At 41.6% G+C, this 72,089-nt stretch overlaps 3 protein-coding genes and 1 long non-coding RNA gene across 9 annotated transcripts; 2 read left to right on the top strand and 2 right to left on the bottom strand.

Moving 5' to 3' along the window:
- Positions 1-620: 620 nt before the first annotated feature.
- Positions 621-16,697, top strand: LOC144492608 (uncharacterized). Of its 5 annotated transcripts, none has more exons than XM_078210814.1 (4): positions 621-982; positions 6,219-6,422; positions 8,009-8,153; positions 11,147-16,697. In XM_078210814.1, the coding sequence occupies exons 2-4, from the start codon at positions 6,296-6,298 to the stop codon at positions 11,379-11,381; spliced, it is 507 nt and encodes a 168-aa protein (XP_078066940.1). In that variant the 5' UTR covers positions 621-982; positions 6,219-6,295; the 3' UTR covers positions 11,382-16,697. The 5 variants fall into 5 exon arrangements, with proteins under 5 accessions (XP_078066940.1, XP_078066938.1, XP_078066939.1 ...); XM_078210812.1 differs by lacking the exon at positions 621-982 and adding an exon at positions 1,103-1,404; XM_078210813.1 differs by lacking the exon at positions 621-982 and adding an exon at positions 1,142-1,357.
- A 1,087-nt stretch (positions 16,698-17,784) lies between these two features.
- Positions 17,785-42,108, bottom strand: LOC144492607 (uncharacterized protein F13E9.13, mitochondrial). Its single transcript, XM_078210810.1, has 6 exons — positions 41,877-42,108; positions 41,702-41,784; positions 38,102-38,282; positions 36,423-36,573; positions 27,659-27,786; positions 17,785-21,589 (listed from the first exon to the last, which is right to left on the bottom strand). The coding sequence occupies exons 1-6, from the start codon at positions 41,947-41,949 to the stop codon at positions 21,399-21,401; spliced, it is 807 nt and encodes a 268-aa protein (XP_078066936.1). The 5' UTR covers positions 41,950-42,108; the 3' UTR covers positions 17,785-21,398.
- A 412-nt stretch (positions 42,109-42,520) lies between these two features.
- On the top strand, positions 42,521-52,950 carry ccne1 (cyclin E1). 2 transcript variants are annotated; one of them, XM_078210808.1, is made up of 11 exons: positions 42,521-43,008; positions 43,176-43,260; positions 43,350-43,409; positions 44,982-45,145; positions 45,274-45,409; positions 47,332-47,478; positions 47,558-47,653; positions 47,877-48,011; positions 51,150-51,261; positions 51,336-51,493; positions 52,207-52,950. In XM_078210808.1, exons 1-11 carry the CDS (start codon positions 42,995-42,997, stop codon positions 52,342-52,344), a joined length of 1,245 nt encoding a protein of 414 aa, XP_078066934.1. In that variant the 5' UTR covers positions 42,521-42,994; the 3' UTR covers positions 52,345-52,950. The 2 variants fall into 2 exon arrangements, with proteins under 2 accessions (XP_078066934.1, XP_078066935.1); XM_078210809.1 differs by lacking the exon at positions 47,877-48,011.
- A 2,543-nt stretch (positions 52,951-55,493) lies between these two features.
- On the bottom strand, positions 55,494-63,176 carry LOC144492605 (uncharacterized). Its single transcript, XR_013497610.1, has 4 exons — positions 62,534-63,176; positions 59,172-59,278; positions 57,797-57,901; positions 55,494-56,446 (listed from the first exon to the last, which is right to left on the bottom strand). It is a non-coding gene; the product is annotated as an uncharacterized LOC144492605 (long non-coding RNA).
- Positions 63,177-72,089: the final 8,913 nt, after the last annotated feature.

The following is a 72,089-nucleotide window of genomic DNA, read 5'->3' as shown; positions in this document are numbered from 1 at the left end:
ATGATAACCTGACATTCCCCTCGCGTATAACGGCGAAAGAGACTAGCCAAAATCTTCCAGCACAGAATATAAGACAAGAACATTCCACATGGTAGGAGTTCCGGGACCCAAGCAATTGTACAGCAAGAGATGAAAGGTCAAGCATTACTGCATAGGGAAAAGTAGCTGGGTGATAAAAGAAAACGTCATGGGCAAATTGTCTGCAATTTCTTTCAGGAGCTATTTTACATCCATAGAAATCTTAGAAACCCTACAGTACAGAAAGAGGCCAGTCAGCCCATCAAGTCTGCACCGACCACAATCCCACCCAGGCCCTACCCCCATATCCCTACATATTTACCCACTAATTCCTCTATCCTACACATCTCAGGACACTAAGAGCAATTTTTAGCATGGCCAATCAACCTAACACGCACATCTTTGGACTGTGGGAGGAAACCGGAGCACCCGGAGGAAACCCACACAGACACGAGGAGAATGTGCAAACTCCACACAGTGACCCAAGCCGGGAATCGAACCCAGGTCCCTGGAGCTGTGAAGCAGCAGTGCTAACCACTGTGCTACCGTGCCGTCCATGTGACTTTTTTGATAACCTTTCATATCTTCATGCATCCCACAACACTTCACCTCTCGCTGTATTTCCACCTTTCCCTCCCACCTCTTGTTTTAGTTACATTAAATAGTTTGTTTTATCCTAATTTCGCCAGTTCCACAAGGCTCAATACTTGCAAGATCAATCCGAATTTTTCCGTTGGGATACTGATGAATTCACTGTGTCCAATTATTTCCTGATGGATTCTTTGGGACTGTCTGCTAAAGGTTTGAGAGGTTGGAGCTGCTGGATTTAAAATAAAAACCTATTTTTTTCCCAATTCAGAATTAAACTGGGTATCACCCTTATTGGTCCAATTTAAATAGGGATTATTTTTAATACTTTGAATGGACAAGTCCAACCTCTCTCACAGGGAAGCTGGAAGACGCGGTTAATAATCCTTTTACATCTGATTTTTTTTTTCACGGAAAGTTTTCAAAGACTAAAAGGACTGATCCATTGGCCTTTACGCAACACTATCTGTGCTAAATCCAAAAATGCAAAGCGTGTGTTCACACATGGAGCAGCTGCGCTGGTCAAAGTGAACGCGGTGTACTGGGGAAGGGTAATGGGAGAAGCCGGCTTACTGGACTGCAGAAGGGGGACGGAGTTTGACAGGAGGAGTCAGTGAGGCTATTTGAAAAGCGTCGGTTACGCAAACAGCTGATCAAAATAAATCTGGAGACCATTCGCTTGTTCGGAAGGTCGAGTTTGGATTAGAGTCATTTTTAGGGCAGGAATCTTCCGTTTCGTCAACCGGAGAGTGTAAAAGCTTTATTTTAACATCTTTCTTAGACAGCTTGTTCTTTATGGCAAGTACTACTTTAAACTGCAGTTATGGTGGAGAGGGTTATTTTTATATGTACGCGTGGTATGTAATTACATTGTAAAGCGTCCAATTGATTCTTTAATCCTGAAATTAATGTTTTACTAATTAGTGTTGTTTATTTGTAGCCATTACTTGCTCAGAATATAGTTTTAGATTGATGTTTACTTTGGGACGCCTTGTTGATGACTGTCTGAACATGTTGAGGCATAATCTGAAAAAAGTATGGTGACAGTTTGGAAATAGTCACCGAGAACGTCTCACAGCCATTTGGGAGATTAGATAGATTTTTCAGGTTGTGCTTTGCAAAGATAAAGGTCATGGAATACGGAAAGTCTTGATCAGCTGATGGTGTCTGTTTTTGTCCTTTTATGAAATCGGATCCAGTGTGAACCTTGACAAAAGTCAGGCAAACATGCTTCGTTGTTGATCTGTGCTATTTAAATATACTTAGTGAGCTTTTGGATCCCATCAATCCAAGAACGCTACAATGATCTTAATCATTGCAAAAACTAGGTCAGTACTTTGCCCCCAAACACTGTTGTAATGTTTGTTAACTTTTATCAAATGAAGTTTCGGGTTATTTGGCTAAAGCAAAAAATGCTTCCCCTATCCGCCGGTGTGTTGTAATAAGGGATCTCTCAAACACACTCCAGAATAATGCCCAATCAGATCTCGGGCTATTGTTTCTGCAACCAATTAGGTGCTGGAATAATCTCTCTTGTCGTTTTAATTGGTTGTTTTTGTGTCGAAACCAATCGACACAAAAGAATCTGCATCCTTAGACCATCTCTGACGGTTCTATACCTACAATTTGGGATGTGTTTATAAAACTAGTAATATGAAATAAATCATTAGCTTACCCATAAGCTTTCCTCAAAAGGATTATTCCCCTCTCAACAGAAATTATGCTGTCACATTGTTCTTGTAAGATCGTAAAATAGACATTAGAATCTTAGAAACCCTACAGCACAGAAAGAGGCCATTCAGCCCATCGAGTCTGCACCGACCACAATCCCACCCAGGCCCTACCCCCATATCCCTACATATTTTACCCACTAATCCCTCTAACCTACGCAATCCCGGACACTAAGGGCAATTTTAGCATGGCCAATCAACCTAACCCGCACATCTTTGGACTGTGGGAGGAAACCAGAAGCACCCGGAGGAAACCCATGCAGACACGAGGAGAATGTGCAAACTCCACACAGACAGTGACCCAAGCCAGGAATCGAACCCAGGCCCCTGGAGCTGTGAAGCAGCACTGCTAACCACTGTGCTACCGTGCCGCCCCAACCACTGTGCTACCGTGCTGCCCCAACCACTGTGCTACCGTGCCGCCCCTAGCAGCATCTAATTCTTCTGCTCTTTATGTGCAATCCCTGTCTTCACTGGACGCATAACTGGGTTACAATTCACACCAGACTCATTACTTTGCATTCTATATAAACCCCCACAGTGTGTTTTCCCATTTATAATTATGTAGCCACCTCTTTAAGCTGGTAGTTTAAGTATCTTGTTTTATGCAGGGGTCAGTAAATCTCCCCCTTTTGAGTTGTATTCTATATCACTGCCTAAAGTACAGTCATTTTTAGGGCACAGTCAATACTTTAGGCAGTACATTGACGCAAAGTGATAAAATTTAAAACAAAAAAACTGACATGCAGTAAGAGATCTTACTTGCTTCAGTTCGAAGATGAGCAATCTAAATTAGGTTAGGAAAATGAGTTCACCCAACTTCACAAATAGTTGGCTTGATTCCTAGAATGCAGGCTTATTTACATGTTACCAGTAATTGCAAATAGTCCCCTGGCTCTGTAGGATCGCTATTTTCTTTGGACTCGCTTGGCCTTTGGCTGGCCACTTACCAAAGTTCAATCACTGGGGCAGTGGCCGAAATTGTACAATAACAATCTGTTGTTCTCATGAGAGTTATAAATATTGCAAAGACTAGAGCTATAAAGTGCCGAATACAATGTTTTTATGTTGAAGTACTTGTGCTTTTTTTCTATTTATATGTTGTGTCTTTTTAATTAAAACTTTTCTTTATATATTACGAAGTTAGCATGCTATTTGTTGATCTGCCTGGGATGTGTTCAAATCCATTGTAAACTTACTGGCGGATGTGGCTGTAGTGAAGACAAAGTCAAAAGATCTCCAAAGATGGTTCAGTCGGTAAACATACTGCCCAATCTAATCTCATATCATAATTGGTTCTGTTTGTGAAAAGGAAGATTCAACCAGGATTTCCATTTTTGAACACTATCCTGTGGTCATTATTGGAACAGTTAAACATGATCGTTGGGCTGGGCTTAACTGTGATGTTGATGCTCACTCGAAGATGAATGGGTTCCTTGCACATGTTGCTCTTGTTGTCCTTCTAGGTGATAGAAGTTGAGTTACAGAGATGCTGCTGAAGAAGCAAGGGGCTGCAATGCATTTTTATAGATGAAACATGCTGTAGCCATGGTACACCCATGATAGAAGAGGTTGGCATTTAGCCTAGTGGACAAGGAGCTGACCAAGTATGTGAGCTTGTGGTTTTGCAGTGGACCTATTCAGGCAAGTGGAGACTATTCCATCACACTCCTGACTTATGCTGTGCAATGATGGAGGGAGACACTGTACAATCAGGAGGTGAGCCACTCCCTGCAAAATACCCAACCTTTAACTTACTCTATAGCCACAGCATTTACATGGCTGTTGACATTTTTCTGGCCAATACTATCCTCCAGGATGTTCAATGGTGAGGTTTTGGCGATGGCAATGACATTCAATGTGAATGGGATCTTGTTAGGCTTTTTTTTGTTGTTGCCATTTGTGACACATGCAGAATAAGAAGGAGAAATGTTGGTGGAAGCGGGGATGTTTTTAAGAAAAACCTTACCATGAACTGACCATTTTATCTATCCATCCTTATTCTGTAAGTGCTTATTTATAGATATTCAATTCCTTGCACTTGTTTGATGACAGAAGGAAGTAAGCCAGTTGCAACAATAGTTAAAGACTGGTGTTTTGGGCACGAGTCCAAGCCACTGTCAGTTTTCCACCTGTGAGTATGCAGAGTGCATCCATTCCTTTAGCCTGCTCGAGCGGGCTCTATTACATCCATCCCTTGCAGTGAACCCTCCATTTCTACTGCATTCTCACGGTCTATCCTCATTTTAAAATGAAGTGAAGGAAAGAGAATTTGTTACTTCTGAGCAGATATACTTCCAGACTCAATTACAAGTAATTAACATATACCAATCAGAGATGTACATTTTTATTGAAGCTATCTATATCCAATCACAACTATTGATCAGGTTTACATAAGGGTATGGTTGCCCAATTACAACTTATGCATGTCAGAAAGATCGTCCACCCTGACTGTCTGCTCCTCTACCGCGGCTATATTCACGGCCAGGTGTCCCTGGAGAGGGAGCATGCGATGTCTGGGGCACAGTTGACGCCTTCCATGCCCGCTGGGCACCGCAGGGGCTGGGGTGTATTATGGAAAGTTTCCTTTCTGCTTTGTTTTTTTGGTTCAGCTGTTTCCCCTCCTTTTGGGGAGCTGCCCTTTTTAAGTTGTCCCTCAGTTAATTTGATTTTGTTTAATTGGTTGGTACCCAAAAAGAAGTACCTAATTATAATATCATCAAGCAATTTTTTTTCCTTGTTATCTACTACCCTCAGGACACGAGTATGATAGCTATATGTATGTTATATCAACCTCCCATGACCATTGTTCCTTACTATAATAGATACTGACACACTGCTGTTACAAAGCTTTCACTGAATCATGTGCGTGTGTATGTACTGTATGACTGAAGCCTCGTGTGTGATTGAGAGTTTTTATGGGCCTTGACGCTTATCTGGGTCTGCTTTAATCAAGACTTGTGATTTTTTTCATAGTTTTCCCCATGTGACTGAGTCTAGCAACTTATGTCATTGCTAGTTTTCCCGGCAGTACCATCAATACCTCTGTATACTTGACACCACGCCGTCCAAAGCTTTACTGCCCATGTCCTAAATCGCACCAAGTCCCAATACCCTGATGCCTTGATGGTGCTGGTGGACATCACATGCTCCCTCTCCAGGGATGCCCAACTGCTCCTTTGCCACTGAACAAAATCCAAGCCATCATTTCTACACCCTCTTTCTGATTTGCATGTGGGAACAGCATAGGTTAACTGTAAAGTAGCATTGCACAGCCATTTTTTAAAAAAAGGTAGTGAAATTGCAACCACAGTCTTCCTCCACCCCCCCCCCCCCCCCCCCCCCCCCCCCACCCCACACACACATCACTTTCTTCATGGGCATCCATATAACGTTACCCATGTACACCATGAAAAGTTTTAATGCCTGTTGGTGAACAATAATCTATATGCTGGCAGTGGCAATGTTCTCTGTCTATTTTTATGACGTGGGTGAATCTTGAAAGGCCACATTTATTGCCCATTCCTAGTCATCTAGACAAGGTGCTGAAAAGGTCATCTAGACAAGGTCCAAGAAAAGGTCACTTTCTTGGACAATTGTGGCCCTTGTGGCAATGGTACCTCCAGCCTGGTGTTGAATAGGGCAGTATTGCACTTTCCGATTAGGGCCACTTGCTTGATTTTTTTTTCATAGCTCTACCATTAACAACCGCACCTCACCTTCAATGCCTCGGCACTAAATCTGTGATTCCCTCCTAACCACTTCACCTTTTGACCTCTCTCTCTGTCACATTGTGATGTATTTGAATGTTCCAATGCACACAGCTAATTTATGAATTCCAATATGATTTTCCTAAAGCACAGATCTTTTTTTTAAACATAGGAATAAAGTGAACAACACTCCATATTGAAGGTCTGTTGGAAATACATAGCTCAGTACAAGCTTTGCACACATCAAACATGCTTGGAAGACTCACTCGTTTTTTCCTGGGTGTGGTGGATGAAGGAGATGACCAAGAAAGCAGTGGCATGAACAACATTGTGTATGAGAATGAGGAAGACGACTGGGTTATTGTCAATATCCAAGGTGAGACCTAAATCTTCAGATCCTACTCCACACCTAGGTTAATATGAAGGGTTTATGAATCTGACCTTGTGAATTGGTTTTGATCAACAATGATATATTTAAAAGTAGAAATCAACAGAGTAAATGAATAATTGAATCTCTCCTCATACCCCCTCCATTTACTAATGTTTATCATTGGTTTAAAATTCCTGAGTGCAGATGCTTTAACATAAATTCATAATGATGTGGAGATGTCAGTGTTGGACTGGGGTGGGCACAGTAAGAAGTCTCTCAACACCAGGTTAAAGTCCAACAGGTTTATTTGGTAGCACAAGCTTTTGGAACGCTGCTCCTTCATCAGGTGAGTGGGAGTTGGGTTCACAAACATGGCATATATAGACAGAGACACAATTGCAAGATAATGGTTGAAATGTGAGTCTTAACAGGTAATCAAGTCTTTACAGGTGCAGACAATGCAGTGCAGTAGGGTTAAGTACAGGTTAAAGAGGTGTGAATTGTCTCAAGCCAGGACAGTTAGTGAGATTTTGCAAGCCCAGGCAAGTCATGGAAGTTACAGATAGTGGGACATGAACCCAAGATCCCAGTTGAAGCTGTCCTCATGTGTGCAGAACTTGGCTATCAGTTTCTGCTTGGCGATTCTGCGTTGTTGTGTGTCTTGAAGACCGCCTTGGAGAATGCTTACCTGAAGATCAGAGGCTGAATGCCCATGACTGCTGAAGTGTTCCCCGACTGGAAGGGAACACCCCTGCCTGGTGATTGTCGAGCGATGTCCATTCACCTGTTGTGTCTGCATAGTCTCGCCAATGTACCATGCCTCGGAACATCCTTTCCTGCAGCGTATCAGGTAGACAACATTGGCTGAGTTGCAAGAGTATGTACCGTGTACCTGGTGGATGGTGTTCTCACGTGAGATGATGGCATCTGTGTCGATGATCCGACATGTCTTGCAGAGGTTGCTGTGTCCCCATCCCCACACCCCCACTACTTGCCTTCAAACAACCGCGCAACCTCAAACAGACCATTGTCCGCAGCAAACTACCCAGCCTACAGGAGAACAGTGACCACGACACCACACAACCCTGCCACAGCAGTGAATGTCCTTTTTTTGACATCTGAAGTTTTCTTTTATATGCAGGTGACTTCTGAATAATATGATATCCAGTTGACTGTTGCATGAACTTGGGATTCATTGGGATGTTGGAACCTGTGGATCTAAAAACATGATTGTAACAAGACTTTGGAGGCAGAAGTCCCTTCACCAAAATCCCTTTATTTACAATTCCAGCAGCAGTCTACCTTCGGGAGTGCCAGAGGAACTGACACTCCTGGTTAAATACAAGGAAAAGACTCCCTAATTGGCCCATTAATTGACTCCTTAATCAGGGACATCTTTTTGTGTGCAACCAAATAAACAAAATCAACTTAACTCCTTAATCAGGGAGTTCATATACCAATAGGCCAACCTCAATGGTCTGGTTGAAGTCATTACAATAATGAGCAGAAATTGGATAAATTGTAACAACACAAATCTATCTTTCTTCCAGGATTTGGATTCATTGTTAAAATAATGTCTTGTTTCATTACAGTCCGAAATCCAGTGACAAGGCTGGAACTTGATCCTCTGGAAAATTTATTGATTGAGCACCCGAGTATGTCTGTATATACTCAGAGGAATAAGAACAATGAAAGTGAAGAAGCTGCTGATTTGGCAGAGAAACTGGAAGGTCACAGGTTAGGAAGTACTTCTACTCCTAAACCCATATGTCTGGTTCGTAAAAGAAATACATCTGGTTTGCAACAGAGCCTTCAGGCTAGTTACTGAAGGTGTAAAATTATTTTTAATGCTCTCCTTATAAGGGGACGCACCTACAGCTTGCCTAACAACAAATGTTTGGAGGAATGGTGAAGAGACTCCTCCTGGTTAGCCTCCTTGAATAATCTTTATTCCCTCCAGGCTCAAAAATGAGACAAATGGGTGAGGTAGGCATTTTGGCCCAGCCTATTTAACAGTCTTGTTTCCCCACTCACCATCAGCTGTTCCAAAATTCTTGCTGCCTATACATTGCCCAGAAGTCCACTTCAACTACATTACTAATCATTCTTTTGCTTAAAAAGAACTAGTCTTCAGTTTGCTTTTACTAACTCGCTTGTTCTTATATAGCGTTAAAGTACTGAGATGACTGAGGCATTTGGCTTGAGTAGTAGTGACTGAAACCTGACCCTCCTTGTTCAGTTCCAATGTGCAACTTGCAGAATACTGTACATACTTGGCCCACTAACCTAAATTGAAGCCATGGTAGAAACAGAAAAATACCCTGTAGCTTTTTTTTAAAACAAACTCTGGTTTGCGTTTTGCAAAACTTCAAGGTCAGCTTTACCTAATCATCGAATCCCTAAAGTGCAGAAGCAGACCATTTAGCTCATTGAGTCTGCACCGACTCTCCGACAAGCATCCCACCCAAGCCCTCCCCTCCACCCTATCCCCGTATCCCCACACATTTACCATGGCTAATCCGCCGAAGGGGCAATTTAGCATGGCCAATCCACCTAACTCGCACATCTTTGAACATCAATAATGTGTAAAATAGAGCGTCCTTGAACAGAATCTTTAGCCTCATGAATTTTTCAGTAAATGTGCAGTTGCTGACATGTTTTATACGATGTATAGTAATATGAGTTTTTTTGGGCTTTGTCACTTGTTGCCATCGGTATTTATATTCTGTTGTTACAAAGATATGAATAAAAGTGACTAGCAGCATGATCTTGCTGCAGGCAATTCACCAGAACCTAAAGTTAATGAAAAAATAACTCAGTTGCTGACAATAACCTGAAATACTTTGCTTCGAGTGACAAAAGTGACATCTGTTATGGAGCATTATAATATCTATGACCTTTTCAGCTTCAAGCCTTATGAACACAAATGATTGAAACCATGTTGTTTCCTATTATTTCTGTATAATTGGAAGATAATTTCCCCTCCCCCACCCCACCTATCACATGTGAATGCTTTACTAAAACACCAATATAAAATGTTTTTCTCTAATATGGGGATTAATTGAGAGTGCCTGGAATTTGTTTGTGGAATTTGACTCTCAATGATTCTACTCTACACCATGGGTAGCTTAAGAGGTAAGATGAGCAAAAGAATATGCCTTGATGTGCCTACCTCTTGTGAATAACATATTACTTCAAGTTTAAATTGTTTGACTTTTTAACCAAACTACAAACTGAAGCCCTCACCCTTTAACTTTGCATGCCTGGTTTTGGTTTCAGGAGTAAGCAATGAGCCATATAGTTGGTGGCATAGTGATTAGCACTGCTGCCTCACAGCACCAGAGACCTGGGTTTGATTCTGGCCCTGGGTGATTTGTAGATTCTGCATTGGTTTCCCCCATAGTCTAAAGCTGTGCAGGTTAGGTGGATTGGCCATGGTAAATGTGCAAGGTTATGGGGATAGGCGGAGAACTAGGGATGGGCAATAAATGCTGGCCAACCAGTGACGCCCATGTCCGATGAATGAATAAGAGTGATGGGCAAATGAATGGCAGTATAATTTGGATAAATGTGAGGTTATCCACTTTGGCAGCAAAAACTGGAAGACCGAATACTATCTGGCCATAAATCAGGAGAGGGGAATGTGCAACAAGACCTGGGTGTCCTCGTACACCAGTCATTGAAGGTAAGCAAGCAGGTGCAGCAGACAATAAAAATAGCAAATGGTATGTTGACCTTAGTCACAAGAGGATATGAGCACAGGAGTAAGGATGTCTTAATGCAATTGTACAGAGCCTTGGTGAGGCCACACCTAAAATATTGTGTGCAGTTTGGTCTCCTTATCTGATAGGATGTTCTTGCTCTAGCAGGGCTGAATGACTCAGCTTATAGATTCCCTACAGTGCAGAAGGAGGCCATTCAGCCCATCTAATCTGCACCAACTCTCTCTGATAGAGTGCCTTAGCCAGGCCCTTTCCTCCTCCCTATCCCCATTGACCCCACACATTTACTATGGCTAATCCCCTAATCTACACATCTTTGGGACACTAAGGGGCAATTTAGCATGGCCATTCCACTTAACCTGCACATCTTTGGGATGTGGTAGGAAACCGGAGCACCTGCAGGTAACCCAAGCAGACTTGCTTCTGTTCCTAACACCAAGAAAAAAAATGGAACACATTCAACAAAAATTGATGCAGGGGATGCACCAACATTCTGAGAACCTGTTTTTTAAAAAAAAGTGTTGATGAAGATGGAAGCATTGAATATGAATTCCTCAAAATTAGTGTGAAATGCATTCAATTTCCTGATGAGAAATCTGTAAGCTTTCCCTCCCCACTCCCTCCCCCCTGTGGCTCTGGGGACGGTGAAGACAATTTCTTGAAAGAGAATATGAATGCAATATTAAATTTATTAAAATGTTCTCTTGTATTATTGAGCATCTAAAAGACACGGGTGACATGTTTCCTTTATATAAAAACACAGCTGTTTACATTTCACCACTAACTTTTGATTCGCATAAAGTTTGTGTGGAATTTATGTAATTGTACTATGTCAAACTATATTTTAGGAGTCAAATCAACTTTGGGTTGGGTATATTGGAGTGAAAAACGTATCAACACTATATGTTTTTTAGAGGTGTTTAATATAGCTTTACTATACCTTATCCTATAGTAGCCAGAATTTATATTCTGAAACTTGTTGAGTAAAATTGTCTCCATTCTGTTTAGGGCTGTTCCAGTTGTTCATTATATCCCTCTAAGAATGTCCACCTTGATTGGTGTGGTAGATACCAATCACCTGCGTTTCATGCAGCGTGCCAAATTACATGTTGAGCGAAGAAGACTAAGTCGGAATCAACTTTTGAGGCAAAATAGAGTATGGAAACGACATTCCACTAAAGAAAGAAGTTCCAGACACTTCAAACAACCCCATCAACGTATTTCTAGATATTCAAGGCAATAAGGAGACCTCTACGCCTGGATGGTAAACATCAAGGGTTAAAATTTTAAGTAACCTGGAGAATCCCAACACAAATTTGACCCCTGAGTGTTTGCATATTGTGTGTCTTGTGGGCTTATTTTCCTGTGCACCTCCCTCTCCCCTGGGAACTTTGCATTTCCTGGAGATAGACTGATGTAATATTTTGCTGGCTCTCTGCCCATTTAAAACTGACCAGGGTCTTCTGAAGTTTTCTTTGGGGCCATAGAAGTGGGCTATTTAAATAAATTAGGAGAGGCTTTCACCTCACAATTTTCTGGGTGTTTGAGCTCAGGGCACCAAGAAAGGATGGGGCTATAAGCTGCTCTAAGAATCCCCAGTGATCAGATGGACTGGGGCAGTCTAATAGATGGAAAATAGGCCTTCAGAACTGATGTGTGCCCACCATCTGACATCCTGTTCTACCGTGGCCTGCTGGCTGCTGATCTCCCATCAACATCCAGAAAGTCCCGAATACTCATTGTAGCCACATCTGACTTACATGAGCCTCTTTCAGTTAATAGACTTTGATATGGCCAGACCCGTTTTGCATTGTCTTTGAGCCACGTAAGTAGGTAATGTAAAAATCGCAGGATGGACCAGAGTAGGGCATTTAGCATGCAGTGCTCTTGTCTAGCACCAGGGCAATGTGGGTGGTGTATCAAAGAAAATAAGCCCTCAATAGTTTTATATAGGATAGTGGAAACAGTCACCGCTTATTTAGTTGCTTTTCACAAGTCCATAATAGGGCTACAGTATTTGTATTGAACTGTTACTGTTGCTAGTAAAATATCTTGTACTATTGAATGTTTACTTATAACTGGCATTATTACTGTTATGATTTGGCATTAAAGCTTTGAAAATTGAGACCTCAAAAGAAAACCTGATTGGCATCCCCATTCCCAGTCTAGTTCAGATCTTAATTGTAGCAAATGAGAGTACTTGCATCGATATAGCAGCTTTCAGGACATCAGGTTATCTCAAAATTACTTCACAGCCATATGAAGTAATTTTGAATTTGTTCTATTTAATGCAGGATATTTGGCAGTTAATTTGCACACATATCAAGGTCCCACAAACAGCAGTGAACAAGAATATTAGGCACACCACATGGGAAACTCTTGCTTTATTTAAATAATGCCATAGAAACTTTTATGCCAAACAGAGAAGGCAAATAAAGTCTCAGTTTCTTCTTCAAAAGGTGACACCAGTCCCATACCTTCTCCATTCTAAATTGTATGCTCATGTCTTTGGAGTGGGGTTGAATCCATGATCTTCTGACAGCATTATCTTTGAGGTAAAGGTGATATCCTCTGAAGATCCCTCTCCCATTAAACACTAACAAGCCAGATGCAACTCGAGTTGGATACAAAATGAAACTCCCTCTACATTGTCATGTGTATATTATAAGAGTAGCTTACCTTTTAGGAACTTGAAAGTGTAGCTAACACATTTTATGCTGTTGTGCTCACTGATTCCCTGGTTTTACACCAACCAAACTAATGACGTAGAATACATTTGTATTAGTATCTAGAAATCCTGGTGGATGCCAGATTTTTCCTGACCACAGACTTTAATGATTCTCCTTATCTTCAGTGGCAAGTTGCAGTGCAGGTTGTGCTGTGACCATGCTGCCATCCTTTATCTAAATGCAGCATCACAGTTCAGGGTCACATGAGAGGTAACAAGCTATTTTAATGACTTGTGGCATATGTCTCAACAATTTTCCTTCATAGTTCAGAACTCCTGGACATGTAGTGGATGGACTTTCACTTTGTCATGTTCAAGATCCAAAACCATGTTTTTAAGAGCTGGATTTATGTCAAAAAGGGAAGTGTCTGCAGACGTAGGTTTCTGGCCCACATTGACCTGCTAAATCTTTAGAGTCAGCCTTGAGGTGGACATACAAATTTGCCAAACCTTTCATGTAAGCTTCTAGAAATGTAATGCAATCTTGAGGGCCTTCTATCTGTAGAAGGCAGGTGTCTACTACGTTGATAATGAAATACCCTGGATAGCTGTCAGAAAGTATTACCTGGAAGTCGCATCTGGAAAGACATGATTTATGTATTCTGGGCTCTACCATGATTTGGAAAGAGAGGCAAGCACCTGTAGTTGACATATAACTGAGTGAAGCACATTGATTGAGATGTGATGTATGCCCATGCTTTGGTCAAGAAGACTGTGGCAATGCACTCACATTTTATTTCAGGTTGTGCTACTCACTTCACCATGAACGAAAAGTGCCTGTTTCCTGTATCCCACCTACCAAAAACTCAAATCTGTGCTTGAGTTATTTAATGACCAATATGTACTGGTTAAACCAGGTAATTGCTGTTGAACATTGGCCAGGGAACCTGGCTTACTAATTGCATGTGAAGGAACAGATCTGTCACTGGAGATTGGGATTTCACCCAGAAAGAAGAAATTAGATATAGTTCTTGGGGCTAAAGGAATCAAGGTATATGGGAGGAAGGCGGGGGGGGGGGGGGGGGGGGGGAACAGGATATTGAATTCGGTGATCAAGATGAATGGTGGAGCAGGCTCGAAGGTGCAAATGGCCTACTCCTGCTTCTTGTTTCTATGTAAATACCTGGAATCCAATACGAACTGAACAGGGGAGTCCTAGATGAACAAGCAGCAGCACTCTTTACTGGTAGGCTGAATTGTTTTATTTTGTTAGACTTGAGCCATGCCTCTTCATACTGAGATATTACCAAGACTTGGTAGTGAATCTGTGGAATTATTTACCGCAGAGAGGTGTGGCGGCTGGGTCATTAAATATGTTCAAGGCTGAGATAGACATTTTAATCAGTAAAGGAATCAAGGGTTATGGCAATAAGGCGGGAAAGTGGAATTTAGGATTATATCGGATCAGCCATAATAATAGCAGAGCAGACTCAGGGGGCCAAATGGCCTACTTCTGCTCCTGTTTCTTATGGTCTTGACATGGGCAAATGCATTATTTTCTATGGAGAGAAGATATGCAGGATTTCTAATAGGTTTGGAATCACTTTGTTATAGCAGGAAATTTCTGCACGTGTTAAACCTGTCTCATTTATATTCCCGGGGCTATTATTAAAATGAAAAACAAAAATGATGAGCAGATATTTGAACCTGATGTTGGTGGTAATTTCACATTTATTTCCTGATGGTGGGAAATCTCCTGGTGCCAGCTCATTGTGCAGCATGTCCATAGCGTTTTTTAATATTCTGACAGTGGATGAGCTTCCCCAATGCCAAACATGTTATTGTAAAATATCTGCCATAGAGTTCACTTTTTTTTGTTGTTTAGTTCAAAAGCAGGAATGCTCCATTCTATTTGCAAATGGCACCGACTCCAAGGAATGATTGTCAGCGGTGATTCACATTAGCAACTCTGCTAAGAGCTTGATAAGATTCCACTTGGAGCATGCTTCTCTCAGCAGATAAAAGTGTTTCATGGAATCGGCTTTGACGTTGTGCATGATCATTCTTCACATTGTTGTGCCCACTCACCCAAGATGCTGTACCACATGATTTTCTGGCTGACCAGACAGTTTCTCTATTAGATGATTCAAAATCTTTGCATGTGTAATTGATATTGTGATAGCACTTTTTAAACCCTTACCATATGAAAACTAGGACAAAACTTGAGGGAGTTGTTGATTGTACATTTAAATAGTTTTAGTTTGTACATTGGAATAGTTTTAGTTTTCATTCATTCACAGAACCCTCAACCTATATTGTCAAATTGATTTTGGACAAGGAAGCATGTTATTGATTTAGTGCAGAAGATGTCGTACTGTTTTTCAAGTTTATTTTGGTGAAAATTTTCAGTAAAAGCATTGATAAATTGTTACCTGTGACCAGGTATTTGGTATTAATACCTGGTATTTCTGATGAAGGCATCCAATGAAATGTTAACTCTCTCTCCCTCCGATGCTGTATATCTACCACGCCTTTATTTCATACTTTAAAGGCAATTAATGAGAGTAATATTGGGATAAAGTTTCTTCTGGTTTCTACGTATAAGTAACTTTGCAATAATGGGAATACACAGTCTGTGATTTTCTGCAAGATTCTAAAAGCATTATTTAAGAATGAGCATTTAATTTAATCAGTAATAATGGTCAAAATAAATCTTTCATACAGAATAACCAAAATATATATCATGTTCTTAAGCATTCTCACTTTTACATAGCATGTTTCAACAATATAACTAACTCTTAACTTTAGCCTGCTCTGACTGTGACGTTTTGCATGTATAACTAGACATGTGGGGCATGACCACTGGTCGAGGATTCCTTGTTGGTTCTCCGACCATTCTATAAGGTAGACCCTATGATATTAAGTGTCCTTAACCACTTTAGGGGCCAATGTTGGGCATTTCCTGGGATTCAGGACCCCACTGGCCAAGAGCAGCTGACCAAACGGAGGCCAGCAGCTCCTCAGTGCGAACAGGAGTATTATGGGCTGCTGCTGACAATGCACCCACCAGAGAGTGATCAGCGAGTGACTCCAGGGCCATAGTAAGTGAGTTGCAGGAGGGGTGAGCCAAGACCGGTCTCCTCTGAGTGCCAGAGGATCCTCGGGAGGCTATTTGGGTTTTTAGGACGTGCAGGAAGCTTATTTGCATCCCTGAACAACCAATACATTTCGGGGGCGTCGGAGATAATGGGTGTCAATGGGCTCACTTAAGTAGCCTAGCTGACATCCAGGCGGCCAGGAATCCGACGTCAGTCCCTTCTGCCCTTTGACCTAATCGGGGGAGGGTTGCTACCACCGGGAGACTGACATGGGGCTCCTCCTGCGAGTAAGTGGGCCAGGCTATACTGTTTCACGCTGCAATGGGTTGGATTAAATTCCACCCATTGTGAAAAGTTTAAACATGTTTATACACAAATGTTAAAGTTTAAATATGTTTCAGGGTGTTCAATGTAAAGATTAAAAACACAAAAGCTTTATTGGTGTACAACATATGATCTAAGTGGTGGATGTGATTTTTTTTTAGAACAAGTGACAGAAGTAATTGATTCTTTTTACTTTAAGAAGTACTGTATTGAGATACTAATAAAAGGGGTAAAAAACAGATTATCTTTCACATGCAAGAAATATCAGGTGATTAATCATCTAAAGTATTCCTATATGCATTGAAGGTTGCTGTACAAGTTTATTCAAAACGTACAGCAATGTTGAAACATCTGAACCGGTGCCAATTGTCACAATGATGCTTGAAGTACAAGCCACAGCATTTGTACCATCGCATGAAACTCCGTTTTATTCAGGGTTATACAATAAAATTCGTGAAATAACCTCAAATTTACGTGTTTTATTCAGTTGTCCCTGGAATAGATCGTCGGTCTTGACATTCTTTCTTGCTATGCATAAGTAACATTCGTCACTTTTCAGTTCACTGCTCCCTTTATATTCTGAAATGCTGTTTCGAATGTCTTTGGGATTACAGGGTGGCATGGTTAGCACTGCTGCCTCACAGTGCTTGGGTCACTGTCAAGTGCACATTCTCCCTGTGTCTGTGTGGGTTTCCTCTGGGTGCTCTGGTTTCCTTCCACAGTCCGAAAGACATGCTGGTTAGGTGCATTGGCTATGCTAAATTCTCCCTGTGTATCATCTCACGTGAGAACACCATCTACCAGGTACACGGTACCTACTCTTGCAACTCGGCCAACGTTGTCTACCTGATACGCTGCAAGAAAGGATGTCCCGAGGCATGGTACATTGGGAAAACCATGCAGACGCTATGACAACGGATGAATGAACACCGCTCGACAATCACCAGGCAAGACTGTTCTCTTCCTGTGGGGGAGCACTTCAGCAGTCACAGGCATTCAGCCTTGGATCTTCAGGTAAGCGTTCTCCAAGGCGGCCTTCACGACACACGACAGCGCAGAGTCGCTGAGCAGAAACTGATAGCCAAGTTCCGCACACATGAGGACGGCCTAAACCGGGATGTTGGATTTATGTCACATTATCAGTAACCCCCACAGCTTGCCTCCTGGACTTGCAGAATTTCACTAGCTGTTCTGTCTGGAGACAATACACATCTCTTTAACCTGTGTTGAATGCTCCCTCCACCCACATTGTCTGTACATTTAAGACCTGGCTGTAGATATTTGCATTCTAATCAGTATTCTGTAATGTGATTTCTGTGTCTGTTTGCACTGTTTGAGAACAGATATCCACTCCATCTGACGAAGGAGCTGTGCTCCGAAAGCTTATGGTATTTGCTACCAAATAAACCTGTTGGCCTTTAACCTGGTGTTGTGAGACTTCTTACTGTGCTTACCCCAGTCCAACGCCGGCATCTCCACAACTGAATGGGTGCCAGTGTGTGGCGACTCGGGGATTTTCACAGTAACTTCATTGCAATGTTAATGTAAGCTTACTTGTGATACTAATAAATAAACTAAAAAACTTTTAAGTTGACAGAACAGGAGCAAATCTATACATACAAATAGGGTATACATACAAACTGCAATTTCTGTGATTATTGTGCTGCACAATTCTCTGGAATATCCAGGGCAAGGCGATGATACTTCACGTGGACTTAAAGAAATATCTACATTTGGTGGGCTCAAGTATGTCTTTCTGCCCCACATTCTGCTCTGACTTTGAATCTGATGCCATCTAAAGGGGATGTGGCACTCAGCAACCGTGAAGTCAGCAAACAGTCTGAGCAACCATGCACATTGAAAAATTCTCTAAATAGAAAATCAAATCTAAAAATCATGGATTATTATTCACTTAATTATTGTACAGACAGCAAAATTGATTGTGACCATAAGATTGCAACATAGGATTAAGGTAGAGACCGAAATATCAAACTTTAACAAGAAGTTTATTTAAAATAAACATGTCAGCCCGAACTCTACCACCGCGTCCGCCCTGGAATCAGCGTGGGCGAGGTTCACTGAATGGAAATCTCCGTTGGATTCGGGCGAGATTGTAAAATCCCACCCGTCATTTTTGATCATGAAGAAAATTACATTTCACACTGGAAAACATTTTCAGGGCCAGAGGTGTTGTTTAACAGATAATTTATATTGAATCTGTGAAGAGTGCGGCAGCACACCCTCTAGAGGAACAGGATATCATTGACATCAACTTTCATATTTCTGTGCTTAAAATGTGCATGTGCAGATGACAACGTTGCTGTCAGTTTTGCACCATAATAATGTTGAGTACCAACAGTTTGGCAGTCATTCTAACATCAAATTCCGGGACAGTGCATTTCTTGCACTGGCCATCATACTGCCCAGTGTGCAACCATTTTGTCAATATTGATTGTAATTGCCCATATGAAGGGCAGATACTGAACTGGAAATTTGTTTTCCTAAGGTGATCAGAAATTTTGACACCATAATCTCTGGTGCACCCTGCCCTTCTATTTTAAATATACCCTTTTTTTGCATGTAACTTTCAATTCCGCAAAATTTTTGATCCCTATTCCGATCCAAACTTGCATTTGGAACTGTGAATAAGTTGTGCAGTGAAGTTGACCCAGCAATTTCAACTTTATTATTCCAGCAGAATTAGCACTAATTCTAAACCATACAGAACTGATTTTCATCCATTGGCAATATTCAGCGAATTTTCTGGAGCTTCAATATTGGAAGACGATTCTAGGGCATGAATTTAAATAACTGAAAACCAACTTTAGACATTAGGAACAACCTTACTTAAAAGGATAATAAATGTATGGAATAAACTTCGAAGTTACAGCAGTAGATCGACATTAGGGGAATTTGAAAGTGCAAGTTGCATGTTAGGCAATAATGGGGTACAAGATGGGTAAGAGTTTAATCACCTTACCCATGTACAAATATTTTATCTCGCATTTAGTATTTGGTGTTCAGTTTTTCAAAATTGCATTGGAACACATTTTGAATGTATTAATGTTGTTCCAACAAAAAAAATCCCAGTGTATATTTCTAAGTTTGCATTATTACGAGGATCTTCACAAATTAAATCAGTTGGTACACACACATGGGTTAAATTGTGATTTATGTACCTCCCCATTGTGTTAATGTAGTTACTTGAGGTATGTGGCTGGTTGGTGCAGCTGGCTGTCTGAACATGCACCCAAATTTAGGTGCTCAACATTCATTATCTTCAGTAACATATTGGTATCAAGTGCCTTTATAGGATCTGGTAGCATAGTTGTAGTATTTCTGGACTAATAATCCAGAGACCTGCACTCGTGACCCAGAAATGTAAGTTGAAATCCTGCCATGACACGTGAGGAATTTGAATTTGGTTAATAAAATTAAAATCTGAAAAACTATTTGGAAAGGTATACATTAAACTACTGGATTGTCATTATAAACTCATCTGGCTCACTAGGTTCTTTTTAGGGAAAGAAATTTACCATTTTTACCCAGTCCTATATGTGACTCCAGATGGATTGACTTGTAACTGTTTTCACAAGGCCTGGCACTTCACTGTATTTTGGGAAGTTGGCTCGTCTCCTTCTCAAAAGCAGTTGGGGATGAGCAGTAAATGCTGTCCTTGCCAGCGATGCCCTTTTCCTATGATGAGTTATAACAAACTTGTGCTATGGCCATCTAGTACTTGTAACAGTTCTGTAGTGGAAGAGCATCAGCAAATATTATAGCTATATACATTAGTTACCTTGTGCTTCAATAGCTATGTCATATGATGACTGTTAAGCCCTTTAAATGCTTATTTTAGTTGATTGACCATGTCTTCTGCTTTGCTCCTGAACTGGTCTTTTAATTACATAAGCATTTTTAGCTGCTGGTGCAGGAGATACTACCCCCGATCTCACTTTCACAATGTTATGTGCTATATGTTGGGAATGCCAGCAAGTGGCAATGTACTGACCTGGCGTTTGGAGTGAAATCAACTTTTTCAGTTAACATCTCACAGTTCTGATTTTGCAATGGACTACAATGCACCACACTGGCCTTACTGCATGGGCTTGCACTAAAGTCAATTACTTCAAGACTAAATTCAGCGACCACAGTATTACTCTTCTCCCCAAGAAAGGACAGGTCAGGGATAGTACTGGAGAGCGTCTATTGACCACACCAGAATAATAGTTTGATAGTACTAAACTGACTGATGTCACAACATAAATCTATTATGCCAATTAAGTGGTTTACTTTGCATGAAATTCATCTATTCCCTGTTTTATTCTCTAATTGTGTAATAGATCTTTCTCAGCATGATGTGCACAAGAACCTCTAAAGAAGAAAACATTTGAAAGCAGATAGTTGTTTACTTGTTTGAAGTAGAAGACTGGAATTGAGATTAGGTAATATGACTGCATATTAAGTAGCAACATCTAGACTTCTTTGTCCCAGCTGTGTTGCACACCAATTATCCCCTGCTGGAACAACCCACATGGGTTCACATTGGTTGGCATGCTCTTAATCATTTAGATTACCAGTTTTGAGAAGCAACTGAAGGCAACATTGAATTTTATTAGAGAAATTATGCATAATGAGATCATACATACCAGGAACTCCATAACAACAATTTCACAAAAATCAACAATAGGGATTGTTTTAGCATTTAAATGGTGAGCATTTGCAGCTCAAGTTGCCTTATTAACTGAATGTGTTACCCTCCTAAATGTTTGTTGCTTCAGATCATATTTATAGTTATGAAACCAAAGTGACTGCCTTTCAGACTTCGATTCTGGTAATTGGATTCCATCTAAAGCGCCATAAGTGCATTTTTTATTTGCAGATTTTTGAGTGACATGGTGTAATCCAACATTTTCTATTTTACTTCAGCTTTTCATTTATGTACATCACAATTATACTGGTGATTCAAACTAAGCCATATGCTACAAATATCCATCTCAGGATGAATTATTTTTAAAAATAGAATATTTGGATGTTAAAAATACTCTAATATTGATGCTGCCACAATCAGTTTTTTAATGTGTTAAAATAAACTAGTTAAAAGTACAGGTAAAATAATTTGTTTCATTGTATAACTGTAGATATACTCGGAAAGTATCTTGTTAAATTCTTATTTCCTAAATTGATTAATTTTAGTCATAAATTTCTTAATCCGTTCAAAATCAACTTCATTGGCCCAGTATCCTGCTTTCTTGAAATATGAACCAATAATCATAGCGTCTGCAGCCATGTACTCTTCCAAGTTTTCAACAGTCACACCAGAGCCAACGAGGACTGGAATTCTCACAGCCTTTTTAACCTCTGCAAGAAACACCAGGGAACCAATTAAAATACAAAATAATCTTCCATCTCTTGGTATTTACAATCCATTCATTGTAACTTGTAGTGTTAAGTTACTAGATGTTAACATCTTGGAATGTTAACTTTGTTACTCTCTCCACAGATGCTGACAGACCTGCTGACCTGAGTTTTTCCAGCATTTTCTGTTTTTATTTCAGATTTCTAGCATCCCTGCAGTATTTTGTTTTTATTATCCTGAAGTACTTTACTGGAGGAATGGGGGACACCGAGCAGGAAGTGGAGGGAAGCAAACAAAAGCTTCAGATCACCCTGTTAGACAAAAGCTGTTAGATCACCCACAAGGATAATGAAAAAGGTGATTGTAAATAATTGCAAAACTACTCGGGAAAACTATTTCAGATTGGTCAGGTCTTTTTTAACCAAGGATGGGGTATGAAGGACACAGAGTATGGCAGAAATATTAAATGAGTACTTCCTTTTGGTCCCATTGTTGAAAATGGCAAAACAAAGTGTTGGGTCAGCTCTCCAACATGTTCCGTCTCTTCATAATTTGAACAGAGGTAAAGAGCAATAGCACCCTGAGTGACAACAGGGTGGAGGGGGAACAGTCAATCAGCAGGCAAGTTTTGAAAGGCGATGGAATTTTGTTGTGGCACCCGGGACGCCTGATATCTCTGCAGTTCCTCCCTTTGTAGGTGAGAGTACAGGAGGAGAGCAGAGTGCCCTCAGATTCATATCCCTTTTCTTTTTAAACAATTATATAACATTAGCAGTCCTCTGGCACCACATCTGTATGTGGAGATGCCGGCGTTGGACTGGGGTAAACACAGTAAGAAGTTTAACAACACCAGGTTAAAGTCCAACAGGTTTATTTGGTAGCAAAATTTGCTACCAAATAAACCTGTTGGACTTTAACCTGGTGATGTTAAACTTCTTACCACATCTGTAGCCAGACAGCATTGGAAAATGTTGGTCAGAACCTCTGCTATTTCCTTCCTTGCTTCTTTTAATAGCCTGACACACATTTCATCCAGACCTAGCAACCTATTTTTCAAAGATGTGAAATCCATTCATACAGTGGCACGGCTGCCAGGGACCCCATTTCAATTCCGGCCTTGGATCACTGTCTGTGGAGTTTGCATTCTCCTTGTGTCTGCCTAGGTTTCTTCCGGGTGCTCCGGTTTTCCCCCCACAGTCCAAAGATGTGCAGGTTAGGTGGATTGGTCATGTTAAATTGCCCCCCTATGGTCCAAAGATGTGCAGCTTAGGTGGATTAGCTACGGTAAATATAAGGAGTTATGGGGATAGGGTGGGGACTGGGCCTGGGTAAGATGCTCTTTGAAGACTTGGTGCAGATTTGATGGGCTGAATGGCCTCCTTCTGCACTGTAGGAATTCTATGGCTCCTTTCTCACTTTGCTTATCTCATTCAATATTTCACATTTCTTTGGACTACAATGTATGAATCAACCTTCTCTTTAACTGTTTATCACTATTCACAACTGTAACAGGATCATAAGAGCTTTGGTTTGACCTGTTGGTTGTGGAATTATTTAGCTCTGTCTATAATAAGCTGCTTCCACTGTTTAGCATTCATCTAAGTCCTCTTTTGTAGCTTCACAAGGTTGGCATCTCATCTTTAAGTGCACCTAATGCTGCTTCTGACAAGCTCGCCTACACTTGATTGAATCACAGTTGATATGAATGGTAGTGTGAGGGATATACTGGGCCATGAGGTTACAGATTGTGGTGGAATATAATTCTACTTTTGCTGTTAACCTACAGTACATTATGGATGTGTAGTTTTGAGCTGCTTAATCTATTTTGTATCTATCCCATGTAACATGATAGTAGTGCTACACAATACGATGGAGGGTGATCTTGGTGTGAAGTTATAACTCTGTCTCCAGAAGGACTGCGTCGTGGTTACTCCTGCCATTAACATCACAAATGTATGCATTTACTACACGTAGATTGGTGAGGATGACATCAAGTAGATTTGTCCCTTTTTGATGGTTCTCTAACCACCTGCTGCCGGCCCAATCTTGCGACTACGTCCTTCGGTTCTCAGCTAGCTTGGTCACTAGTGCTGTTACTAAGTTATTCTGAAGATAGACATTGAAGAGCCAACACAGAGAATATTCTTTTGTCTTTAATCAGTGTTTATTCCAAGTGGTGTTCAACATGGAGGAGTAATGATTCACCAGCTGAGGGGAGGGCAGTAGGTGGTGATCAGCAGAAGGATTTCTTGCCCTTGTTTGGCCTTTTATCAGCAGGATTTTCATAGAATCACTACAGTACAGAAAGAGGCCATTCGGCCCATCGAGTCTGCACCGACCACAATCCCACCCAGGCCCTACCCCCATATCCCTACATATTTTACCCACTAATCCCTCTAACCTACATATCTCAGGACACAAAGGGGCAATTTTAGCAAGGCCAATCAACCTAACCCGCACATCTTTGGACTGTGGGAGGAAACCGGAGCACCCGGAGGAAACCCACGCAGACACGAGGAGAATGTGCAAACTCCACACAGATAGTGACCCAAGCCGGGAATCGAACCCAGGCCCCTGGAGCTGTGAAGCAGCAGTGCTAACCACTGTGCTACCGTGCCTCCCTTTTTGCCGGATTTTGTCCGATTTTGTCCGGAGTGGACAACTTTAGCTATGAAGGAAGATTAATTGAGGTGTATAAAATTGAGGGGCTAAGAGACTGGATAGGAAGGCCTATTCCCCTTTGCAAAGACATGGATAACCAGGCAAAATAGATTTAAAGTAAATGAGAGAAGGTTTAGAAGGAGAAACTTTGTCACCAAGAGGGTAGTGCGGGTCTGGAACTCACACAATAAGTCCTCAAGTTACATTCCTGAAAAATGCAACTTTAAGCGACACAGATTTTACCATTAAAACCAATGCAAAAGATGCAGTTGGGATCTGTATGACTTTTCTCATCAGAAAAATTATACTCTGAGTTGAAATACTTTGGTAAATTCCTATATTGGTAAATGAAATAATTCTAACTTTCAACTTACTCCCACTCACTGCCTCTTCTGTTTATCAAATCTCTCTCTCACCCCACCACCTGCTCCTTGACCTTCCTGGTCTCAACACGTGCTTCCCCAGGTGCTTCTGCTCCCTAACCTGACCTCTCATTGCTGACCTCTCTACAATATCTACAAGCTCAAAGAGAGCAGACTCCACAAGAGTGGAAAAAAGGCTAAGGTTGAAAATGCATCCAGAACTGTTTATAGAATCCCGAGAGTACAGGAGTCTACACCGATTCTCTAACAGCATCTTACCCAGGTCCTATCCCCATAACCCCATGCATTTGCCTCACTAAATCCCCCTAGCCTACACATCATGGGACATTAATGGGCAATTTAGCATGATCAATACACCTGAAGTCTTTCAGACTGCCCGGGAGGACACCGGAGCACTCGGAGGAAACCCATGTAGACAGAGAACGTGCAAACCCCACACAGATAGTCACCCTAGGCTAGAACTGAACCCGGGTTCCTGATGCTCTGAGGCAGCAGTACTAACCACTGTACTGCCCACTGTTGAGTGCATGATCCATCTCGGCCTCTGCCTGAGGTCCCCGCCATCACAAGAACTGGTCAATTTGAATACATGGCAATGATTAGCTCCATGGAGAGTGTTTAACCACCTGGCCCTGACATTCAACAGTATCATCATGGAGAGGTGGGGGTGGCATGTTACTACTGACCAGGAATGTGTCTGGACCAAGGACCAATCACTTAAATACCTAAGCTACAAGAGAGGTTAGAGACTGGGTATCCTGCAGTGACTCATCTCCTGACACTCAAAGATTTCCACTGTCTGTAAAGCACAAACTGGAAATGCCACATGCTTGACCTGAGTGCAGCTCCAACAACACTCAAGAGAGCAACGCCATTCAGGACAAAGCAGCCCAAATGACTGACATCCCATTACCGTCAAAAACATTCACTCTTTTAACCACTGGCACATCACAGTTTCAGTGTGTACCATCTACCAGCTGCATTGCAGCAATTTGGAAAGGTTTCTTTGGTGGCACCTCCCAAACCTTTGCCTTCTACTGCCTAGAAGAACAAGGATAAGAAGCACATGGGAAGACCACACAACTTTCAAGTCCTCCTACAAGTCACACTCCATCCTGATTTGGAACTATATTGCCATTATTTTATCAAGGTAGATCAATATCCTAGAACTCCTCACTTAACAGCACCTTGGGACTATCTCCAGCACATGGACTGCAATGGTTCAAAAAGGTGGCTAACCACTACTTTCTAAAGGGCAATTAGGGATGAGCAATAACTGCTGAGAGCAACGCCCAAATCCCATGAATAAGTATAAAGTAAGTATATATTGCCCACTTTAAGATATCCAAAAGCTTTTTACAAAGTACTGCACAAGAGGTTTTTCCAAAAGATTGAAGTCTCTAGTATTAATGATAATATTTTAAATTGGTTTGAGAATTGGATAGAAGGCGGTGAGCAAATAGTACTTCTAGATGGATTTGTATCTTTTTGGAGACTGGTCACTAGCAGCGTCACACAAGGCTTGGGCTCTCGATCATTTATTGGGTGTTGAGGGCATGATCTGTAATTTTGCAGATAATACTAAGATTTATATTAATGTATACACTGTGAGTAACAAAGCTCGCCTGCTTCTGGCAGATCTTGATATGTTGGAAAATTTGGCTTGTGATTGGCAAATGATGTTTAGCTTAGAAAAATGTTTATACACGTGGGCAGGGTGAAAGTTGAACGTATGTACACCTTCAAAGAAAAGCAATAAACTGGATGGCAAAATATAAAAAGTGTATAGATCACTTAAATAAATGCGCAAAACTGAAAATTTGTCAGAAGTTCATGAAGCAATGGCTAGAATTAATGGACTGTTGAGGTGCATTTATCATTGATGACAAAACAAAACATATATTTTATTGTTGTACATGGTCAGGCCTCAGTTAGAATACTGTGTTCGGTGTTAGTCTCCAAATAAGTGGATGCTATTGAGGCTTTGGAAAGGCTGCTGGGAGAGTCATTACACTAATTTCCAGTAAAATGTCTTTCAGTTATCAAGATAGGCTTGAAGAGCTGGCACTCTGCACTCAGGAAGCATAGATCACAGACAAATGATCTAATCAAGGCATATAACATGAATGGAATAGACAGTGTTTGAGTTGACCACTTTTTCCATGTAAATAGGTTGGGGAGGCCAGGGGGTCACCATTTTAAGTTGTATAAGGCCAATCTAGGTTAGGTTTCAGGAAGGGGCTCTTTTCCCAGAAAATTATAGACCTCTGGTTTGTGCCAAGAACTCAGAAACTCGCTGATTTCCTTGAAGCAAAAACGAGACCTGTTTCTGGCTGATGCATAGATCACTCCTTACAAACAGAAGGAACTGCACGATTCACTGCACCGGAACGGCACGGTGACACAGTGGCGAGCACTATTCTTTCACATCGTCAATTCCGGCCTTGGGTGACTGTCTGTGTGGAGTTTGCACATTCTCCCCGTGTCTGCGTGGGTTTCCTCCGGGGTACTCCGGTTTCTGCCTACAGTCCAAAGATATGCAGGTTAGGTGGATTGGTCACGCTAAAATTGCCCCTTAGTGGCCCAACATGTGTAGGTTAGATGGATTAGCCATGATAAATGTGTGGGGTTACAGGGATAGGGCAGAGAAGAGGGACTGGGAGGATACTGTGTCAGAGAGTCAGAAGCCTCTTCTGCACTGTCGGGGTTCTATGATTCTACAAAAGTAATCCCCTAAACTAGTTTGGATAGCCAAGCGATGGTTGGAGAGTAATTTTCCCTCAAACTGGCCTGGATTTTTAACTGGCTTTTCTCCACTCAGGAAATCACATGATTTTGGGTTGGGTGGAAATGTATAGAATATGGAGATATTGAAATTGTGTGGCATAGGTTGGGTGCACCAGAGGGTATTTTCCTATCCATGATTGCTTGCTTATTTGAGAAGGCTTTTAAAGGTAGAGGAGAAAGATAACAAATTTTTAGTTTTACAATTTTCTCAAATAGGAGCCAACAGAAGTAGTTCCATACCTGTCAGCTCCTCAGGACTTGTCTGCATCCCAGTGGCAATTCCAGTCAGTATGATTCCATCGGACAGGAAGAATTCAGCAGCCTTGGCTGTTTCTGCTACATTGACATCTGATGTCACAGCATGTGAGCTGAAAAGAAACAAAAATCTGTTCGTGCATTGCACCAAAAACTCAGTTAACGATTACAATGGATTACTGCAGATAGAACACATCAATTTTAACAATAACATCTAAAGCTCAATGGGAGGAAAATAAAATGGAGTCTGGAACGCTGGAAAGCAAAGTATTACACAAGACTATGTATTCCATCTGGGTGATACCAAAAACTGACATTTCAATCACTCACTACTTATCCAATTCTTTCTTCATCTTTTGACAATCTGCCTCCACTGTCTCCCTCAACAGTCCATTCTAACACATTCACAACTCCCTGAATAAAGTAGTAAAATATACATCTTCCCTTTACTCAGATTATGCCCATACCTCCCACTTGTAGAGTTTGTGCCATTTTCATAGATTCATAGAATCCCTACAGTGCAAAAGTAGGCCATTCAGCCCATTGAGTCTGCACCAACCACAATCCCACCCAGGCCCTATCCCCGTTACTTCACATATTTACCCTGCTTGTCCCATTGACACTAACTGACAATTAGAATGGCTAATCAACCTAACCTGCACGTCTTCGGATTGTGGGAGGAAAACGGAGCACCCGGAGGGAACCCATGCAGACACGGGGAGAATGTGCAAACTTCTCATATTATTTGGCTCCAGTTTGTTTATTCCTTTAAGAATGGTAAATATGGAAATAATATCTGTCTTAAGCTAAAGAAATCCATGGCTTTGCAACCACTCCTTACAGTTCAGCTCTTGAGACATTTTCTCTTTTTTATGTTGGTTCCAACATCTTTTACAGTATAAAGTACTTAAGACACAGTTGTACGGATGCCTTCTGTAATCTCACCATCATGTTCTGGAAGTTGAGCTCTATCCTATGTCTCCAGCACTGTGGCCTGTAGCCAAATGTAAAATTTCTATTGATATTGTGGATTTCAATTCCTGAGGATGTTCTGAAACACTTCAAAGCTAATGAAAGATATTTTGGCGTGTCGCCTCTGTTGTAATATAGGGAAACGTGGCAGTCAATTTGCTCTCAGCAAGAGCCTACAAACTGCAATGAGGTAGTCAACCAGTTGAACTGCTTTAGTACATTGATTGAAGGATAAATCCAGGACACTATGAGAACTCTCATGTTTTTCTTGTCAGAACTATGGGATCTTTCACTTCCAACTGAATGTTCCATGTGAAAGATGGCACTTCTGACAGTGCAAGTCTACTTCTCTATTCAGATGAAATCTCATTATTTGTTCAAGAGCCTTGTTAAGAACAACATATAACCTTAAGTTTAATTTATATTTGTGCATTGAGAAAGATTGAACTTAGTTTCAGTTTCATTTAGATTTTTTTGAGAGCTTGGTGCCGGGAAGTCTGGAGGGCACCCTAGTGAAAAGGTCAAGTTTTCTGGATTTGTTTGTATACATGCATTTTTATGAGGTTTTACAACCCTTGAAGAGAATAGATGGGTTACAAAAGGGTTAGTGGTTTAGTGATTTTGGGGAAAAAACAAAGTAGAACAAAAACTGCACTGTTGCCTAATAACAGAGCTCCACAGAAAATAAATTCAGTGTGTACGTCAGAGGAGGAAGACAGGAATTCTAAGCTCTTTGATACAAAATACTGTACGGTTGGTGGGACAGAGTTTCAGGAACTCATAAGTTTGCTCTGTAGTTGAAGCATTGGTGAATTTAGAATGCGGTTTTAGACATCTTAGGGGGAGATACCAACTGGGAAAAAATATATAGTAAATGCTCAGAAATCAGCTGGAAGAAAACCATTTGCAATTGAACATGACCAAGCAAGATTCCTTCGTGTTAATATAGTGGTAAATTTTCACTGGAATTTTAGTGTCTGTAAGGGTATTGCTGGTATAAAAGGAGCAGTGCAAGCCTGAATAATTTTCTGTTTTGTAATGAGATCTTTCCAAATTGTTTTGTCTCGTGTAATAAAGGGCACGATTCTCCAACTCCCCTGCAGCGTGTTTTCCAGGAGAGGTGGTTCGCCACTGGTTGACGGTCCCGCTGATGTCGACGGCATTTTGTGTGGCTCACCCTTTTCACTGCCAGGGAGGGACTGAAGATCCCGATGGCAGGAAGGGCCAGAAAATCGCGCCCATCGTTCATTTTTTCATGTTTAATGAATGTGTTATTATTTATCTCAAAAGTTTATTGGCAGACTCCTGTGAATTTGTTCAGTAACTTCCCTCACGGTTTCTAAAAGAAATAAAAGTTAGGATGTATCAAGCCAGGTTACACCCTGGGATCGAACTAGTCCGGTATTATCAGCTGGGACTGTAGCAGAAGTAAAAATTGAATCCTCAAACATTTTAGGCAGGAAGGCTACCAAAATGTCATATGACGTTCTATAATTACTTAGTTTATTTTTCATGATCTAATATTTATAAAACAGCTTGGTTCAGAAGTGGCTCAAAGTAGAAGGTTATGAACTTAAGCCACACTCAAACAGGCAAAATGAAGAGCCTTTTCTGTTCTCAGCCAAGGAATTTTGAAATATAATCATGATTAATGTGGATAGTCACAGCAGCTAATTTTCAAACTGCAAATAAATTGAATGACTGATTTTTGTTTTATTGTGTTGGTTGAGCACTGTATATTGGCCAGGGCACTAGGGAACATCCACTGGTTTTCTATGAATAGGAGCATGGAACCTTAATCATTCATGTGAACAGCAGGTGGTACAGTGGTTTAAAGTTTCACCTGATAGTTGACAACAGGCTGCTGCATTGTCAGAGGTGTTATCTTTCAGATGGGACTTTAAACCATTATGCCATCTGCCTGTTCACATGAATGATTAAGGTTCCATGCTACTATTCATAGAAAAGCAGAGCATGTTTCCTGGTGCCCTGCTCAATTTATAGAGCTCAATCGGAAAAAAAGTGGTCATTCAATCTATTTGTGGTTTGCACATTAGTTGCTGTGACTGTCCACATTAATAATGATTACAATTTCAAAGTCCTGAGCTGAGAACAAAAAATATGTTGTTTTCAGTGTCATTTGTCAATCATATTGGTCCAATTCAATCCTGAGATGTGCTTCCAATGCTATATCCTCTCTATTATAAAGGATTTCCTGTTTTGACTTGTAACTTTGCCTGCCACTGTCCCTGCCTCAGCTCATGTTTCCAGCTGCTCTGGAAGAGTCCCATGCTTAGGGTTATGAGTAATTACCAAGGATGGATTTGGTGGATTATTTGCAGCCTTCGAAATGAAGGCATGACCTCTAAGGGCAAGGTTGGCTAGTGTCAACCAGAAGATCCTCAGGGAAGAGAATGTATTCCCTTCAAACATGTGAGTAGCATGAATAGTGTTGACACCACTCATGTCAACACCTTGCTCGGTACAGATACCCATGAATAGCAGGTGGACCTGGACTGTCATCTTGCTACTAACTAGACCATCCATGTTGCTACGATCGTAAAGTTCTTTTTATTATTTCACAGGATGTGGGTGCCACTGGGTAGGCCAGCATTTACTGCCCATCCCCAATTGCCCTGGAGAAAGTTCTTGAACCATTGCAGTCCATGTAGTGCAGGTACAGCCACAGTGCTGTTAGGGAAGGGGTTTCTGGATATTGACCCAGTGAAGGAACAGTAATATAGTTCCAAGTCAGGATTGCATGTGGCTGGAAGGGCAACCTGCAGGTGGTGCTATTCCCATGTATGTACTGTCCTTGTCCTTTTAGGTAGTAGCTGTTGTGGGTTTGGAAGGTGCGGTTGAAGGAGCTTGTGTTACTGCTGTCACTGTGTCATGGTGAAGGGAGCGAATGTTTAAGGTGGTAGCTGGGGTGTCAATCAAGCAGGCTGCTTTGTCCTGGATGATGGAGGGCTTGCCACTTGCCCGAGCCCGATTTGTCCAGGTCTTGCTGCATATGAACTATGACTGCTTCAGTCTGGAAGAGCACAGTCGACTATGCCATTTAATATGGAAGTTAGATGGCAAAAATGACAAGATGATGGTAGGTAGTACTGCCAATGGTGGGATGGAGATTGATTGTGCAAAAGGTGTACTAGGGTGCTGTCGGGCTAGAGGATGTTACAGATGAAGAAGAATGAGACAATGAAATGATTCAAACATGAGCATGAGTATTTTAAATTGGAGGAAGTGATAGACAAAGTAGGTCAGCAAGGTTGAGTGTGATGAATAGATTAGGATTTAGTTAGGTCTTAGATCAGCTGAAATTTATGATGGTGGAGGATGGGAGATCACTAGGGCATTATGTTTCAGCTACAAAAGGACAAGGGATAGGATGGAGGGGAAAGACCGTTTAGTGACTGGAGTCATACAGCCACTAAGGAAGATGGTTGTCGGAAGAAAATCACCACCACAGGATTGTTGCAGAAGTCCCTCAGGACACGCTCCTAAGCCAAACAATCTTCAGCTGCTTCTTCAATAACTTTCCTTCCAAGGTGAGGTGGGGTTGTTTGCTCGTGATTCCAGTCTTCAGACAGTCTTCAGAATGAAGCAGTTCATCACCATATGCAGCAAGATCCAGACAGCACTAGGCATAACCCGATAAGTAGATGTAACCTTTGCACCACACAAGTGTCAAGCATTAGCCATTTCGAACAAGATAGAGATTAATCATTTAAAGGCATTGCTATCATTGAATCTCATGTCAGCAGTCTGGGGGTCACTCAGAAGATCAGAAAGTGGGCAAGGCTTCTTCGATAGCACCACTCAAACTTGAAACATCACTCTCCACCCCCAAGTTATACATCGTCTTGACTTGGTTATTTACTATCAATTCTTCATTGGCACTGGACCAGATTTGTGGAGCTCCTTACTTAAAAGCATTGTAAAAATACACTCATGACATGGACTTAGTGGTTCAAGTACCACCACCCTCTCAAGGTAATTAGCAATGGCAGCAACACCCACATCAAGAATTATATATAAAACAATAGTAACGGTTGTCAAGATGGAGGTGAATGATCTTGGTGACAGGTAGGTGTTGGGTCAAAGAGAAAACTAAAAGTGTGAATAACTAGTTTAATTTGTATGAATAGCCTGAAAGTGGGAGATGGAATTGGTAGCAAGAAAGTGGAGTTTGTGGTGGGCATCCAGAGTTTTCACCTTGAGCTGGAGGGAGTTGTGATTCAGTCAGGATTTGGATGTTGGATCAATAATCTGACAATTCGGAAGCAGTCAAGGAGACCAGGGAGCTGGTACAGAGGTAGCGTTGGGTATCAACAGTGTACAAATGGAAGTTGACACTACGCTCACAGATGATTTCCGTGAGAGGCATCAGAATGACAAGGTGAATGAAAGCTCCTTGGGAATTCATGATGGTGACAGTATGAGGGAGGGATGAAGAACCATGGCTGGAAGTAAACTGGCTGTATTCTTGCAGGTAAGAATGGAACCATATAAGAACACTGAAGGAGAAGGATGTTGTGGTCGATAGATTCAAATGTTGTGGAAAAGTAAATGAAAACCAAGAGGGAAAATTGACAATGACACATCAAGCATGTCCTTTGCATTTTTTGTTTGGACCATTTTGTTGCAATGAGAAAGACAGGAGTTGAAATGGAGATACTGAAGGAATTTTGGGAGAAATAGAAATTGAACCAGGAGGTAAAGAAAGTCCTTTACTGAGTTGCATGATCTAGTAGACTCAAGAATGGGCACAGTTCAGTCCATTGCAAGTGCTATATCAGCCAATTTAAGGATTGAAGTTCATTCAATGATATTTGGGTTGCGTAACATAAGGATAAGATTGGAATATGTAGAATGCCATAAACCAATATCTAACATTTGAGTGCTGATATTTAAATCAGTTTTCAATCTATGTTTGTCCTATGTAAGAGCATGACTGCAAATTCATGTGACTGTGGCTGTATCAGGTATAAAGACAACCTTAATTGTTACTCTTTATTCAATATTAATTAATCTCAAAGAAACTGCATGTTCGTTGGAAGTTAAGTAGGACATCCAGACTGGTTCCAACCAGGTAAATATCTAACTTCACAAGATAGATTTCAGATCAGCATTATTTTAAAATTACATTAATTTCAGAGTATTGAAATATATGACGTCCTAATCAGTGAAGACAGATAGATCAAGTTGCAAACTGACTACAATCTAGAAGATTCACAATTGTCAATTTTTAACAATGCAGTGTCATTTGTTCAATTTGGTTAAAACACAACTATAGTACCACATGTTTCTTCCACTGTTGAGTAATACAATTGACAGTGTATTTAATTTTTTAGTATATGTTAAGGACCTAGGACTGAGCAAAGCTTGAAACATCAAGGCACCTGCACTGGTGGTACAGTGGAATTTATAATGGTAAAGTTGATAGAAAGTGTATGAAGATACAGTCTTTTATGTATTACAGATCGGATCTCTAATACATTAATACCATTTTCGTTGCTTTTTTTCACCTTCTTCAAAATTTATTTACTTTAACACTTAACTCAAACTACAGCACTAAAGCATGAATACATAAAATTGGAATCATAGAATGATTTTAGCCATTTGGACTGTTGCATTCATGCCAGTTATCTGCAAGTGCAATTCAGCTGATCCCACACTTCTGCCTTGTAGTCTTTGCAAATATTTTTCCTATAGGTGCTAATCCAATTCCTTATTGAAGGCAATGCTTGAATCTGCCTCCACCACTGTCAGCCAGTGCAAACCAGATCCTAACCACTCACTGTGTAAAATAGATCTTCCTTATGTAGCGGTTGGTTCTCTTATCAATCAGCTTAAAATCAGTGAGCGTTGGTTCCCGATTATTCCACCAGCAAGGAGGTTCTTTTCATCTGCATCTCTACCACTCAATTTATTTAAAGTTTATCTATTAATGTCACAAGTAGACTTACATTAACACCGCAATAAGGCGACCATGAAAATCCCCTTTGAACATTTCTATCAAATCTCCTCTCATCAGGAAGTCAAACCCAGTTTCCACCCATGTAACTGAAGTTCCTCATCCCTTCACGTATTGGTGTGTGCAGAATTGGACGCTGCTCCATTTGAGACTGAACCAGAGTTTTATAAAAGTTCATTATATATAAATGATTTAGAGGAGAATGTAGGTGGTCGGGTTAGTAAGTCTGCGGATGACACAAAGACTGGGGAGCTGCGGATAGTAAGGAGGATTGCCAGTGGATACTGCAGGATATAGACAGGCTGGACACTTGGACCAAAAAAATGGCAGATGGAATTTAATCCGGACAAGTTGAATTTTGTCTGCCATATGTCTACCCATTCCATCAATCTGTCTATGTCCTCTTGACATCTATCACTATCGATTCACAATGCTTCCAAGTTTTGTGCCACCTGTGAATTTTGAATCTGTTCCCCTGGACACCAAAGTCTAAAGAAAAACATTGGTCCCTGTAATGCCCCAGGAAATCCCACTTTGCACATTCTTCCAATCTGAAAACTAACTGTTCACCACTGCTCTCTGTTTCCTGTCACAGAGCCAGCTTTGTATCCATGCTGCCATTGTCCCTTTTATTCCACAGGCTTCAACTTTGCTGACAACCCTGTTATAAAGTACTTTATGAAACACCTTTTGGAGGTCCTTGTACACCATATCAATTGCATACCCTCATCACCCTGCTTGATGACCTCATCAATAATTAAACATGATTTGCCAAATTTCTGCTGGCTTTCTCTAATTAATTCACATGTGTCTAAGTGACTGTTAATTTTGTCCCAGATTATTGTCCCTAAATGTTTTCCCCCCAACTAGCTTAAACTGATAGGCCTGCAGTTGTACGGTTTAGCCTTTCCCTATTGGAACATGGGTGAATTCTTCAGTCTTGCAGTATAGATCCACATTCAAGAAGGGACTGGAAGATTATAACCAGTACCTGCGCAATTTCCTCCTTTACTCCTCTCAGCATCCTCAGATGCATTTTGTATGGTCCTGGTGACTTATTAACTGTAAGCTCAGCAGCCTTTCTAATAATACCTTCTCTTCATGGCTAGCAAAGCTCAAATATTAACATAACAAATCAAAATTGGATTTTGAGAATGTAGTCGCAATTATTTGAGACATAAAGAAAATATTACTAATATCAGGAGATTCAATCCATTTTACATCAGATGCAAATGGATCCATCAAATAGAATATAAACATAGAAACTAGAAGCAGGAGTAGGCCAATCGGTCCTTCGAGCCCGCTCCGCCATTCATTTTGATCATGGCTGATTGTCAAATTCAATATCCTGATTTCCCCCCTTCTCCCCATATCCTTTGATCCCTTTAGCTCCAAGAGCTATATCGAATTTCTTCTTGAAATCATATATAAAGCACAGAGGTGGCTACTCAGCCCATCATGACTCTGCCAGCCGAAAAAGACCTAACTAGCCTAATCCCAATTTCAAGCTCTTCTTCAAGTGCGCAACCAAGTATTTTTTTTAAAAAAGTGATGAGAATTTCTGCTTTTTCTACCCTTCCAACCTCCATCAGTCTCTGGATGAAACAATTCTCCTCTACTCCATCAATTACAGTAATCCAGGTGTGGCCTAATTAGTATTTTATATGGTTCTAGCATAACCTCCCTGCTCTTGCCTCGGTTCAAAGAGGAAAGTATCCCACGTGCCTTATAGCGTGCTGTATGTTTGATATCAACAGGTTAACCATGGGCTTTAACAGTTAGTGTTTTCTGCAATACCTGTGCTTTTTCTTAATGTCAGTAAAGATTTGAATGTGCTCAGCTCCTATTTGCTTGCGGTATCTCAGAAGGTCACCAGCACATGCATCTAGAAAACCTTCATCTGAAATCTGTGAGAACACGAAACCTTCAGCTCGAATAAAATCAGCATCTGAGAAAAAACAATATGGCATTGAAATCACAAAGTTTACTGTGAGTATTGACATATTCTAAACCATCAATAAAATATTAGGAAAGGAAACTTGGATACAGCAATCATCTTCATTCACATGTTTACTGATATCACGTTTTTGCCCATTTAATGATGCATGGCGCTAGATGGGCTGGCTGGCGTTCTCGTTTTGACCTTATGTTCTTTTAAAGCCAGATTACTCGTATGTCAGAGAAATCTGTGGTGGCTGGAGAACAGAGGAGTAGCTTTATGGCTAGATTACAGAATGCAACTGTGTTTACAAGATATTGATACACTTTACAGCATGATGGCACCTAGGTTAGCACTGCTGCCTCACAGTGCCAAGGACCTGGGTTCAATTCCGGCCTTGGGCGACTGTCTGTGTGGAGGTTGCATGTTCTCCCCCGTCTGGATTTCCTCCGGGTGCTCCAGTTTCCTCCCATAATCTAAAGATGTACTGTTTAGATTGCCTAAATTGCCCTTTTGTGTCCCAGGATGGGTAGACTAGGGGGATTAGTGGGGTAAATACGTGGGGTCATGGGGATGGGGCCTGGGTGAAATGCTCTGTTGGAGAGTCGGTGCAGACTTGATGGTCCAAATGGCCTCCTTCTGCACTGTAAGGATTCTATGATTACACCAGTAGTAGCTTCAAAGTATAGGTCTCAATATCTGATCTTGATATGTGCAACAATATTACCTTTCACATTTTATTTTAATTACATTTTCTTCTGACATATTTAGGTTAGATCTGGCTTGTGTTGGTTGTGGAAGTGCTTGTTTATAGCTTCTTTCCTAATAGAATGGGACATAATCATTTATTTGTTGGCTAGGAACAGACTGCAAATTTCCCCCAATCATCAAGTAATTTTGCTTATATTATTTTGGGGCTGGTTCTCATCAACTTTTTCCTAAGATTTAGCTGGAATCTCAAGAGGAGGATTTCATGACGTTTATATCCAAAAAATAGTTCCAATCTAGATTGCTTTATCAGATTTGTGAAACACAGTGACTCGCTTGGATCCCAGCCAGGGATGAACACAGCTATAAAAAATGTTAAACTTGAGAAAAATAGAACTACTCATCCCTATACTGATCTCTCAACCTCTAACTTGAAGATTAGTTAAATCTCAACCACCTGGGTACAATACACCTAGAAGTTGAGTATTAATCAGTTGAAATGTTGTTTATCATAAACAGAATTTCAGGATTCACAAGTATATCAAAGTACCATAGTTAATTATTGCGAAAGTAGAAGAAAAATTGAAGATTATCACTGTTCCATAGAAGTCATATTGGATTCAGTGTTAACTCTGTTTCTCTCTCCACAGATTTGCTGAGTTTTTCCAGCACATTTTGTTTTCATTTCAGATCTACAGCATTTGCGGTATTTTGCTTTTACTGAAGATTTTTACTGCCTCTTCTGATTATGCATCAAGTTCTGAATGCAAGCATTCTGTTCTGATATTCGAATTACGAACGCATGGCAATATTTTGCTGACATACAGACCTGCAGCAAGTGCAACAGCCAATGCTTGTTGATTGGCTGCAGAAAGGATCTGCACACCCAGAGGAATGTTGGGGTAGGAATATCTCACAGCAGCACAAATAGTCGCCATAGTAGCAGTCACTTCTGGACCAACAGTCATGCTGTAAGGAATATCATGCATATTTTCCACAATCAGTCCATCCTTTGGAGAGTCAAATAAATCCAGAAGGATTAGGTGAATTAATACACTTCATCTTACTGTAATGATCTTGACTTCATATCAACTAGTGTCATAATTTGTACTCATTCAGTGAAAGTTCTTTCAAAGTCGAAGTACTTTTCAAAATGAAATTATCAATTTTTTGAAATATTAATTAATCTGAGCCAGTTTGATTTAAACCAGTGGGAATACTCCTGAAGAATTTCATTACAGTTATTGCTCAAATAATTTCTAATTCCTTTATCTGTTCACTTTTACAATATCTTTGTCCTATTGTCTAGTCTGAAAAGTTAAATTGAAATATAAAGATTTGCATTTATGAGACTGTCTATTCCGTTTCAGTCTTCAACTCAGTCATCAGATCGTTGAGTAGCAGATTTTGAAATTGCAAGCCAATTTCAATTTTCAGAAGTCAAATAAATATTCATATCGCTGTAAAGATAATGCATGTCCCAGAATGCCTTAAAATCCACTTCAATTACCTGTTTTTAGTCACCCCATCTAATATCTCCTTCTTTGGCTTGAAGTTTGCTTTGGTCTGATTATGCCTTTGTGAAGCACCTCGTAATGTTTCTCCAGGTTAAAGGTGCTAAGATAAATGAAATTGTTGCGTTTGCCCCCAATCTCATCTAGAAATACATGCACCACTCAGCACAGGAAAAGCAGAGCAAGCAGCTTTCAGGAGTGTTTACAGTGCAAGATCTGCTGTCCGGACTGGTAAAACCCTAAACACTTTGTAAAGGGGGTTTAACATCTTACCCAATTGATACATCAGTTGTGCTGTTTAAGGTGCAAACTGGGGTCACCGTGAAGTGGTTTACACCGATGTTAAGTATGCAATAGAGCTGCACCTATTCATAATATGAGCCTAAAAAATATTGTGACAGGAGTTGGCCATTCAGCCCCTCTAGCCTGTTTTATTGTTTAGCGAGATCCTGGCTAATCCGTGTCTTAACTTCATCCACTCACTTAACACTCTTGGCGAAAAACACCTTAGATTTATGAGCTAGCACCTACTGCTTTTTGTGGAAAAATTACACATTTCTTCCACGTTTTGCATTAAGGCATGCCTGGCAGCAGAAGCAGCAACTGTTCAAATATTCATTGAGATCTGTGTGACTGGAAAATCTCACTGGTAGGAGGGGCTGGAAAATTCTGGCCATGTTTCCTAACTTCTCTCCTGAATGCGCAGGCTCTCATTTTAACATTACGATCACTTGACTCAGTAGTGGAAGAAGTTTTTATCTACCCTATCAATTCCTTTCAAAATCCTAAAAAAACACATTCGAATTACTTATCTATAATCCAGGGAATACAAACCTAATTTATGTAATCTCCACTCAATTTTACCCTTGAATCCCTGCTAAAATTCTGGTGAAACTGCACTGCACTGCACTCCTTCCAATATATACTTTCAAAGCTGTTTAAAGTTTATTTATTGGTGTCACAATGGCTTACATTAAGATTGCAATGAAGTTACTGTGAAAATCCCTTAGTCGCCACACTCTGACACCTGTTCGGGTACACCGACAGAGAATTTGGCATGGCCAATGCACCTAATTAATCTTTCGGGAGGAAACCGGAGCATGTGGAGGAAACCCATGCAGACACATGGAGAATGTGCAGACTCCGCACAGAGAATGACCCAAGCCAGAAATCGAACCCGGATCCCTGGCGCAGTGAGGCAGCAGTGCTAACCACTGTGCCACCCAACATTATGACTTGGACTTTTTAGAAATCGGCCACCTTTCCAAAAGAAAATCCCCACTACACTTCCTAATGCCACTTTACTGTTACTCTTATCATAGTTTTAAGTATTTTCTTGTTCCTTAATTCCAACTATAAAGTCTATTAAAGAGTGAACAATAGTCAAAGAGGACATGGATGGGAAACAAAAATGTGAAGTATTTGCAACATGGCGAAATAGTTTTATTAGCAATCTATTGTTTAATAATTTAACATCTATTGTGGGGAAGGATTCTTTCCTCCTCCAATGTGTTTTCATGTGTTGATATAATGCAATGAAAAAAGTAAAATCGATAACAAATTCAACTGATTCCAGGGATGAGTTATCTTTTGAGGGAAGGTTTGATAAGTTGGAACTGTATCCACTGGAATTTACAAGAATGAGGGGTGATCTTGGTGAAACACTTACGATACTGAGAGGACTTAGGGTTAATCCTGAAAGGATGTTTCCCCTTGTGCAGGAATCAAGAACTAGGAGGCACGTTTTAAAAATAAGGGTCTCCCATTTAAGAAAGAGGTGAAAAGAAATTATAGAGGGTGGCACGGTAGCATAGTGGTTAGTGTTGCTGCCACATAGCACAGGGACCCAGATTCAATTCCAGCCTTGGATGACTGTGCTGAGTTTGCACATCTCCCTGTGTCTCTGTGGGTTTCCTCCCACACTACAAATTGTGCAGGCCACATTAAATTGCCCGTTAGTGTCACAAGATGTGTAGGTTAGGGGGATTGGCGATTGTAAGTGTGTGGGGTTACAGGGACATGGTGGGGAGAGGGTCTGGGTAAGATTCAGAGAGTCAGCACAGATTCAATGGGCCGAATCGCCTCTTCTGCACTGTGGGGATTTTATGATTTTTTTTGGAGGGTGGTGAGTCTATGCAACTCTCTTGCCTGGAGAACAGCAGAGGCACTGAATGTTTAAGGCCGAGAGAGATGCATAGTGTAACACGGGAGTTGGAAATGACGTGGAGGATGGGGTGTGGCAGGAAAGTGGAAGTGAGGTCATAGGTCAGCCATGACCAAATTCAACGACCATAATGTGGAGATGCCAACGTTGGACTGGGGTAGGCACAGTAAGAAGTCTCACAACACAAGGTTGAAGTCCAACAGGTTTATTTGGTAGCACAAGCTTTCGGAGCACTGCCCCTTCATCAGGTGAGTGCAGTGCTCCAAAAACTCCTGCAACCAAATAAACCTGTGTTGCGAGACTGCTTACTGTGCCCAAATTCAATGGCGGAGCGGGCTCGAGGGTGCTCCTCCTATTTGATATGTTCAAACACTGCATCAGCCCCTGGTGAAAGTGCGAAGAGAGTAAGAGTTTTAACAACACCAGGTTAAAGTCCAACAGGTTTATTTGGTAGCAAATACCATTAGCTTTCGGAGCGCTGCTCCTTCGTCAGATGGAGTGGAAATCTGCTCTCAAACAGGGCACAGAGACACAAAATCAAGTTACAGAATACTGATTAGAATGCGAATATCAACAGCCTACCAGGTCTTAAAGATACAGACAATGTGAGTGGAGGGAGCTAATGGTATTTGCTACCAAATAAACCTGTTGGACTTTAACCTGTTGTTGTTAAAACTCTTACTGTGTTCACCCCAGTCCAACGCCGGCATCTCCACATCATGGCTACCATCGAAAGTGTGGAGATACATACGACCCCGGCATTGATGTACACCTCCGCTTCCTCACAGGCCTTCTTGCTTATCTGAGACACCGACAAGCCGTGCAGAGGAGCCCCTGAATGAGAGAAGGCACAGAGTGAGAGTGGCATTGAAGAGGGCCAGCCGCCCGCCCGCTCGGCGCTTGCTCCGGATCGGGGTCGGTCTCACCTGGCAGCGACCTCAGGTGCACCATCCCCAGCACAACACAGCGAAGCCGGCCCCACACCTGCTGCAGTCTCATGGCGGCCGCGTGCGGTTCGAGCGGACAATCCGCTCAGGTAGCAGCGGGGCCGAGGCCTTGTTTACATTGGGCCGCACGCTCGGTGGCCGACTCCGCCCACAGCACGTTAGGGAGGCGGGGCCTGCAAGAGGGGCGGAGCTTGGAGTGGGGTGGGTGCGGCGTGGCAGGAGAGGGCGGGGTCTGACGGGAAGGAGCTGTGTGAGGAATGGGCGGGGCCTAATGGTAGGGGCGCGGGGCCTGCGTCTGGCGAGTGCGACCCAGGTTCAGAGTGTGGGGCGTAGCCAGTGGAGAGGGGCGGGGACTGGCGGAAGGGGCGGGGCCCTGAAGGGACGGGGCGGGGTTTGTAGTGGGGCAAAGGCTGGTGGTGATTGCATGAGGCTTAGAGCGGAGCGTGGGTTGGCGAGAGGGGGCGGGGCATAGCGAGAGGCGGGGTCTGGCTGTAGGGGGCGGTCTCCGGTGGGATGAGGGCGGGGTCAGTCGGAAGGGGGCGGGGATCACTGGATCACTTCCTGCAAGCCGAGAACGCGCGCTCGACTCCCGCCAGCGATTTAAAGGGAACAGCGCAAGCGCAGTGAGGCGCGGCTGCCCAGCTCTGTGTAGGAGTCGGCACCGGCTGAGAGCGGGAGCCGGCTCCGTGAGGAGTGGCGGCTGAGCGGGTACTAGCAGGGGCCACAGAGCCAAAGTGACAGACAGACACCATAGAAGCGGACAGGGAGAGAGATATAGATACCGGGTGCTCAGCACCAGCTGAGTGTGTGCCGTGCCTACTCTCCCGGTTGAAGAGCCGGCAGCGGGTGGACGGACGCTGAGGGCGGCAGCGCGGCTCCCGGCTTCGGCCATCTTCGGCTGTGCACCGACAGAGAGAGCGGCCGGCCTGGGACCCAGTGTTGTCCCCTCCAGCAGTGATGTGAGAGTGGCCCAGAGCAGCCTCCCCCATCCCGCGCCCAAAGCTGAGGGCAGCTCCTGTGATCAGCAGCCCTAGGAAAGCACAGTAACTGCACCCTGTCCCTTCCGAATCACAGGAACTTTTTAACCCACTCCGAAGATGCCCAGGAAAAGGTAGGTTTTTAACTTTGAGTTGTCCTCAAAGTTATCCTGGCGGCTATTTCTCTTTCGCCTCTTTTCTCCCCCGCCCCCCCCCCTTTTTTTCGAGGCCTAATCCGAAAAAAGTATTTCGCCATTATGAACCCATGTGTATTTCTTTAAGCTGTTTAGTTTTCTTCTAGTGAAATAATAAACCCGTCGACCAAGACCGAAGAAACCAAGGAGATTGTGCTGCGTCCCAGAAAGCGAAAGGCCAATGTTGCCATTGTAAGTGTGTCCCGCCCATCAAATGTGTCATTTGCATTAGCAAGTTTCCCAAATCTCTAAATGTGGTAATCAGTCTCTTCTGATCGTAGTGTTTGCAAGACTTGGATGAAGTTACAGAAATACAGACATCGAAACCATACGAAAAGGAGGTAATTACACGATTTGTGATTTAACACATGTTTTTCACAATGTATAGAACAGTTTGCTATCAAATCAACGTTTTTGAGTTGGTTATGATTTGCCATGCTGCTGCTGCCATTAACTGGATTTCAGTTCTGAACACAATTTACTTATTCCTGCGTACATCTGGGCCTTGATCCTGGAGAATGTGGTATTGGTTTTTGTGGATCACTTAGTTGCCCACCATGGGTCCAAATGTCTATTGTGGAGCCTGGCAAATGGAACTTTCACCAAGACTTTGCACTTCGGGCAACATGGCAGCAAAGTGCATACTGGCTTAATTTACCATGTGTAACTATATTGTTCACACCAAACACAGGCAATCAAGGTATAAATTAGTTTTAATTTTACTTTCCCTCATGTTCTGTGCATTTTGTATCTGGCAAATTTTAACTTGTCCTTCAACTCATACTGTCATCCAATGAACTGTCACTGGTATCATGCTAAAGTGACCAGAATAGCTAACCATTTGACTGAGTTGCTGTTGTTCTCTACTAGTACCCTTCAAGTAGCATTTTATCTAGTTGAGCAGAGTAACTTTGCAGACTTCTTGCTGTTTCTTTTTAACCATTGTTTTCACTTTAGCCTGATCTCCATCCCCAATTTTATCTTCTAACTAAAGGCATGTTCCAACATTGCCTGCCATCCTTGAGTAGTGATTCTTCATGTTATGAACCTAGGTAAAAGGCATCAACGATGGGATGGTGGCATGGAATGTTAATCTTGAAACATTGTCTGCAATACTATGAAAAGTAACTCACCCAAATGCCAGAGTTGAGAACTGTTATTTGACTGCAGGGGCATTACATCCAAATCTGATCCTGTCAACATATTCTGAATGTGAAGTCACAATCAGAAACCTGGCATCAGTTTTGGGACTTTTCTGGTCCTGAAGGCTTTAAAAGCAATTGAATGTCAGATTCAAGCTGCTATTACTGGGACTATACTAATGGCTGGCAGTGAAACTGCTATACTAGTTCTGTTACTGCAGTTAATCCAGAGTCCCCTATACGTCATGCCATTAATCCTGTATACATCTAATTAATGGCATGAGACTGGCCATGATGCTTCTAAAGTATTCTAAAATTCTGCATTGTCTTTTGAGGTGTTGTTCTGATTATAGATACAAAGGTCCTGTTGAGGAAATGTGTATATGATTTAGATGTTCAATGTATCTGCTAATACAAGGTCCTGTTTTGATTTAGGTTAGGGTTAAGCCATCAATAACCTTCCTTGCATAGTAGAGGCAAAAACTCTCATCTAGTTTAAAAGGCATTTGGATATGCATCTCCATTGGTGGAGCTGGGAGGGCTATGGATCAGATGCTGAAAAATGGGATTAGGCTGACTGGCTTGCTTTTTTGGCTGGCGGGGACACAATGGGCCAAGTGGCTTCTTTTCTATGATTGGCCAATTCAACTGAAACTTTATAATTGGGACGGATCTGATTGTGCCAACATTTAAGTGGAATTCAAACCTAGTCTGAGAATTGAAAATGTTGTGGTTCTTTTTTCTAATTTGTGCACCATTGACTAATTGCAGGCTTGCTGGAATACTGTAACCAACTGTACAAGTTCATACAGACACAATACAACATTGCACAAAAATCCAGATGATATAGGTACAACATATTCTAGTTATGTGCAGCACATGTTCAAAATTGTCTTGGTCACTCCAACTAGAGCTTCACCATTGCCAGTACTCTGGTAAGTGCATTTACCCACACTATACTTTACTGTCTTGGGTGTTTATCAAATATGTGTATGCAGCTGTTAAGTAAAATGGAAGCTTTGTATTGGTCAATCGTGGTGATTTCTTTCTTAAATACTAACAGCTGGGGAAATAGTGATGATGTATGGAATATACTTCTGAAGAAGGAACAGTTGTATTTAAAGGACAAAGATGTTTTGCAAAAACATCCACTCTTGCATCCCAAGATGAGGACTATTCTTCTAGACTGGTTAATGGAGGTAAGGACTCATTCATTAATTCAATCTTTACTCTGTGGCTTTTTTTATTAAATTAATATTTGAAATACATTTTGCCTGAAAGGTACTCCAATTCAAATGTGATTTATTGGGATATAGAACATAGAACATAGAAAGCCACAGCACAAACAGGCCCTTCGGCCCACAAGTTGCGCCGATCACATCCCCACCTCTAGGCCTATCTATAGCCCTCAATCCCATTAAATCCCATGTACTCATCCAGAAGTCTCTTAAAAGACCCCAACGAGTTTGCCTCCACCACCACCGACGTCAGCCGATTCCACTCACCCACCACCCTCTGAGTGAAAAACTTACCCCTGACATCTCCTCTGTACCTACCCCCCAGCACCTTAAACCTGTGTCCTCTCGTAGCAACCATTTCAGCCCTTGGAAATAGCCTCTGAGAGTCTACCCTATCCAGACCTCTCAACATCTTGTAAACCTCTATCAGGTCACCTCTCATCCTTCGTCTCTCCAGGGAGAAGAGACCAAGCTCCCTCAACCTATCCTCATAAGGCATGCCCCCCAATCCAGGCAACATCCTTGTAAATCTCCTCTGCACCCTTTCAATGGCTTCAACATCTTTCCTGTAATGAGGTGACCAGAACAGCGCGCAGTACTCCAAGTGGGGTCTAACCAGGGTCCTATAAAGCTGCAGCATTATCTCCCGACTCCTAAACTCAATCCCTCGATTAATGAAGGCCTGTACGCCGTACGCCTTCTTGACCGCATCCTCCACCTGCAAGGCCGATTTAAGAGTCCTATGGACCCGGACCCCAAGGTCCTTCTGATCCTCTACACTGCTAAGAATGGTACCCTTCATATTATACTGCTGCTTCATCCCATTGGATCTGCCAAAATGGATCACCACACACTTATCCGGGTTGAAGTCCATCTGCCACTTCTCCGCCCAGTCTTGCATTCTATCTATGTCTCGCTGCAACTTCTGACATCCCTCCAAACTATCCACAACACCACCTACCTTGGTGTCGTCAGCAAACTTACCAACCCATCCCTCCACTTCCTCATCCAGGTCATTTATGAAAATGACAAACAGCAAGGGTCATGAACAAGTCATTTATTGTTCTCTAGTTGCCCTGAAATTAGCTGGATCACCAGCCTGAATTGCTTGTGATGGCATCAGTTAACATTTTGATCCAGTGAAAGAATATTTTTCAGGACGGTGGTGCAAGCAAATAATCCAAGAATAGCTGCTGGACAATAGGAACATTAATAGGCTATTAACTACTTTGCTACCATTAAATAAGGGGTAGAGAAATTTTCCTGAGTAAAGTTGTGGGTTCAAGTCCACTCAGGATGTGAGTGTGTAATCTACGATGACTCTTCGGTGCAGTACGTTGGGTGGGAATGATGCCATGGAACTGTTCACAGGAATGGTTTTGTGATCCATCTTTGTATCAACCAGATATAAAACAGATTACCTGGTCACCACATTCCCTATCTTACAACATTGGCTGACTGCACCTCAAGTACTTATAGGATATCCCAAAACAGCCAGATAGTGAGTGGTGTGATCCTGTTCTTATCCCCTTTCATATTACTTTTGCCTCTTTAAAGTGTAGATATGTAACTGGTGAAAACCTTTATTATCTAGCGCTGTAATGCTTGTTATAGTGCAGTACTTTGGGTGTTTGAATCAAGAGAGCCTCTATCTTTCTTGCAGTTCTATTGAATGCTGCTTCATAATGGGAACAATAGATTTTGTGGAGGGCTCTAGTTAAGACTATACCTGTCAAGCATTGTATTATTGTGGCTTTAGAAATATCAATTCTGGTTTAGTTCTGTCAGAATGCTTCTATAAATTCAAAAGGTTAAAGGACACATTATTTTAGCCAAACTGAATGTTCTGTCACCTACTGAAATTAACTATTTTCCTATTAAAGGTTTGCGAGGTCTACAAGCTACACAGAGAAACATTTTATTTAGCCCAGGACTACTTTGATAGGTTTATGGCAACACAGCAAAATGTTGTGAAGACACGATTGCAGCTTATTGGTATTTCAGCTTTATTTATTGCTGCAAAACTAGAGGTAGGTGGACAATTATATTCTAGGTGCCTGAATTCTCTTCCATGCAGTTGCAGCACAATTAATAATGGCTTTTTTGCAGGAAATCTACCCACCAAAGCTGCACCAGTTTGCTTATGTGACTGATGGAGCTTGCACAGAAGAAGAAATCCTGAACATGGAACTCGTTGTCCTGAAGGTATTTCATAATGGGCCATGTTGTAAGTTCTGACCGCTTTTACTTTGAATTCTTTATAGATTGAATTAAAATGAAGCAGAATGAGGCTTCCATTCAAAGGTCTTAAGTACAAAGCAGATCAAGTGACCTCATCTGATTGGTATTAAAATATTTTGCAGACAATGCAGATTAATTGGGGGTCTCTTATCAAGATAGTTGATCTGTTGTGTTCAAATTGTTCTAGGCTCTGAAATGGAGTTTGTGCCCAATAACCGTTGTGTCTTGGCTTAACATCTACATGCAAGTTGCATATTTGCAGGAAAACTATGAAATATTGATACCACAGTATCCTCAAGAAATGTTTGTTCAAGTAATGGAGGTAAATTTCAGATATTTTATTATTGATTTGGCTACTTGACAATGTACATTTCTCAATTTGGTTTTGGTCCTTGGTGGTACTTACCAAGATCATAGTAGAATTTTAAACTTTATTTCCTTATGAGCTTGTGATGTAGCAGGTAATTACAAGAAATTTGGGTTTTTGCTGTGCTGTCAAACAATTGATTTATTACTGTCACATGTATTGGCATAGTGAAAATTACTGTTACACACTATGCAGACAAAGTATATCACTCAGTACGTAGGGAAGAAGGAATGAAGAGGGTGCAGAATGTAGAACAAGAGTAGAAGATGAGAGGGTATGCTGGGGACAGCGCACAAGTCACCATACCCCAGTGTCGTGGGTTTTTTAGGATAGGAATGTCATTTAGAACCCTTCAGCCTTGCCTCCTTGATTGTGGCTGTTTTGGCAAGGAGAGTCCTTGCCCCCTTTGGGTATAAACTGGTTCTATATCACATTAAATTATTTGACCACCTCCCAGTGATCGTGCCTGTTCACCTGCAACAGATATTAGTTGTGAATATTGTCTTGTCACATTGACAAGCAATGACTGGTGGGATACCACAGGGATCTCATGATTAATGATTTGGAAGAGGGAACTAAATGTATTGTCTCAATTTGCAGATGGTGCAGGGGTGGGAGGGTGAGGAGGATACAGATGTTTGTGAGATTTGGACAGGTTGAGTGAGTGGGCATATGCATGGCGGAGGCTAAATGTGAGGTTATCCACTTTGCTAGCAATAATAGGAAGATAGATTACTACTTGAATGGATGTAAACGGGTGGATACTCAGACCTTGGTATCCTCAGCCATTGGTTAAAGCAAGCGTGCAGGTACAACAGACACTAAAGACAAATGGTACGTTGGCCTTCATAGAGGGGATTTGAGTATAAGCATAGAGATGTTTTACTGCAAGTAGGGTGTTGGTGAGGCCACAGCTGGAGTATTGTTTGCAGTTTTGATGTCCTTATCTAAGGAAGGATGTCCTTGCTATAGAGGAGTACTGTGATGGCAGGCCTGTTATGAGGGGAGACTAAGTTGGTTAGGATTGACTTGAGAATCTAATAGAAGCTTAAAATTCTAACAGGATAGATTCAGAAAGAATGTTCCTGATGGTGGGGGACTCCAGAACTAGGGATCATAGTTTGATGGTAATGGATAAAACTTTTAGGACTGGGGTGAGAAGAAATTTCTTCACCCAGGGAATGATAAATCTGTGGAATTCACTACCACATATAGCTCTTGGGGCTAAAGGGATCAGTGGAGCATCCAGATATTGAATTTGATGACTAGCCATGATCAAAATGAATGGCAGAGCAGGCTTGAAGGGCCTACTCTTATTTCTAGGTCTACAACTATTCTTTAAATTGTTATACCAGCCTTCAGTGTGTGTTTACAATTTGGTTTGAAGCAATTTCGGCATTAATCACCTCATACTTCACCTCCATGTCATTTTGCATATTTCCCTGTCAACTTGTGTCCTGGCTATCTTGCTACCATGTCATGCCCTCCAAGCCAAATTTGAAACAGCAATTCAATTTGTTCTTGTACTCAGTTAGTTGGAGTACACACCATAACCTGCTCTTCTGTTCCGATCCTTTGGTTACATTTTTCTCCTAGTTTAATTTTACTATATCTTTAGATTTTCCTTCACCTCAAAGCAAAACGTATACTAAAGGGAAGAGAATATACCTCTCTTCCACCTGAGTCTCCTACCACCATTTACTAATTTAGTCTTCATAACATCCCTGTTCCTTCCACGGAATACAAACTATCTTCTCCCTAATTTTCTTATGCCTATACCAATACAAATTGGCAATCCAGAGATTATAACCCTCCAGGTTCTATTAACTACACTCCAAACAAGACCTTTTGTCTCTTCCCACTATGACATAAGCTAGTTCAAGGTATCCATTTCCCTGGCACCAAGTCGGCAATACACGGAACTCTAGATCCTGCTTGTAAAGGATACTATTGGTCCCCTAATTATTGAATCCCCTGCAACTCCAGATTATGCTTCTTCCAACCTCTTCACCAGACAAGTGTCAAGGTCTGCATTCTGGCTGTCTCCAGTTTAAGCCTTGCAGACAACAAGCACATTATCAATTTGAAGATCCATGTGCTCTCTCCCTCTGCCACACTATTTGTTAGAAACTTACATCCTTCTGAAATATGATCCAGACTAGTCCCCTTCCTGTCAGAACATCTCCAATTTGCACTTCAGCTCGGTGGCTGAGCCAGAAATTCAAAACTGATCTACTGAAGATGAACAAAAGCTGGAAAAATTCAGCAGGTCTGACATTTTGGGTTGGTGACCTTTTCATCTGCTCGAGGCAGTCTGTGTCCATTAACTCCCACTTACTGTACTGCAGGGCAGAAACAAGCTTTTCCCTGTACCTTACTCTGGATTTTTGTATATTCATTCTTCTATATACTAATTTGTAACAAAAAACCAAGATGGAATTTTTGTGAACTTGCTGCTTCAAGCTTGCATGAACACAGTGCTAAATGCAAAAATCAACATCTCCACAATTGCATGAAATTCCCAATTCTCCTGTTGCTGTACTGTTCAAACCAGAGTCAAATCAGGCATTTTTTCAAGGAGAAAGAGGAGTCTGTTAGTGTATTGTTGAAATCGGTGGTGGGAAAGGTTAGTCAAGAAATGGTATGGCGTGCACCAGTACTGGAGAAAGGAAAAATACTTAATACCTAGTCATTGATATTTAAAAAACCCTTGGCTCAGTGCTTAAAGTAACCCCCCACTCCACACTATTGCAGGCTCTGTAGGAAATGCTGGGCTCAATGCCCATAAGTCCATGCCTAATTTATTTCACAAAAACAAAACATGCTGGAAAGTCTCAGCAGGTGATGGCATCTGTGGCGAGAGAACAGAGCTAACATTGAGTCTGGATGACCCTTCGTTAAAGTGCAATTTTTCTTTCCCTAGCCTTTTGTACATTGTCCAGCCCAATCCAATGCAACTTCAGCAAGCCTGAGCACAGGATAGTTTATACTGTTCTGCAGACTATATATTTGATTCACTTTACAACAACCAACCTATTCTGCTTTAAGTTGAATTATAAGCTAATGTTAATGGTAAACTATTCCTATCTACAGCTATTGGATCTCTGTATCTTGGATCTCAAGTGTTTGGAGTTCACGTATGGAGTTACAGCAGCTTCAGCTTTGTATCACTTTTCTTCTTCTGAATTAGTTCACAAAGTCTCAGGTAGAGTAATTTTTAAATAAAATGCTCATTTAATAAAACTATTACTGAAATTAACAACCTTGTTTAATGCATAGGATTTGAATGGAGTGAATTAGAAGGATGTGTGAAATGGATGGTTCCATTTGCTATGACCTTGAAAGAAGCGGGAAGTATAAAACCCAAGCATTTGAAAGGTGTCTGTCCAGAGGACTTGCACAATATACAGATGCACTCTAACAGCTTATCATTACTGGTAAGATTCATTTTCTGTGGATACAGATGGTTAAACTAGTTGTCACCTATTTTCTTTAGTAGATATTGCTGCAATTGAATTCCTCTTTCATGCATTAAGCTGATAGTATTGCTTCTCACTGTCAATCTTTATATTCTGGTCATGGCAGATTAAGCATTTCAATTTAATTCTCAACCAAAAAGTTGTAACTGGGCCACCCAAGACTCCTAGTCTTAACTTTGATTCTGGTGGCATCCTCATGTCTGAGTCAGAAGATTCTGGTTTCTAGTTTTACTGACCCTAGTTGCAGTACTGGGTGCTGCACTGTCAGAGGTGACGAATATGGGATCAGTGGCTTAAGGTCACCCCCCCCCCCCCCCCCCCCTGTGAACAGAAGGGGATTCTTGTATCCTGGCTAGATCGATACCATTAACTGATTTGGCTGGTTGTTGTTTGAGACCATGAGCAAATTGTCTTTAGGACCAAAGTATATAGTCACCATTGTAGGGATAAGTGTTTTGTGCTGTATGATTTTCAAGCAGTTAACTTTCATGACAAATGCTGTTCATGCAGACATGAAAGTTATTCTCCTCTAACATTTCAACATGGAGAGTAGATCCACAAAGGAAGGATGTCTTCCTCATCAACAGGAAATACTCTAGGCTTGAATTCATTGTTTACTTGCTTTGGTTACATGAATGGACTAGTTTTGTTTCATTTTTAATCCATTACAGGATAAAGCTCACATGAAGCAAGCACTATTGGAACAAAATAGATGTTCACCTGTACCTTCTGGAATTTTAACCCCACCACAAAGCAGTAAGAAACACAATTCTGGTGTGGGTCCTTATGAACAGCACCTGCAAGCCTGAAACTTGGATGGGATTATGGGTGAATTTCTCTCAAAGTCTGAATGTGACTGTCTTAAATGAACAGAAGTTGGATTTGATTCACATGACCTACCCTTGAATACAGACTATTGTAATTGCATTCCAAAAGTGCCAGTGTCACTTAATTCTGGATGTCAGAACTTTCTCCTGTATAACCTTGTTTTTAATATTGACCCTTTTAAAACTGGTGGACTTTTGCCAAGAACTCCAACCAAATAAGGGGTGCTTTCCAAGTAATCCTAAATGCTGCTAAGGAGGGTGACTCTTGGAAAAGTGAACAGTAAGGTCAAAGTATTGATTTATGGAATTGTTTATTTAAACCTGTTTATTTTAAATAAAAATACTGAGGATAGATTACCCTCCTGTACAATAGAATTTATAACTGAACTGGACTTTTTTTAAGGGTTTCATCACACTCTAAACTACTAAATACTTATCCCTTGCCCTGCAATTCTGAATACAGCTCGTCAGATTCCACCTTTCCTTTGTAGCTTTTGAAAAAGTTGAAAGATGTCAAGTCTCCAGCGGTGGCTTATGTTCCATCTTTGGGTTTTCACATTTCTCCGTGTTGTCTATTTTTGATAAGTAGGTTATATTTTCACTTGTTAGTTGCTGCATCTAGTAGTTGTGATATGAAAATATTTCAGGGAATCGGGTGGAATTCAGATCAAATCTAAATGTCACCATAGTCTGAGGATCATAGACTGCTCTCCCCTTTGAGACAGCGCTGACTGGTGGTGATTTAACCTGAGGGTCACCATAACTCAGGCGAGGGGCTAGATTGAGATGGCTGGTCTTCATGAATACCAGTAATTGAACCCACGCTGTTAGAATTGCTCCGTATCATGAACCAGCCATCCAGCTAACTGACCCCCATTTGAGTTGCAATACTTGGAGGTTGAAAAACAAACACTGAACATGGTACTTATGGATACACACAAACATAATTCTGTGATCCTGTAAAGATGTGAACGCGGTGGTGGGGTCGGTCGAGAAGGCTAAGGGGAGTTAAGAGTCTACACAATTATAATTTGCTTTTATACTCTGTATTTTCACCACCCGTTATTTCCCCCTCAAATTTATCTGTTAAATGTAGACTGGAAGAAAATTGAAGCTTTTCATGAGCTGAAACATACATAATCTCAGCTGGTTTGTGCAGGAGGTACAGTATATAGCACTAGCAGGTAAACTGAACATACCTACCAGCAATCTATATTTTATTATAGATCCAAAAACACAACCTGACGACCATCCAATCCCACTGCCACAATACATTAAGTCAACCTTTGCAATATGTTTAAATGATAAACGTGAAATATGAAATATAACTCATTACCATAACCACTTAATTTGAAATGCTTACAAAAGTGCAGTATCCAATAACGGTTATTATTCCCATTTACAAGCCAAGGAAACTTGTATTATAAGTAGCGGGAAAAGTTAGATGTCCTCTGCAATTATCAGTAGAGCAAAGCAGCTCAATATATGGTCAACCATAAAACGGTACATACTTTGAATCAGTCAAAGCTATAAGCTATTTTCAACAAAAAAAATTCAATCTTTGAAAGGTCCATCTTATTCTTAATAGAAAATAATATCCTGACGTCACTGCCATCAGATTTCGCTGCATATGGCATGGGAACAGTTCAGAATGTTACAAGTGAAGCAGCTACTGATTTTGTACTTGGAAAATTCTAAATGAAACAATTGAGGATTTTTGGTAATATAAACAATGGCAATATCAGCTTCTCTATTTGTTTTTACAACATAAGGCATATGTCACTTGAATCATTCTAATTCTTGGAGAAACCTTTGCACTCAAACCCTAAAATTTAGAAATGGTATGGTTGCTGTTGTCTTTCAATGTGCTTTGTTCTATTAATTTTTACATGGATGCTGTTCACCATATCTTGACTCAGCATTCTCCAGCCTTCTGGGCTCAACAATTTTAGTAACCAACTTCTGCCTCCTTTTTTTTTCTGCTACGCTAGGTTAGTCTGGTCTTGTTTCTCTTCATATTGCATTGATTTTTATGTAGCCATTCATGCCCCATATGTATACTTTTGTTTTTTAAACAAAATCCATTATCACTTTTTGGTTGTTGCATCATGAAATCTTTTAATCTCTGGCCTTCACTTTATTACACTTTGTTCTTCCTGCCCCTCCTCCTTCCACTTAAATTCTCAAGTCTCTATCCTTCAGTTCTGATTAAATATCAACCTAAAACTTTAACTGTTCTCTCCACAGATGCTACCTGACCCACTTAGCTTTTCCAACATTTCAGAATCTGTAGTATTTTGGCCTTGCTAGTTTTGCTTCTGCCTATGGAGACAAAGTGCCAATAGCAAGAAACATGAATGGGCTCTAAATAGCAGGACTGCTCTTTAGGTGCCCAAGCCTTCCACTCAATGCCAGGTATTTCAGTCTCACATTGATTTCCCTTGATATGAAAAGGCCTGCAGGCAAAAAGAGTGTGAATTGACAAATATTCAAGGATGTCTGGTTTATACTGGGTTGCTGCTCGTGCAATGAATCTAAACCACAGTTTAAATGCAGTCAAGTTGGTAACCAATACCACTTCCCATTTTGAGGGATAGAAGATGTCAAAAGGTTGAATATGTCAAATGGCCTTTTTCAGGTTTGAATTGTGGGTTTTCCTTGTTGATTGAAAAATATGAAATTGTACATTGGATTTTAAAATAATTTTATTTAGGAATTAAAAGAATGAGCTGAAGAAAACAAAAGTAGAACATATAAATATGACATTCATAATTTACTTATTTGCACTTGTCTATTGATCTTTAAACTGTGGTATTTAATGAATTTATATGACCTAACTGCAAAAATACATTGAAAGACAAGGTGGGTGTTGCCAGGAAAAAAGATTTGAACAGTGATTTTGTAGCTAGCAAGTATCCCTCAACCAATACCCAGAACAGAATCTGATCATTTATTTCATTGCTGTTTGCAGGACTTTGCAATGCACAATTTGATTGCTGTTTTTCCTACATTACTGCAGTAATTAGGTTTCAGAAGCACTTAACTGGTTGTAAAACATTCTATCTTTACATTACTCTTTCTTCCCCTGAATGGAAGATCCATCTTTATTAAAATGTAAGAGGAACAGAGGTAATTTCAACTTTAGGTCAGATCTTTAATGCAATATTATCTGCTGGTTTTGACATCTGAAGTAATTGACATGGTACAATAATTTAAAAAATAAATACTGATTTAAGTAATCTTCAGAATAAGCAAGTTTACCAGTTAAGCTTTGTTAAATTACTACAGCATTTATTATTTTAAACTTAGAAGACATATGCACTCAATGATTAGACATGAACATTAGAAATTGTTTTAAATTAGAGGATTGGAGGTTAATGTGTCCTCTTTCTCAGTTCTCTTCAATTCATTTCAGTTTTCCCAGGAGAACAAGTTTCCTTTAGTTTGTTCCCTCCATCTCTGTGGCAACAGTTTTGTCCAGTACAACCCCAAGCACCAAAATAGAATGGGAATTCAGTCCGAGTGGGAAGACACACAAATATGCATCCCAGACAGTGCAATGGTATTCCAGCTCTCAAAATCATCAATTTGGCTAACCAAAAATGGCAATGATGAGAAATATACACTACTTTTCATTGTGATTTTTGAATTCATCAATTTAGATGAATCACACGATAAAAAGTTGAATTAATTTTGTTCAAGTTCAGTAATTCAGTTATTTAAAGAAATTAATTCTAAAATAAATTAAATATAAATTTATTCATTTAAATGAAATGTGGGGAAGTAAATATGCAGGACAGCCATACTGGAATGAACTAAAGCAGCCATTTTGAAACCATATTTTCTTCTCTCTCTCTCTACCCTGCCCCAAGACTCATTGAGATTGATTTATGCTCAAGCTGTCCCGTAGCTCATCCCATAATTACCAAGGTGGACAGTCAGTATCGGCAGGATATTTTCCTTCTCCCAGAAATAACGAAGACAAAGTGCAACAATCTTACTGTGGCTTCAGCTCATCAGCAATCACAGATGAAGCAGAGGCTTAATTTCAATAGGACCTTCCAAACCCTCAAGTTTCCATCACCTAGAAGGGCAAAGGCAACATGCATGAGAACACCATCATATTCCCTTCCAAGTAACATACCATCCTGATGTGCATACACATCAAAATCCTTCAATTCCCTACCCGATATCATGGTAGGAGTACCTTCATCACATGGATTCTAACAATTCAAGAGCAACTTGCCATTGAGGAGTTACTTTCACTTCTCGACATGTCTGTCTGGCATACATGTCTGAATCAAGATTGCAGTGAGCTGCTGAGCCAAAGGTTTTGGCAGAACTTGCAAAGAGGGCGAAAGAGCATGTTATTGCTTAGTGTGGGCTACTTGATGACATATTGCTTACTCCCTTCATCACTTGATCATTGGGAAAGTGGTAATAGGATAGAAATTAGACTTGTGCTGTTTTTGTGTGGACATTCCATAATCTTCCACAATGTTGGGTTACTGTATATGTATATTCAGCACAAAAACAGTGCCTTATATGTACTGAAATAGCTTGGCTGAGATGGAAGAATGTCAGCACTACTTCTAAGATGTTATCAAGTATCAAATCCTTTTCTGTGTTCAATGCATTCAGCCATTTTAGTGCTTTACAGTGAACCAAATTTGATGAACACTGGTATTGATAATGTTGGAGTCTCATCCTATTTTTGACTTAACACTTCAGCTTAGTCGCCATTACATTTGAGGATGTAGGTATTTAAGGAACCTTCCTCTCCTATTAGTTTCCTGATTGTCCAGTACCTCTTGTCGCAAAGCAGTAGTCTCATTTGTTGGTTGTTGGTTCAGAATCTTGGTTTGTTATTTAACATGCCAACGCCAGAACAGCTTCATTAACTTTTTATATTATTTACCTAGCATTGCACCTGGAACACCCTTCTGCATGCTGCATTGAATAAGGTCAAATCGCTGAACATTTAAAAGTTTCTCACCATTAAAAAATATTCTGCATTTCTGTTCTTGCCAACGTGATAACCTCATATTTCCCCACATTATACCCTATCCTGGCACCTCACCATCCACTCACTGATCCTGTCCATATCCCTTTTCACACCCTACTGCCCCCTCCTAGCTTCACATCAGCAGCAAATTTGAATATATTACTTTTGGTTCCTCTGTCTAAACCCAATAGCCATGGGCTCTGCACTGATCCTTGCGGCACCCCACCATTTACAACTCAGACTTGAAAATGCCCCGTTAATCCTTTTTATTTTCTGTTCATTAACCATATTTATTACGAAATATTTAACCATATTTCCTAATACATTGATTTCTATCCTATCTGCATTACCCTCAATCCCATAAAGTTCATAAAACTGTGCTCCATCATAAAAGACAAAGGACTTGCAAAATTCAGAGACTTTACTCACACAAGATCAGTAGCTATACGATGTTGCTAGTAACTCACCAGTAGTTTCATGCTTTCCAGTTGTCCACTGTATAATACAAACCATGTTGTTAATGAATGTGCAGAGCTGCAAAAAAAAATTGTGCATTAAATAGCTGTAGACTCAAAAACATGAATAGCAGCAACATAACATTGAAATAAGGTCAATAAACATATTCAAACTCATACTGAACAGTATTTCTTTTAGGAATAATGACTTTTTTTTAGTTTATTTATTAGTGTCACAAGTAGGCTTATATTAACACTGCGATGAAGTTACTGTGAAAATCCCCTAGTCGCCACACTCCAGCGCTTGTTCGGGTACACTGAGGGAGAATTTTGCATGGCCAATACAACTAACCAGCACGTCTTTCAGATTGTGGGAGGAAACCAGAGCACCTGGAGGAAACCATGCAGACCCGGGGAGAACGTACAAACTCCGTACAGACAGTGATCCAAGCTGGGGATTGAACCTGGGTCCCTGGCGCTGAGAGACAGCAGTGCTAACAACTGTGCTGCCCCTATTGACCAGCTGATAATACAACCCATCTTTGTGACGACTCATTTAAAATTATTATTTTCCAATAATTATTGAAGGTCTTACTCATGGCTAATCAGGTTCTGTAAAAAATATAAGTATGGAATACTTCCCAAGGCAAGTTAGGAACAAAATTGTGACATGGATGTGGACCGAGGGGAAATAAAAGTAGCTTTAAATAATTTATATTTGTGGGAATTATATAGAGTATAACTTTAAGTTTATTTTTTTGTTTTTGTATGAAAGGGTTAAAAACCTAATTAGCCTAATGTTAAACAAGGGTGCCTTTGAACTATGTCTGCATTCTAAAGGGCTTAAGGGAAAAAACAGGCTATTGCTTAGCAACCAGGGGCCACCCTTGCATAGAAAAAACTTTTGAATTAATTTTAAGCTGGACCGGACCAAGGAGCTGCAGAAAGCAGACATCCCAAAGGAAGAAAAGTTGTCCAAGAAACCAGGGAGTTAGGACTACAGTATTCGTCAGGAAGTCAGTTCAGAATGACGCTAACAACATGTGTTCAATTCCCGTATTGGCTGAGGTTATTCATGAAAGCCTGCCTTCTCAACTTTGCCCCTCGCCTGCGGTGTGGTGATCCTCAAGTTAAATCGCTACCAGTTAGCTCCCCACTCAATGGGGAGAGCAACCTATAGTCAACTGGGACTATGGCGACTTTACCTTACCTTTATTTACTAAGAACACGAGGATAAAATCTATTTTGTAATTTTTGTGGGGTGGAGTAGTGTATTGTAGTTAAAACCTTTAAACAAGAAAATATTTTATTAAAAGTTAATCAGCAATCCTGTGACTCCGTTCACCTACATCTTTAAAACAAGAGTTGCGATCTATCAAGCCAGAGATCCATCCTGCGACCCGAGTGTCCAGTAAGTAACATTACCTGGGATCGTAAGAACTGCTTCCTCCGAAACCTAGTCAAGTGCAAATGGAAGACTGCTATTATTACCAATCATATAGGAATGGCTAGTCAGCACTATAACAATTTATCGGTCTCGCTCCTTTGGAACACACAAAGAGGAATATTTAACAACATTTTCCGTAACACAAGCATTTGAGTTAAAACATCATTTTACGCTGAGGTAATATCATTTAAAAAAAAAATTCAATCCAATCAAGTCCAATTCAGAGTCTCAACGAGTGAGACATTCCTGATCCAAGCTGACAAGACAGGGCTCTCCCCTCCTGTCTTGGGCTTGATCTACATGATCCAAGCTGAGGCATTGCACCTCCTCCAAGGTTTATCTCATTTGCATCTTAGCCAAAAGGCCGAGATGCCGCTTTTAAAAATTGCTTCAAATGAAGCTAAGATATAACCTAATGACTTCAACCAAGTACAGCATTGTCGATACTACACTTGATTCGTAGCCAAAAAGCCGAGAAACTACAATGGGAGGCATTGGGTACCAAACAGTGACAATGTAATAAATAGCTTCATTCAGATTGGGGTTTCACCAGCCTCAATTTTGTAGTAACAATAACACTAAAGGCGTCAATATTCAGACATTACTCCTCTGAACTTCACCTGCATAGTTTGCTGTTGGAGATTCGATATTGCTTTAGAAGTGCCCCTTAGAATGCAATTAGAAATCATTTAATTGATGAAAACTTTGTCTCCCAGTTAAAAGCCTTGAAAAACGAGGTGAAACTGGGTTTTTTTTAAAATATGGTGTGGCACATTCATAATTACTGTTAAACAATTCACAACCCCTAGCATAATTTCACTTTGAATGTCAAATTTCCCCCTTCTGAAAAGGCAACTTACATCCTAAAGGTTTTTTCAAGTTTACAATATTTCAGTGGCCAGCTAAGTCCCATGGCTGCATTCTAACATTGTGACTATAAAATTTAAAGGTTAAAAGTGAAGCGATTCAGTCATTTATACTTCCTGCATATGAGAAAGAATGGAGCCAATGTTTTGAGTCTGGATGACCCTTCATCAGCTCGAATTAGATACTGTCAGACCTGCTAAGTTTCTCCAGTATTTGCTTTTGTTTCAGATTCCAACATCTGCAGCATTTTGCCTTTAACTATATTTGCTGCTTGGGAGATTACTTCAGTGGAACTGATTGCTTGGGGCATGTCAGGTTCTATCCCCAAACTGGCATCAGGAAAGGGGAAGCCCATGCCACAAAGAACTCTAGATTTTTGTAGACAGCTTTCTTTAAGGTTAGCAAGTGACTACCATCACCTTGCTGCTGATTACAACATCCTACCTGATCCTCTGTGACAACAAAATGTTGTCCCCGTTGCCTTGTGTTGAAACTCATTCTCTCCCTCTTATACACATGTCACATGGTATAATTAATGTTGTAAAAGGTCTGTGCAGACTTTGGATCTTTAAGCTTGGTTCCCGACGGCACAGTAGCGAGCAATGCTGCCTCACAGCGCTAGGGACCCAGGTTCAATTCTGGCCCTGGAGTCTGTGTGGAGTTTGCACATTCCCCCATTGTTTGCTTGTGTTTCCTCCTACAATTCAAAGATGTGCAGTTAGGTTGATTTGCCATGTGAAATTCCCTGTCAGTGTTAGGAGGATTATCAGGGTAAATACATGGGATTACAGGGATAAGGCCCTAGTGGGATAGTGGTTGGTGCAGACTTGATGAGCTGAATGGCCTCCTCCTACACCGTAGGGATTCTATGATTCTATTTTATGATTCCAAGAGGATTGTTCGAATTCTGACTCTAAACTGACTGACTGGGAATGCCGTACAAAGTTTAAAAAAATGTTTATTTATTAATGTCACAATTAGGCTTACATTAACAAGTTAATGAAGTTACTGTGAAAATCCCCTCGTCGCCACACTCCAGCCGGTGCCTGTTCACAGTTTACAGCATGAAAACAAGCCCTTCAGCCCAACTTGTCCATGTCGCCACTTTTTTAAAAAAAACACTAAGCTAGTCCCAATTGCCCGCGTTTGGCCCATGTGCCTCTATAGCCATCTTACCCATGTAACTGTTTAAACGATTTTTATAAAGACAAAATTAATTGTACCCATCTCTACTACTACCTCTAGCAGCTTGTTCCAGACACTCACTATCCTCTGTCAAAAAATTGCCCCTCTGGACCCTTTTGTGTCTCTCCCCTTAAACCGATGCCCTCTAGTTTTAGACTCCCCTACCTTTGGGAAAAGATATTCAGTATCTAGCTGATTTTATAGATCTCTAAGATCACTCCTCAGCCTCCTACGCTCCAGAGAAAAAAGTCTCAGTCTATCCAGCCTCTCCTTACAACTCAAACCAAGTCCCGGCAGCATCCCGGTAAATCTTTTCTGCACTCTTTCTAGTTTAACAATATCCTTTCTATAATAGGGTGACCAGAACTGTGCACAGTACTCCAAGTGTGGCCTTATCAATCTTTTGTACAACTTCAACAAGAGGTCTCAACTCCTGTAGTCAATGTTCTGACCAATGAAGCCAAGCATGCTGAATGCCTTCTTCACCACTCTGTCCACCTGTGACTCCATTTTCAAAGAACTATGAACCTGTACCCCTAGATCTCTTTGTTCTATAACTTTCCCCAACACCCTACCATTAACTAAGTGCAGCCCTGATTTGATCTCCAAAATGCATCATTTCGCATTTATCTAAATTAAATTCCGTTTGCCATCCGTCATCTCACTGGCCCAATTGATCAAGAACCCGCTGCAATCCTCGATAACTTTCTTCACAGCGGTTAGCTCCATTGCTTCACAGTACCAGGGACCCGGGTTCGATTCCCGGCTTGGGTCACTATGTGTGGAATTTGTACGTTCTGCGTGGGTTTCCTCCGGGTGCCTCCCACATTCTGAAAGATGCGCTGGTTAGTTACATTGACCCAAACAGGTGCCGGGGGACTGTGAGAACCAAGTGAATTTCACAGTAACTTCATTGCAGCCTTACTAGTGACTAATAAAACTTTTTAAAAATGCCATCAATCTTGGTGTCATTTGCAAACTTACTAACCATGCCTCCTAAATTCTCATCCAAATCATTATCATTCATTCAAGTACACTGAGGGAGAATTTAACACGGAACACCCAGAGGAAACCCACGCAGACACAGGTGCAGACTCCGCAGAGTGACCCAAGCCAGTATTTGAACCCAGGTCCCGGGCGCTAAGAGGCAGTAGTGCCACCTCAAACTCACAAATTGATGTTTTTTCTTGATCATTTCCCGTTTCCACTCACTCTCTCTTTCTCAGGAACGCAGGCCTCTTTGCAGGTGTCCAACTTTTGTTGGTGTGGCTGATGCGCCGGGAAGCAGGTTTTACACCGGGCTGGGGGTCGATGTTGAGGGGGGGGACCCGATACATTTAAATCGTCGCTTTAAAGAGAAACGCTGGGCTCAGGGGGAGGGCAGGAGGCCGAGAAAAGCCCGATTCCAGCCGAGGCCGCGGCTCCGTCTCCTCATTCTTCAAACTCTCCGCCTGATTTTAACACAACGGCCGCCGCCGCCGCCCGCCCGCTTATTCACGGCCTTTACCTTTCCGTGCTCTTCCCGGAGCCGTGAGAGCGGCTGCGAGCGGGCCGCTTTGCCGGCGGAGCAGGGCCGATGCTGCGAGTCTGCCATTTCCTTCAGAGCGGAGGCCCGAGCGTCAGTTTGACAAACACTCAGGAACTGGGAGTCCTAAAGAAATGTTTATGTGGGTGATAACTGCAGCCGCACAGCTCCTCACTCCTCGTCCGCATAGAGGGAGCAGGCCTTGTCATCCACAGCGTCGGCGCGGCAAACATTTCACACTCGCATTATCGGCCCAAACAGCGCTTCAAGGCCGGCTTCTCCTTCCCCCCCAGCACCACCACCGGAGCCCCGCGCCATCTTCCTCAGCCCGGAGCGCAGCACGTGACACACTGGGGCGGGGCCACGGGAGGGAGCACGTGACACACTGGGGCGGGGCCACGGGAGGGAGCACGTGACATACATGGGGCGGGACTGTGGATCACGTTGGGGGCGGGGCCCCGGAGGGAGCACGTATCTCCGTGCCTGGCGTAGTGGGTGGAGCACGTGATAGGGCGGGACGCGTGCGCCAGCACGTGACCCTGGGAGTGGCAAGGTGGTGCTGGTGGTGGGCGCCGCCGTAGAGCAGCCGACGTTATGGGGCCCTGTGGTTGGAGCAGGTGACACTGGGGAGCAAGGAGGGCAACTGGCAGACCCCAGAGCCGCACAGAATGTTACAGCACAGCAGGAGGCCCTTTGGCCCATGGTGCGTCCACTGGTTCTCCCAATGCGCAATTCACCCAGTGTCATTCCCCCCACCTTGCCCCCCAATAACCCCGCGCATTCTTCCTCTTTCAGATAACACTATAATTCCCTTCTGGCTGTCTCAATTGAACCTGCCTCCACCACAGTCTGGGGAAGTGTGTTTCACACGTCAACCACTTACTGCATATTCTGTCAACCACTTACTGCATATTCTGTCAACCACTTACTGCATATTCTATCGTCCTTGCTTCTTTTGCCAATTACATGAAATCTGTGCCTTCTCGCTCCATTTATTTATTTAGTGTCACAACTAGGCTTACATTAACACTGCAATGAAGTTATTGTGAAAATCCCCTGGTCGTCACACTCCGGCACCTCTTCGGGTTGACTGAGGGAGAATTTAGCCTGGCCAATGCACCTAACCAGCACGCCTTTCGGACTGTGGGCGGAAACTGGAGCACCTGAAGGAAACCCCTGCAGACACGGGGAGAACATGCCGACTCCACACTGACAATGACCCAAGGCAGGAGTTGAACCGGATTCCTGGCGCTGTGAGGCAGCAATGCCAACTATTGTGTCACTGTGCTGCCCCATTTGGATAATGTTAGATTACATTTTGGATAATGTTTCTGTCAGGTTTTGAACTGGAGACCTTATGTGTGTTAGATGAATGTGATAATTATTACACGATAGAAATAGAGCACCCTCCCCCCCACCCCCCCCCCCCCCCCCCCCCCGCCCAACGTTCTCAATCCTATTATGAGGAGGCGCAGTTTCTTTCTCAGTACTTTGTCTGGACATAGAAACATAGAAAAACTACAGCACAAAACAGGCCCTCCGGCCCCACAAGTTGTGCCAAACATATCCCTACCTTTTAGGCCTACTTATAACCCTCCATCCTATTAAGTCCCATGTACTCATCCAGGAGTCTCTTAAAAGACCCTATTGAGTTTGCCTCCACCACCACTGATGGCAGCCGATTCCACTCGCCCACCACCCTCTGTGTGAAAAACTTCCCCCTAACATTTCCCCTGTACCTAGCCCCCAGCACCTTAAACCTGTGTCCTCTCGTAGCAGCCATTTCCACCCTGGGAAAAAGCCTCTGAGAGTCCACCCATAAGACCATAAGACCATAAGACATAGGAGCGGAAGTAAGGCCATTCGGCCCATCGAGTCCACTCCACCATTCAATCATGGTTGATTTCAACTCCATTTACCCGCTCTCTCCCCATAGCCCTTAATTCCTCGAGAAATCAAGAATTTATCAATTTCTGTCTTGAAGACGCTCAACGTCTCGGCCTCCACAGCCCTCTGTGGCAATGAATTCCACAGACCCACCACTCTCTGGCTGAAGAAATTTCTCCTCATCTCTGTTCTAAAGTGACTCCCTTTTATTCTAAGGCTGTGCCCCCGCGTCCTAGTCTCCCCTGTTAATGGAAACAACTTCCCTACGTCCATCCTATCTAAGCCGTTCATTATCTTGTAAGTTTCTATCAGATCTCCCCTCAACCTCCTAAACTCCAATGAATATAATCCCACGATCCTCAGACGTTCATCGTATGTCAGGCCTACCATTCCTGGGATCATCCGTGTGAATCTCCGCTGGACCCGCTCCAGTGCCAGTATGTCCTTCCTGAGGTGTGGGGCCCAAAATTGCTCACAGTACTCCAAATGGGGCCTAACCAGTGCTTTATAAAGCCTCAGAAGTACATCCCTGCTTTTGTATTCCAAGCCTCTTGAGATAAATGACAACATTACATTTGCTTTCTTAATTACGGACTCAACCTGCAAGTTTACCTTTAGAGAATCCTGGACTAGGACTCCCAAGTCCCTTTGCACTTTAGCATTATGAATTTTGTCACCCGATCTATGCCTCTCAACATCTTGTATACCTCTATTAGGTCTCCTCTCATCCTACGTCTCTCCAAGGAGAGAAGACCGAGCTCCCTCAGCCTATCCTCATAAGGCATGCCACTCAATCCAGGCAACACCTTGTAAATCTCCTCTGCACCCTTTCAATCTTTTCCACATCCTGTAATGAGGCGACCAGAACTGAGCACAGTACTCCAAGTGGAGTCTGACGAGGGTCTTATATGGCTGCATCATTATCCCCGGACTCCTAAACTCAATCCCTCGATTGATAAAGGCCAGCACACCATACGCCTTCTTAACCACCTCCTCCACCTGCGGGGCCGATTTTAGAGTCCTATGGACCCGGATCCCAAGGTCCTTCTGATCCTCTACAGTACTAAGAGTCTTTCCCTTTATATTGTACTCCTTCATCCCATTTGACCTGCCAAAATGGACCACTACGCATTTATCTGGGTTGAAGTCCATCTGCCACTTCTCCGCCCAGCCTTGCATCCTATCTATGTCCCTCTGTAACTTCTGACATCCCTCCAGACTATCCACAACCCCACCAACCTTCGTGTTGTCGGCAAACTTGGATTATTTGATTGTAGTAAAGTGGTCGTTTAAAAATAGATTTGAGTTACAGAAGCTTTGAGTTTCTGTTTTGGTTTGAAAGTTGTTTTTTACTCTGCTGAATCATGTCTGCTATTACCCCAGAGTTGTTTTTGTGCCTCTTCGTCCCTGTTCACAATCAAATCAACAAACATACTATCCTATTTTTCCAGGTTATGAAACTATCCCTCCAGAAGTACAGATTAACACATTACAATATGGAAATGAAAACTTCGTTCAGCCCATCAGTACTTTTGAATATTTTAATTGTTATTTCTATAGAGTGAACAAATGTACTGTGATAACATAATTTTGATAACATTCTCCCCAAAATGGACCCCTCATGATTTTGAATAGCTCTATCACATCTTCTCTCGGCCTTCTTTTCTCCAAGGAAAACAGTCCCAACTTCACCAATCTATCTTCATAACGAGAGAATGAACACCCAGCTAGAGAAAGTGAGAGAGCATGCACACCGACTGAGTGTGCACAGTCCCACACACAAAAATGAGCCTCCATACCACCAGAGTGTGAGGGCAAGCACACCCAGTCAGAAAGAGAATGTGCACCCACAGAGAGTTAGAGGCAATGTGCAGGCACCAGCATCTGCTCCTGGGGGAATGTGTCTCCCTTCTGAAAGCAACACCACCAGCACATGGAGAATGGTGGTGCAATATAAACATTTGTTTCTCATGTACTGATTTACAACTATTATAAGTGCCAATGTTTCAAATTGCACATCATTGTCCTTGTGATGACTGCACATATTCACCTGTAAATATCTGCTAAGTTTGATGTATAACCAGAGAAAGACTGCATAAATGCAAGTTGAATGATTTTAATTCACTTAAGTGAAATGGTTTTAAGCTGTGTGCTACAGATGATGTTAAGGAAATGGATGCAATCAAGAATATGTAAAACTTGGCAGAGTTTTTCCTTCTACTAATCCTTATGCCCGTACAATAGCATTGCAAGTACACAAAATTAGAATGATCAAGGAAATTAAAATATGACAAAAGGAGGAACAGAGGAAGTAGGACACAGGAGTATAGGACATGAAAGCATGTAGGTGTCAAGGTGTTTATTAAGGATGTGGATATCATCAAAAATGCCAAATGAGAATTTTGGTGTAATAATCGCAATAAAAAAAGCAAACTCTCCAAGACACGCATGACAGGGTATAGTAACATTTTGAACAGTTAAAGGATGCTACAACAGGTAGAGAGGACTAGATAGCTCTTGAGATTTTCTGTATTTTTAGCAAAGCACAATTACAAAATTGGGCCATGGCATACAAAGCAGTTTTTAAATTTGCTTTCCTCACCCCAAGTGATGGATAAATTCAAATTCCCTCTGAAAACTATAAATGTCAATGTTATATATTTTTAATTTTATTCTCAGATTTTCTGTGTTCCGTGCACAATGAAAATGGGAGTATGGTTTGCTTTAATGAATTTTAAAATGACAGCAGAGATTAATTTTGCAATGTGCGTTACTTGGTACATGTTCAATATTCGTTGAATATGTAGGGAATAAATTTACATCAATTGCAGGTGCATACACTTCGGTGGCACCAGACTGACATGCAGAAATGATAATGTGGGCAACAAAAAGGGGCAGACATAAACACAATCACAAGAACTACAGGGTATGAAATACGTACTTGCAGTAGGTAATAGATAAGATATCTCAGCTTTGGTCAAAATGTTTTTACTTTCTGCAAAGGAAAATGTATTACTCAGTTACAATTTCTGTACAGATCACATAAAGAAGACAAGTGACTGAGCAAGAGATTGACCACGTGTTAAGTTATGAAATGGTAATAGCTTGGATTTAATGATTATTTAACGCATTTAAAACAAAAGATCTATGCAAAATGCAATAAATTAATTGGAACCATAGAATCTGTAGAAGATCCGTACTATGCAGAAAGAGGCTATCCAGCCCCATCGAGTCTGCATCAACTCTTTAAAATAGCACCCCACTCAGGCCCTCTCCTCCACCCTATCCCCATAACCCCACACAGTTACCATGCCCAATCCATCTAACCTGCATAACTTTGGATTGTAGGAGGAAATTGGAGCATCCAGAGGAAACCCACACAGAGAACGTGCAAACTCCATACTGAAAGTCACTCAAGCTCACAATCGAACCTGGGTCCTTGGCGCTGTGAGGCAGCAGTGCTAACCACTGTGCTTCCCAAATTAATTAAACTTATTCTTTATTGTGGAATATCAGATCGTCAGCTTTCCACTGGAATATTTTATTGTAGTAAAGTGGTAGTTTAAAAATAGATTTGAGTTACAGAAGCTTTGAGTTTCTGTTTTGGTTTGAAAGTTGTTTTTTACTCTGCTGAATCATGTCTGCTATTACCCCAGAGTTTGTTTTTGTGCCTCTTCGTCCCTGTTCACAATCAAATCAACAAACATACTATCCTATTTTTCCAGGTTATGAAACTATCCCTCCAGAAGTACAGATCAACACATTAAAATATGGAAATGAAAACTTCGTTCAGCCCATCAGTACTTTTGAATATTTTAATTGTTATTTCTATAGAGTGAACGAATGTACTGTAATAACATAATTTTGATAACATTCTCCAGTCAGTATATTTTAATTTAATAGACTCTTCTTCACCCTCCCAAACATATAGTGTGGTATAGCATGGGCAAACAACCTCAAGTCAACCTTCGGAAAATGACCCAGTAAATTTACAAAAGGGGATTGATAGTACTTTGGACTGCGTAGGTTGATATCTTTACAACATATCCTCTTAATCACAATAATCCGATACAAGTCAGGCCCTATGGATAACCTTTTGCCTGAGTAAATACTGTTCCTAGCAATTAAACATAGACTGCATATCCAGCAATAAATGCTTAATGCAGATATTTAATATTCCCATGACTTACTTCAAGAGTGTTTCTTTTTTAAAAACTGTGATTAGCAGCTTGACATAATAAAAGTTGGATCAGGTTCACATTTGGATTGTAATGGTGATGAGGACACAATAGGTCTGTCCAGCACTCAGAGAAAGTGGAGTCAAGGAATGAGGTTGTACTTACAACTTGGGATTTTTATGCAATTTATTCTTCTACTATAGAGCCAATAGAATGTGCACTTTCTAAACTGGAATTGATTGCAAAATGTGTTCTTTTAAGTGCTAGGACACACAGATTTGTGACAATGCTCTGAAACATGGATTTCAGGTGCATTCATAGAAATCATAGAAACCCTACAGTGCAGAAGGAGGCCATTCGGCCCATCGAGTCTGCACCGACCACAATCCCATCCAGGCCCTACCCCCACATATTTACCCGCTAATCCCTCTAACCTACACATCCCAGGACTCTAAGGGGCAATTTTTAACCTGGCCAATCAACCTAACCCGCACATCTTTGGACTGTGGGAGGAAACCGGAGCACCCGGAGGAAACCCACGCAGACACGAGGAGAATGTGCAAACTCCACACAGACAGTGACCCAAGCCGGGAATCGAACCCAGGACCCTGGAGCTGTGAAGCAGCAGTGCTAACCACTGTGCTACCGTGCCGCCATCAGGAGGTACACAAATGCTGCCTAGGTTCCCTGACTAAAGCTATTTTAGAAATGGAGAATCATAAGATCACCAGCATTGTAGATGGATGTTACACCTTTATTTTAGTTATGGGTAAACACAGCACAGTGCCACAGAATGAAACAATGTCAGCGCCACCAAAAGAAATGCTGAACAGAGGTCAATGAAAATTTGTATGGAGTGACTCAGCACATTGCTCTACTGTTCCTCCTAGCAGCTGCCAAAAAGTAGCACTTAATGATGGCCTGGCCTAGAACCAGGCTGCAACTCAACTGCAGGAACTCTTCATCTAGACGAAATCTGTGAGGGGACAAAGTTTGAAACAGTGTATGGCCTTTTCTGTCCCCGGCTACTATTTCCATCACTGGCGACTATCTGAATCTGTGCAAAACTGTTCATAAAATAGTGTTGTTTTAGACCCCAAGGTGAGTTTTGATCACACATATCCATTACCATGACGATCTACTTGCACCTCTGTAACATCACCTGATTCTAACCCTGCCTCAGTTCATCTGATGCTGAAACACTTGTCGATGACTTTGTTGCCTCTCAATGCGACTATTTCAGTGCTCTTCAGTAATATTCCATTTTTAGAATCATTGAATTCCTGTAATGCAGAAGGAGGCCATTCTGCCCATTGAGCCTGCACCAACAACAATCCTCCCAGGCCCTATCCCCTTAACCCCATGTATTTACCCTGTTAATCCCCCTGACACTAAGGAGCAATTTACCATGGCCAATCCACCTAACCTGCACATCTTGGACTGTGGGAGGAAACCGGAGCACCCAAAGGAAACCCACGCAGACGGTCATCCCAGGCTGGAATTGAACTCAGGTCCCTGGCGCTGTGAGACAGCAATGCTAACCACTGTGCCACCCCCTTTTTCATTTTCCATAAACTTCTCATTCCAAGACTCTGCTATCTGTATCATAATTGAGACCAAGTCTTGTTCAACTAACACCCCTGTATTTGTGGACCTCTACAGGCTCCAGGTCTGATAACACCTCAATCCCCATTCTTATTTAAAATCCCTCCAGCTCTTCAAGTCTTCAAGATAGTTGTGCTTCTCCAATTCTAGCCTGTTGAGCATTCGCGATTTCATTTACTCTACCACTGATGGCTGTGTTGGCTGATAGCCAACATTAAGGGCATTTAAATGGTTATTGGATAAACATATGGATGATATTGGAATAGTGTAGGTTAGATGGGCTTTAGATTGGTTTCACAGGTCGGCGCACCATCGAGGGCCGAAGGGCCTGTACTGCGCTGTAACGTTCTATGTTCTATGTGTTTTGAGCTGTCTAAGCTCTGGAATTCCCTCTCTAAATTTTTCTGTCTCTCTCTCTTTCCTCCTTGAATTTGTTCCTTAAAACCTAAATCTTTCGTAACGTCCTGATGTCTCTTCCCGTAGCTAAGTGTCAAACATCTTGATATCATGCTGGTTAAGTGCCCTAGGACATTTAGCTACATTAAAGGCACTATAAAATGCGACTTGTTGATGTAAAGTTTTTATAAGTTTGTGATTAACTTAACATGCATCCTCCTGATTTGGTCAGGCAGGCAGCATGCTGACATCTAGCATGTTGAAATGTAGTGTTACATCATTACATCAGGGCAGCACAGTGGCACAGTGGTTAGCACTGCTGCCTCACAGCGCCAGGGACCCAGGTTTGATTCCCAGCTTGGGTCACTGTCTGTATGGAGTTTGCACATTCTCCCTGTGTCTGCCTGTGTTTCCTCCAGGTGCTCCGGTTTCCTCCCACACTCCAAAGATGTGTGGGTTAGGTTGATTGGCCATGATCAATTGCCCCTTAATGTCAGGGGGTTAGTAGGGTTGTTGGGATAGGGCCTGGGTGGGATTGTGGTCGGTGCAGACTCGATTGGCCGAATGGCCTCTTTCTGCATTGTAAGGGTGATTAGGGTATATATCATTGTTATTATTTGAAGCAGCTCTTTGAATTTAGTAGATTTGACATTTTTTTTCATCAAAGTTTCAAAACAATACTTTCAAGAACACCCAACAAAACAATTCTACATTCCCAACTTCTTAGTCAAGATCATGATTAGTACTAATTGCCAGCAGCATGGTTTCTTGGGTGGGTGTAAAACAAATTGATTGCTATTGCAAAAGCAAGATACAGCAGATGTTGGAAATCTGAAATAAAAAAATAGAAAAGCTTGAAAAAAAAGCAGATCAGGTAGCACTTGTGGAGAGAAACAGTTAACTTTCAGGTTGATGATGATCCCCGATCTTCCCTAAAATTTATAACTCTGTTTCTCTCCACAGATGCTGCCCAACCTGCTGAGTAGGAGAATGTGCAGACTCCGCACAGACAGTGACCCAAGCCAGGAATCAAACACGGGTTCCTGGCACTGTGAGGCAACTGTGCTAACCAATGTGCCACCATGCCGCGCTAACTGAATATATAAGTTCTGAACAAAGGGACTAGCTGAGCCCACGTACAGCAAAGACCAGTTCAAGCCTATTTCTTAATTAACTA

Source organism: Mustelus asterias, chromosome 4 (genome assembly GCF_964213995.1).
Source record: "Mustelus asterias chromosome 4, sMusAst1.hap1.1, whole genome shotgun sequence".
Classification (NCBI taxonomy): domain Eukaryota; kingdom Metazoa; phylum Chordata; class Chondrichthyes; order Carcharhiniformes; family Triakidae; genus Mustelus; species Mustelus asterias.
Note: the sequence above shows the minus strand (reverse complement) of the source record. Positions and strands in the feature narration are given on the sequence as shown.

Coding starts and splice junctions, on each gene's coding strand:
- LOC144492608 (XM_078210814.1), top strand. CDS start 6,296: ATGCTTGGAAGACTCACTCGTTTTTTCCTGGGTGTGGTGGATGAAGGA. Junction 6,423..8,008: donor GGTTATTGTCAATATCCAAG/GTGAGACCTAAA, acceptor GTTTCATTACAG/TCCGAAATCCAGTGACAAGG. Junction 8,154..11,146: donor GAGAAACTGGAAGGTCACAG/GTTAGGAAGTAC, acceptor CATTCTGTTTAG/GGCTGTTCCAGTTGTTCATT.
- LOC144492607 (XM_078210810.1), bottom strand. CDS start 41,949: ATGAGACTGCAGCAGGTGTGGGGCCGGCTTCGCTGTGTTGTGCTGGGG. Junction 27,787..36,422: donor GACATTAAGAAAAAGCACAG/GTATTGCAGAAA, acceptor GTTTCTTTTCAG/CTCACATGCTGTGACATCAG. Junction 21,590..27,658: donor AAGTCCTGAGGAGCTGACAG/GTATGGAACTAC, acceptor TGTTTCTTGCAG/AGGTTAAAAAGGCTGTGAGA.
- ccne1 (XM_078210808.1), top strand. Junction 43,410..44,981: donor CGAAACCATACGAAAAGGAG/GTAATTACACGA, acceptor GACTAATTGCAG/GCTTGCTGGAATACTGTAAC. Junction 45,410..47,331: donor TTCTAGACTGGTTAATGGAG/GTAAGGACTCAT, acceptor TTCCTATTAAAG/GTTTGCGAGGTCTACAAGCT.